The sequence below is a fragment of the Lepisma saccharinum genome, chromosome 5, assembly GCF_977018435.1.
Source record: "Lepisma saccharinum chromosome 5, izLepSacc3.1, whole genome shotgun sequence".
NCBI lineage: Eukaryota > Metazoa > Arthropoda > Insecta > Zygentoma > Lepismatidae > Lepisma > Lepisma saccharinum.
This window is the reverse complement of record NC_139233.1, coordinates 80,446,820-80,518,908: the sequence shown is the minus strand read 5'-3', so window position 1 is coordinate 80,518,908 and position 72,089 is coordinate 80,446,820. Positions and strand designations below refer to the sequence as shown.

Here is a 72,089-nt window from a genome sequence, read left to right as displayed (position 1 = left end):
TATAAAATACGCGAAAGAAATATAAACAATTATTATTGTATAACATTATTAAAAATATCACTATTATATCGCAAATGACAAAATTCTTTCTGAAAGAAAAAAATAGGTTTTCTAGTATTTCATCGCTGATGAGTCTACAGTAAGGAAAAGAGGTGAGAGGAAACGAAGGAGAGGAGAAAGAGAAAGCGAAAGGAGAAGAGGAAAAGTAGAGGAGAGAAGAAAGATAGGATAGACGAGGAGAGGAGATGTAGTGAGGAGAATGGAAAAAGATTCGAGGAGAGATGAGGAAAAAAGAACAAAGAAGAGAAAAGAGGAGGAAAACGAGAGGAGAGGAGAGGAGAGGAGGAGACGAGAAGAGGGAAGTGGAGAGTAGAGTAAAGGAGAGAAAAAGAGAAGAACGAAAAAAGAGAGTGCAGTGGAGTCGAAAATCTAAGACAGGAAAGGAGATAAGAGGAGTGGAGAAGAGTGGGATGGAGATAAGATGCGAGAAAAGTAGGGAAGGCGATATGAGATAAAAGAAGAACAGAAAGAGGGGAGAGAAGAAGGAGAAGGAACTGGAGAGAAGAGGTAGTTGCAGAAAATATCGTCTGAGCGTCAAGAATGGATGCATTGGTCAAATTATCGACATGAAACATTCAATAACATTTTGAAATGTATTGGAGAATATATTAGATCGGTGCGAAATGTCTTTTGGCTGAGTTCAGAGCAAATTAAAATCTTCCATGTAAGATCTTTGATTTTACCTGCGATTACACCACTAAAAAAATGAAAGTAATTTTTAATATTTATAAGAATTATTCAATTTTTCTCTACTTCTCTGTTCGTTGAAATTGAGATTTTGTAATTCAATATTTCCCCTCCCCCCATCGTTAATTCCAAACTGATTCATTCCGTTTCACACGGCGTGGACAATGAACACAATGGGATATGTCTAAAACTTACGAAAATTCTCTGCCACCGGAAGGGTTTGAACCTACAACCATCAAACTGACAAACCTGAACGGTAGCCACTACCCTACAAGCTTTTGTTCCTTAAACCAGGTAGAAGAACCGCTACACCACGCCTTTACCTTCGAATGAAACAACAATTTTTTTAAAGTATTCTGTCCCTTTAATATTGTAAATGTCGTTTGGTATACGTGTAGTTGAACTTTGACTTTAATTTTGATTTCCTTTCTTGTAGTATAACCGATATCTTCGAGAAATAATTTTCGAAGTGATTAAAGCAAGAATATTGGTAGTTGTGAAAATGCCAGTTAGGCTATTTCTTCTAACTTATTATTGTGATTAGACATTACTAATGGAAAATATCTAGAGGCTTGAACATTACAGGACGATGTTCTTTTCCTGTGATAGTGTAACAGACAAGATGCTTGTTTACTGATGCAAGTCTTGTGTCCAGAACAGTCTTATGAAATGTATTTGCTGTTGCGTAAGGTAACACGAAATAATTACACCGTGTGCGAACTACCAAATCTGTGCAACGTTATACGTAAACAGGCGGAAAATTTTATTCATAAAATCATGTCACATTTGACAGTATTAGTCGAGAGAGACTCGTGGGACACTGTGTTAAGGTGCTGGACTAAATCCTTCTAATTTTTCTTCCTCGAAGAACAACAATTTCTAAGGAAGAACAACAGTGATGATCTTTCTTATTTCTTTTAAATGCTTACACTTTCCTTTAATTGGGTTAAAAATAAATAAGAATATTGCTTGTATTTCTGTCATTGACGTAGACCAGAGAGAGAGACAGACAGACAGATATTACAAAATAGTTCAAATAGTGCGAGCGCCATTAAAAAGTCATGATAATTCTATGTTGCGTACTTAGAATTATTCATACAATAAAGAACATGTCTAATTATGAGTTAACAAAAAAACAATAATAAAGAGACATTTTCGCATCACGATTGCAGTTCGAAAAAGTCGGGACAGGGATTGAAAGTAACGCACTGTCCTGACTAATTCGGTGAATCGGACGTCTGCTAGCCTTGCATCAATAATTATAAAACTAAAACCACCCAATATTGCAGCTTGAAGACTTTTGCGCAAGAAACAGATTCATTTATGCAAGAGCAAAATTGAAATTTTTACACATTTCAAAAATTGACGATGTTATTTTCGTATTTATTTATTTATAGGTTCACATTTAAATATTTTAGGGTTCGAGGGGGTAGCATGGCCCACATGGCCACTCCCCTGGGTACTGACCTTACGTAGACAGTGGAAGAGAAATTTTGGAGAATCTTTCTATTAAATTTAGTATTTACATTCACCTTATGCTCAGATAGATTAAACCGTTTATTGACAATCGTGAACTTTTCGTTTAATAGATACTATTTGGTTTTAGACGACGGGAGAACATTGGTCGAATTTCCTTTCTTGCTCTTTTGAGAGAATATATACTTCTACAATAGCAATCGCGTTCGGAAACCGTGAAAAAAATGACTTGGTTTTCAAAGGCAGACAAGCTTGGTAGTCTAGCTTGCTCGCGATCAAAGTGACTCACTCACGCTATTCAAGGCCGCTTCTTATCGCAAAACACTGTGGTTCGATGCACAGTGTCTGCACCCAGCACGTTACAAGCGACCAGAGTCGAATTTTAAAGAGAATCTGAAGAATGGTAGATTTCATCAGAGGCGGCTAGGTAGGCACCAGCTCAACATGCAATAGTTTAAGTGATAATTCCTGACAAACAAAAAACCGTATTGAATAATTATTGGGATAGCAATACGTGTATCCGCTCCTTTTTAACAATGTAAGCTCGAAGACAATCTGTATTCCATTTATTTATATTGGCAACTTGGTCAACCGGACGTTATTTTATCGCCTTCGATAATCGAATTGTCTGATCGATTATTTTTTGTTTACCCAGGAACATGCCCCATAGGAGATTTCCGAGACCGGGTTACGCTACACACTCGTAGCTCCCCAATTTCTTCACGATGGTGGGTTTCTACCGGTCCCATACACAGGCCGAGAACCTAGAGAGTGAGCATAGGCGGACTCGAATCCATGCCGTCCTGCAGTCGGAGTCCAAAGCACAGCTCCTTTGAATACACGGTCACGGAGGAGGACTTATCTTATCTTACCTTTGGCTAATCGCGACGATGAGGATGAATTATGAATAGAAAAATAAAGAAGGTCACGCACAAAGTAGAGGACGATCTTCAACCTCTTGGGATGACGAGTTCAAGCCCTAAATATGATGATTTCAACCTTAGACGACCTCAATTTCAAAATTATAAACAAAATTCCTACTTACACTAAACTTCTCATCAAGGCCAAAATAGTTTGTAACTGTGAAACTACCCCTGAATACAAATTGACATTTTTTTTCAATGTGAGTAAGAATTCAATGTGTGGCATACAGACATAGATGATACCTTTTGAGAAACAATTAACTGTACCCTGTCCCAGCATCTCTGGAGCAAAGCCACGCATAGCGGAAGAGAAGTGGGGAGAGGGGATCGAGTGGACAGAGCGAATCAGTGCACGCTGCTGGGAAGGCTGGTAACTGCAGTGGTTTTCCTCCCTCCACACAATCCCATTCCTCTCACGTGTTCATCGCTGCTCAGATACTTTTTTTTCGTTCACCTGCTCCAGAGATAGGTGGGACAGAGTGTAGTTCGCATACATGTAGCAAGTAAAGAAACTTATCCCAGAATGAAAATTCCACGTAGTTTTAAAACGTTTGTTTAAGCAATGAATGACTGGAAACACATCACACATAATTCCCTTGCCAAAATCTAGTGGTCGAAAATTAATTTCAAGACATTTCATATCTATTCACCATATTCCAAGTTATAAGGAACTATTTCGTAGATGTTCATGAAACCGTTATAAAATTACAAATAAAATATATTCACAAGCTTAGATATACTAATACGAAGAAAGAAATTCAGAGTTAAATTTCAAATACATGTGTATAAAGTAATTCTAGAAGTACAGAGCTATATCAGAGTATTGAACTTCTTTTTTGCAGATAACGTTACAATATTGAGGCGACAGAATAATTAGGAACTGTAGCTCCAAGCAAACAAAGGGCGTAGTGTATTGGTTAGAGTTCTTGAAAGCATTGCGGTCCCACGTTCGATCCTCCATACTAGATGTTCCTTAAAAAAGAATCCCTTCCATTAAACAAGAGCATGGTAACATTATTTGTAATAGCAGTATATAGTCGCTACATTGTTCTGCATATGAAATTTATAAAAAAAAATAAACAAATAAATGAATTGACACACGTTCAACGGGATATTTTTATATATAAGATCGTGAGTTATGATACTCTAATGATAATTATGTACTGCTTCAAAGACATTGACAAATATTAATGAAATAACTATTTATATGTGTGGCAATTCACATGGCCGTATTTAGAGTGGGGGTTTCTAGGGTTCAAACCCCCCCCCCGAAACTTCTGACATGTTGGATTAATGGAAGTTCAGAAACCAAAATTGTAACATTTTTTTTTTCCCGAAGCATCACAAAAATACATGGAGACAATGTTGAAACGATCGAGCTAGAATTTTCATACATTTGGAATTCTGAAACTTGAGTGAAACAGGATTTATTCTCAGAATCGTAGCCCACCCGCGACCCCTCGATTTTCACTTCTGCTGCCATCTTTCCAGTGTTGCTCCTGCGTCACAAGGAATATAGACTGTAAATTCCCTTATGATTGTCCCAAAATTCCCTTTCCAGCTTTTAAATTACCTGTCCGATAAAGTCGAAAATCCCCCTTGATAGGAGTTCAAACCTAGGATCTCCAGTTTTGTAGCGCATTACGTTCGCGATTGAGGTTACAATCCATCAACAGGCTAAGTTTTTAAAAAGAATAACTGGTTCCACACTTTTCAAAATTCCAAAAATTTTATTTTAAAGTCAAACAACAAAAACTTTATGACTAAAATTTCCATCTAACTTTTAAAGCTTTTCTCTTGAAGGTATCTAAAGTTTAATGACGAAGTATAATAATTGTGCATTTCAGTACACACTGTATGAAACAGAATAAAATTGTTTTATTATTATGAAATTTTAATTATTATTGTGCAATTATTGTTATTATTTCTATTATTCAAATTTCTGGCGACGCCCATGGGAACAATTATGAATGAACCCCCCCCCCCCCCCCGAAATTTTTTCCTGCCTACGGTCATGGCAATTCAGGACATGCTAATTTTACCCCTTTTCCCACTTGAGTTCAATGCAAGGATACCTCCGCAAATATCGAATGAAAAGTTCTCACCATGTGCAATTCTCCATTAAATGTTTTCGCCGAGTCTTACTACTTTCGTTTTCTTTGTTACAAACAATCCTTGTTTGCACGGTACATGCAGGAGAGTTACATCTAGATTTCAAATTGGTCAGCTCCTTTTACATTGCTTAAGGAGCGAAAGCTTGTAGGGTAGTGGCTACCGTTCAGGATTGTCAAACTGATGGTCGTAGGTTCAAACCCTTCCGTTGGCAGAAAATTTTCGTAAGTTTTAGACATATCCCATTGTGTTCATTGTCCACGCCGTGTGAAACGGAATGAATCAGTTTGGAATTAACGATGGGGGGAGGGGAAATATTGAATTACAAAATCTCAATTTCAACGAACAGAGAAGTAGAGAAAAATTGAATAATTCTTATAAATATTAAAAATTACTTTCATTTTTTTAGTGGTGTAATCGCAGGTAAAATCAAAGATCTTACATGGAAGATTTTAATTTGCTCTGAACTCAGCCAAAAGACATTTCGCACCGATCTAATATATTCTCCAATACATTTCAAAATGTTATTGAATGTTTCATGTCGATAATTTGACCAATGCATCCATTCTTGACGCTCAGACGATATTTTCTGCAACTACCTCTTCTCTCCAGTTCCTTCTCCTTCTTCTCTCCCCTCTTTCTGTTCTTCTTTTATCTCATATCGCCTTCCCTACTTTTCTCGCATCTTATCTCCATCCCACTCTTCTCCACTCCTCTTATCTCCTTTCCTGTCTTAGATTTTCGACTCCACTGCACTCTCTTTTTTCGTTCTTCTCTTTTTCTCTCCTTTACTCTACTCTCCACTTCCCTCTTCTCGTCTCCTCCTCTCCTCTCCTCTCCTCTCGTTTTCCTCCTCTTTTCTCTTCTTTGTTCTTTTTTCCTCATCTCTCCTCGAATCTTTTTCCATTCTCCTCACTACATCTCCTCTCCTCGTCTATCCTATCTTTCTTCTCTCCTCTACTTTTCCTCTTCTCCTTTCGCTTTCTCTTTCTCCTCTCCTTCGTTTCCTCTCACCTCTTTTCCTTACTGTAGACTCATCAGCGATGAAATACTAGAAAACCTATTTTTTTCTTTCAGAAAGAATTTTGTCATTTGCGATATAATAGTGATATTTTTAATAATGTTATACAATAATAATTGTTTATATTTCTTTCGCGTATTTTATAAATATCTATTGTGCATGTGGCAACCCTGAAATTGAGCCTAACTCTGCACGCAACCCACCAACGGCTTGTGTAAATTGGGTTGCCTAGTTTAAAATGTCGTTGTCCTAAAACTTTTGAGAGACACTGTACACCCAAAATGTTAATCTGGCGGTTCAGAAAGCGAAGATGAGTATGAGCGACGAATGCTGAAACTGATGAAGGGACACTCACAGAGAACACTCGTGCGAAGGTCGGGATTCGAAACCGGGACCCCTGGCGTCGTAGTGCGCTGTGCTAACCACTCTGCCATGTAATATTTTTTATTTACTCATTTTTAGCTACTTCCTTTTAAACTAACTAACTAACTCTCTAGCCTTCTTAAACCCGAAGGTTCATGGCTGCAGCAACACAGGCCTTCCATCTGTCCCTATCTTGAGCAAGATCTATATACTCTTTTCCATCCCTACCGATTTCCTTTAGGTCCATCTCAGCGTTGTCCCTCCATCTTCGTCTTGGCCTTCCTATAGGTCTCTTACCATCAGGTTTCCCAACAAGAATCCTATAAACTCCTCTTTCCTCTCCTATTCGTGCCATATGGCCTGCCCACCTAAGTCTTCTTGATTTAATTATTCTAATAACATCTGCTCATGAATACAAATTATGTAGTTCTAAATTATGTAACCTTCTCCACTTACTTACCTGTCTCCTCATCCCTTTTAGGTCCAAATATTTTCCTAAGAATCTTATTTTCAAATACTCTCAAATTTATGTTCCTCTTTCAATGTAAGGGACTAAGTTTCACACCAGTATAATACGAGCACTACAGGCAAAATTACTGTTTTGTATATTTTAACTTTTAGTTTCTTAGTTATTAAACTAGAAGACAAAAGTTTATGAAGAGAGAAAAAAAGGTAAAGTGTTCCCCTGTGCTTAGCACCACGCCATTAAGGCGTATAGGGGGTGTGGGGGTAACGCCCCACACTTTCTTGATCCGGTCGTGAGTAGGGGTGATGTGATCAGCATCACGCTCCTGACCGCCTTTACCCCCAGGGTTTTCCCCAGGTACCCATGTTATTCGACGCTGGGTAGGCGCCGGGGCCGCTTCCACCGTTAGAAAAGTTCCCGGATTTGAACCGGCCGGGGATCGAACCCGGGACCTTTAGCATGGTAGTCAGACGCGTTACCGACTGAGCCACCGCGGCCTATGAAGAGAGAAGTAACATGCATTTCCTGAATTAAGACTACTTTTTATTTCCTCTTTAATATCATTTTCATTTGTTAATATTACTCCTAAGTATTTGAATTTGGAAACTGGTTCAAACGAGTTGTTATCAATAATTAGATTTTGATTATTACCTAACCCTTGGTTTCGGCCTGTAAGCATATATTTAGTTATCTCTTTGTTAACTTCCAAACCTATGTCTTTAGCAGTTTTGAAAAATATTTTAGCATTATTCTTAATTGTATTTATATCATCCCCTAATAAGTCTACATCATCTGCATATGCTAACAACTGAGTCACACCATTTAATTTTAGTCCTTCTTTAGTTTCTTTTACCTTCCTAACAGCATATTCTAAGGCAAGAGCAATGGAGATAATGCATCTCCTTGTTTTAACCCATCATGAATTGTAAATTTGTCAGACACATTAATACCCACACGAATTTTACTTCTGTTTCACTGGTGCATACTTTTATCATACTAACAAGCTTCTTAGGTATTCCAAACTCGACTAATATATTATATAATTTATCTCTTCGAATCATATGCTTTTTTGAAATCAACGAATAGCTGATGGACATTTTGATTATATTCCCACTTTTTTTCAAGTGACTTCCTTTTACCTACGCTAAAAAAGAAATTAAAAAAATTAATATTAGTCTTTTTTTCAACATGTCCATTGAGAATGTAAATGATCTGTACATTTTTTATTTTGTCAGGAAACCTTTCAAGTTTGACATTATAGTTATTGGACCTTTGACGCCATTGCACTGAAAGTTTACATCATTGCAAAGGCTGATATATCTATCTACCAGATAGAACACTGGAATTGAATGAGATTAGGTAGTTGTTCTGTAATGGAGATAACACAATTCTATTATAACTTTGTCATTCGGTAAAATAATCGATTACTTTGATTTCACTATTATTCAAAATGTATCTATCTGTTAAAAGCAAAAGTAAGAACCGAAGTCCACCATGCCAGCAACACTACTACTTCTAAGCAGCTCCCACAAGTGACTGAGGTTAGAATGAAAGTTTGTCTTGTTTTAAGTTCACTTGTATGCACAGATAAGCTAATTGGGAGTGGACCTACAGTTTAAAGTGGAAAATGAACCACTGTGCTTCCACCAGGAATCGAACCCGGTTACAATGCAAGTGGTTTCTCATACTCAGATGGCAATTGTAGTTGGTTGAGGGAAATTGTAGGCTGCAATTGTTTCATCTTTTATCGTCTGATGTCTACATACAAGCAATTTTGGTATATTGAGTGTGTTTTTCGTTCATCTAAGCAATATGGCAGCAGCCACGAGAATGCAAACTCAAGACAGGCACACAAATTTGGAAGTAGTAAATACTGTATAGATGAATGAACAGGGCAAAATTTAAATTAACACACAAGTATCGCTTTCGATTATCTTAGCATGCTGTGGAGCAAATTGTGGTTTTGCATTAAAGGGAAGACACGCGAATACCACTCACTACTTACTCGTGCATGCAGTAATCGAAGTGGTAGTTTGTAGCTAGGGTGGAACGAGCCTTGGAAATAGGTCGGGAAGTTGTTTGTTATTGTTTCACATAATTTGTAGGTAGTCGAACGTAAAAAAATGTAGCTTTCCTGGCGAAGTGTTCTCGGCTTGCGAGCCAGCTTAAATCTGCGTTAGCGTCCAATGTTTCGAGCGCATACATTGCTCCCATCATAAGGTAGAGTGCCACACACGTAAATTTGCCGTTGCGTAGAAACGAATTTTCGTTTCGTCTCCCTCTCTCTTAGCATCACGTGTTCTACCCTGCTCGAAAACCTTCGCTATTGTTGCCATATTGTCATTCCATTCCTGGACACACTCGCGCAAACTTCATTGAAAACAATTGAACAGCGCTCCAGCTCGCGGTTCCCACCGGTCAGCAGGGACGGCAATGTGGCAATATAGCACGGCGTAGTCGTTGCTTCTTTTATGCAGTGCATGTTCATTGGCTAGCTAGTAACTAGTGTTGCCAACTGTAATAATGAAGCACTATTTCTGTCACGGAAGGGGAAAGCAGGTAAAGTGGCGGTGAGTTTTGTTGGATTGGAAGCACCATATTTTTATTTTATACTAAGTATTTGACCGGTTTGACGTTGTGTGCGTGTATTGCGTGTGTGTATGTAAAAGTGTGTGTTTGCTAATGAACGTTAAATTCCATAATGCCTCCAGTTCTGTCGAAGTTGAAATCAAAAACCTTGCATAGCCAAGCTCGGGACATTCTAAGCAATTCAACTCTGGCTCCGGCAGGTGTTCTTGTAGAAATTGCATACAGGAGGCTGTCATTTTTGCTGCTTAATGCGATACATATTGTTTTCTGTGTTAAAATTGCCATGCTTTGATGGGTGACCAAGTTCATAGCAGGGCCGGCGGAAGGGGAGGGCGAACCGAGCGGCAAAATTTGAAGAGAAGAAAAAAATAAGCCTATTGAAAACTGTGATCGAGCGAGATATTCTTTTGCGCTGAATAGTATTGAAATAGCATAAGAAGTCTCATTATTTATTTTATATTTGATGTTTTAGTTAGGAATATATTGATTTTCAATTTTCCGTTGCTGCGTAATGACCGGGGGGGGGGGGGGTCGAAATAGAGCGGCATCTACTGCCACCTCCCAGGGAGGCAAAATGACTAGCGCCGGCCCTGGTTCATAACAAAAGAAAAAGCCGCGCAGCTTATCATCTAGTGGCAGTATATGTACTTGTTATTGTTGTCGAAGCCGGCATCCTTTGTAAATGTACAACAAAGGCAACCGACTGTCACAGATCTCAGAGAGGAAATAATAATACTGTTTGAGGAGGAGTGTTATGGTGCAATTGTAGCGGTTTAACACGTTGGCATGTTATTATCTGCCGTTGCAGTTCCATACCAGTGTATACGGGTTTTGGGAGTGAAAAGTTAGAACGCCACCAGTGCATTAATGCAATGAAAAATAATATATACGTATATATTTTTTTTATTTTGTTTGAAATCACTCAAATAAGGAATCGTATGAAGAAGTCTTCTTTGCAGAATTTTTGGTAATTGTACTTATGTGTTAGTTCATATTTTGCGAATTTTTAGTCCATATGTATGTAGCTACATACAAAGCCACTTGTTAGTACATATTAATCCTAGTCCTGGTATAATGCATGACGTTTAAAACTCAACGTTAGATAGACCTGAATTCTCTAATTTTATTGTTGTACGTAACAGCTGTGCATCGGCGCACCGCAGCGATTTTTCTATCTGCTCCATTAGCAACACTGCTTCTTTAGTTCAGTCGCGCATTGCACGGCAGAATTATCTGCGCTGGACTCTAGAGAGCATCCTGCTTAGAGCAATGTATGCGCTCCAAACGTTGGATGCTAACGCCGATATAACCTGGCTCGCAAGCCGAGAACACTGTTCGAATCTCCACAGGCATATAATAAAAATGTATCATACCCAAATGACACATCTGGCGTAATACCTAACGTGCCAAATTTTGGAAAATAGGAGCTGATAGCGTGTGTGAGAACCAGAAGGACTTAACTCCAATTTATGAAATTTATAGGAGAGGAAATAATGTATTCTTAGGAATATGACTCTTAAACGTGACCCCGCCTTACAGATAAGAATTAGAAGTGGAAAAGTGTCGATTTACTCTAAATACTCTTCAGAGGATTATTTCTAACAAAACTGAAAACAGCGTTATTGTAGTTACGTTCCTCTGATTCCCGTAGGACGGTAGGTGAAATACATTTCATGAGTGATGTTTGAAAGAAGTTGTGTTAAGATGTGAAACATGTAGCCCACAGCCATGCTGTCTGAAGAAAGCATAGAGGATAAGCTCCAATCACACTTAATCTAGGCTCACAACAAAGATAGCGGATGAGTGACCATGCGTAATGAAAGGCAAAGAAAACGGTTAATCATTGGAAGAAACAATGAGTTTCATGTTTAAGATAATTCTATCATATGTATAATTAATGCAGTTGCTTATAAAAATAAAAATGGTCCAAAATGCTTCAAAGTATTTTAAAATATGAGGCGTTGCAGATACGAAGGGCGAACTCAACAAAGTGCATTGTGAGGGAAATGCGTTTCAAGTTGCCAGACACAGTGCGAACTCCATAATATATATAATTTTTGGTTGACTTTCATTTTCCAGGTGGGTCGTGCCCTTGCCTCTCTTTCGGACATTCATGCAAAGGTTCTATTTTTATTTCGCGTCTACCACTTTCGGTTAATCGCGATGATAAAGGATGTGATAGGTGATGGAAGTGGTATAAAGACAAATGACCCATCCATATTTTCTAATCCGACATTAGACTTCGCAGTGTATTACGCTAACTAATTTGCCACGGGATCGGCTTCTTCGTGTTTGCTCATCAAATGCTTGATTAGTTATTCAAACTATATAGGTAGCAAAGCCATATAAAATAACGAAACAGAACAAAAATCCACTTGACGTCTTGTAGTACTATCATCAACCAACAATTTCATGCTTCAAATCCACACAGAAAACTTCTTGTGGCATTAGTTTTACGGAATGGCCTTGGGGAATAAAGATTGCCCATTTCCTGGTTCTGCTCGAAACAATTCAGGTGCCTTATCGAAGCTGCTCTTGAGCACACAGGGTTTCTAACTTACTTTGCCAGTGGCGCAGGAACGGGGGGGGGGTACAGGGGTACATTGTACCCCCTCGAATTTTTGAAGGGGGGTACTGTACCCCCCTAAATCCGAAAATCCCGTTGTACCCCCTGTACCCCCCTTAGATAATTTGACAGACGCAAGGTGCCACTGTTAAAGGAACATATTTTCATTTCGCTCAATAAAAAAGGTTTAGGTATATCTTTTATAACTTACAAGCATTATCTCATTTATCTTACTTAGCTACCACAGAAATTCAAACCGTTGTAAACTTATTCTACTACATTGTGCTTGCTACTATGTAGTTAGTTCATTGACCTGTGTTCTTGGAAACCTCTTTAAGGAGATGAAAATTGTGTAAAATGTCTGTAAAACGATGGAATCAGATAAAGTTTACTCTCAGAAAATCACGCTCCAGATGAATGCTCCATTGCGTAAGGGGGGTACACATTTCTAAAGTCGCGTCTATTCAAAGATAATGTATACATTTTCATCAGAAGAGTGTATGGACTGACCTTTTCTTTTGAATTTTTCAAATGGAATTTTCCGAAACGTAATACTTACACAAATGAGACGAGACATTGGGGGGTAGAATGTACTCCTGTACTTCATAACTTTGTAAGAGAGAAAACTATACTTAAACCTATATATTAAGAGATGATACTGAGACAAGAAAAGACTGCGTTTCCTCTCAAATTTCGAAACGAGACTGAAATAAATCTCTGCAAAATCAAAGCGAGGCGATACTTGATGTCCGAGATGATCTCGTTCGAAACTCTGGTATCATATTTGAAGAAATTGGTAAAAATAAATTTAAATTACTGTGTGTCTTATCAGATATACCAAGCGTTTAAATTTATTGACTTATTTTTTTTCAAAATATCCTGTATTTTGTTTACTGTAATTGCAAAGTTAATGCATTAGTAATAATTGCGAGCCTGTGATGCCCGGTTTAATCTATTTATAATATAATTCAAAATTTCGACGGTTCACAGCATCGAAACAAGATATAAAGCAGAAAAACGTTATTAAGAAAAGTTTTGCTTTAATGACATATACGTTGTGAAACTTTGAGTGGTGACACAATGTACGTGTTGCTTATACTAAACATTTCGTGGGTCAGGACGAGATATCTCGCCTTGTAATTGAAGGGTCCAACATGCACTGAGCTTTGGATTCCACTTTAAACTGTAGATTCAGTCCCGATTAGCCCATGAAGTGGATATAAAGTACATAGAATAAGTTTTAACAACTTCTGAGTGGACACCGAAACAAAAGAAAAGCACAAACAAGAACGAGAAGGACCTCAGTCAGTACACCGGAGGGCCTCCCCGATGGCGCAGTGGTAACGTCGTCGCCTTGTAATTAAGGGGTCCCGGGTTCGATACCCGGTGGAGGCACGTGGCACAGTGGTTCGGATTCCGATTAACCTAACAGTGCATAAAGTGGACTTAATACACCAACTCAAACAAACTCAAACTCACAACAGAGGAGACGAGATGAGGCTGTGACAATTCTCGACTCTTCTTATCTCGATGTTATTCCTAGGTCAAATTAAAGGCTCCTCTTTCCTAGACATTAGAACAGGGTATAATTTGTGATTTTATCAGAGGACGATAACTAACTTTTACGTAAGTATTAGATATAGTACTTAGACTTGGACATTAATCGCTTAAAATCTAATTTTGATATCGAATGCAACACAAGCACAACGCCATTTGAAGTTAAACCCTAAAGTCAAACTGGAAGATAATTACATTAGTCAAATGAATGCATGGGATAAATTAGAGTCACTCCTATGGTTTGCCAGTTGGCTTGTCAAGGCCACTGTGTTATCTAGACTAGACTTCATTCAACTTCTTGCAAATTTTTCTGCATGAAAGCAATGCACTGGGGATGTAAGGAAAGTAAAAGTATGTTTAAAACTTCTAAATTATTTTTCTAATCAGTTAATATTAGGTAGCCTATATGACATTTCATTCACATTCGGTTGGTAGATATTGGTAGATTTTTGATTTAATTCACAAGGTCTTTGAGCAAGATGGGAATGTTTGATTGACTGATTTGATTTATTTTACTTCAAATTTCAGCCACTTCTGGCTAATCGCGAAGATGGGGATGAGTGATGGTATGATGAAATTGAAGAAGGGACACTCACAAATAACACCCATGCCCAGACCAGGATTCGAACCTGGAACCTCTGGCGTCAAAGCGCGCTAAGCTAATCCCTCCGTCACGGATGCCGGCGAGGTGGGAATGTGTCTTGGATTTTCTTTGTAGATGCGAAAATCTTTAACTGTGATGCGCACATGCTTTTGCTTACATTAAAGTTCACCTTTTCACGTAAACGAGGAATTGACATGTCACCATAAAACATGCATGCATATGCATTTAATACTACTAAATACGAAAAGAAACCTTGGCCGGCTCTACATATTATCCACCGAAGATTGAAAAGATAAATAAAACAACTTTCGATCGTTTGGCTTTTCCTTGCTTGCTCTGAGATCAGAAGGATTTCGGTTTTGTGTGTATATATAATGATAGTATTTTCAGTGCTTGAAGAACGTCGTTAGGTACAAATAATTATGTTACAAATAAATGCTTTGTCAAATGTTTTACAAACATTCCAAATTTAGACCTCTTACGAGTTGATCGGGAACCATCTCAACTCAATATTTTTTTAAATACCCTATAGATGTCTGAGGAAATACCGAATACATGGCTTCTAAAAGGCATTGGATGTGGTACAAATCTGCCATAAATTGTTTAAAGATATCTTTATGCTTAGCTATGGGACTTTAAAATTAAAATGAACTGAACTGATGTGGACTCTATAAGTAATATTAAATAATATGGTTTCTATATCCAGTTGGTGAGAGACGATTATTCCTGGTTGGGATAGCTGAAGATAGAGGAGGGGGGAATCCTCCTCACCCCCTTTAATCTCACCCTGCATTAAAAATCAATAGCTGTATCTTTGTTCGCAATTTTCACATTTCGAACTCCTGATATTCCATTTCGTTAAATTCAAAATGAGCCCATGAACAAGGTCCAGAGCTTTATATTTTTCGGAATTGTTATCTGGTTAAAATCTGTTTTTGAAATGACCATAAATACTAAGGAAAACAAAGAAATAAAATTTTTTTATGTCAATTTTTGATTTTAAAAACAGGAAATTCGTGTGCTGTTCTAAAATGGAATATTTCCGATGCCTTCACATCATACCTATAGGTACTACCTTTGAAGTAGTATAAGCGTAGTATATATATATATATATATATATATATATATATATATATATATATATATATATATATATATATATATATATATATAGTGTGTGTGTGTGTGTGTGTGTGTGTATGGGAGGCAGAATTTTGTACCCCCCCCAAATGAAAAACGTTCCTGCGCCACTGTACTTTGCCGTAATTCAGTTGTATCTAGTTTAATATGCTGTATTGTAGAGCCAACCGCAGATTAAATAGGAGGAAAAAGATTTTTTCGACGGAAAATAAGTTGGCAATGCTGCGAACACCGAGGCATTCTTGATAAGGCGCTTGAGGAGCGTCCAGCAAACTTTCCTGAAAAAGCACAACCCCAGTATCGAAGGTCATGCTACACGCAGATTGGCAACTTTCGGGAGCCTGCTGTCTGTCTACACAATTCTACCCAAATACCTGTTTGAAAATGAATCTTCTGCTCGCATTTTATTTTTCAAATGTAGTTCTGACATTGTAGTCATTTTGCAATTATTTTTATTTGTTCTTATTTTGCTTTGCTTTTATGTCACTTTTATAATTAATCGAAACTATGAAGATGGATGATAAATAGATTAAATTGATGAAGAGACACCTAAAAAAGATATTTACAGACCAGGACTCGAACCCGGAACCTAAAGCGGATAGGTTGGGGGGAAGACCGTCAATAACTCCCGGCCACGAACTGGCTTATAATTTTTGTAATTTCTCAGGAGTATTTTTTGTTCTGTTCATGCATAATGCCTGCTTTCGGAAACTTAATTTATAAGTGACAGACTTCGTTCGGTGGGGACAAGCCACGTATTGTTTGAGAGGAGTGACACATCTCGTTCATATACTAGATACAATCATGGACTATACTTGAAATGGCCTCCCCGATGGCGCAGTGGTTGCGTCGTAATCAAGGGGTCCCGGGTTCGATACCCGGTGGAGGCACAAGTGGTTCGGATTCCACTTCAAACTGTAGGTCCAGTCCCGATTAGCCTTACTGTGCAAAAAGTTGACTCAAAACACCAAATCAATCAATCATATACGTGCTAAACTACTTTCGGAGATCAGATGGACATGGCAATTTTGATATACAAGTTGCATTTTCTCTACTTAGATTATTTATGTCCAAATTTTATCCTAATAGATAATCTCGCAACAACGCAAAATGTTTAAATTGACTCGAATTCACAATGACTCATATACAGTGTGTTTATAAATGAACGGTGCGGCTTAAAAAATTAATAATAAATATATTTATAACCTTACACGGGCAAAACCTACACCGTAAGCAGCAGCAACTGTCCAAGTTTATATAACTTTATTTAAATTTGTATAAAGATAGAAATCGAGAGGGGGCAATTGCCCCTCTGTGCCCCCTTGCAGGTGCTCTTGGCCGTCTGGAAGAAGTAGTGCACGAAAGACGTGAAAACTAAATCCATCTTGAGTATCCTTTTGTCTTGCTACTCTTAGATTCTGCAACCTTTCTTTCTATAGTCCAATGTTTGCCTTCCTTACCTCCTAGAATGGATTTCTGTACAAGTTTGAGGGCTAATCTCCCCCGCCCCCTGGGGTTGTGCCACTGCACCTTCTTCCGCCGTTGTTCCTTTGTGAACTTTCATCGGCTTCAAAATACTTCATTTTCTTCAAGAGCATAATATCGTTCAATAACCGGCGATTTGATTCCTCTACCCTAAATTTCTGGATTAAAGTATAATAATATAGGGGCATGGAAATCTGGAAGGGGGCGAGGATGGCCACCTCTCCCCTTTAGAAAACGAATGTCAGCTAAAAGTATATATTTCACACTTATAATTTGATTTGTCATAGTAATTTACATTAATTATTATAATGGGGATGCAGGAATGCGATAATTTCGAATTTAAGTGGTGTTTCTTGAGGGGGGCAACACTATTATCGGGTTAATATGTTCCATGGCATATTTCCCTGCGTCTAAAATATCAACAGATGTCCATAATTAGGGGGGAGGGGCATTTGCTCCCCCCTTGCACCCCGTGCGCACGCCTATTGCTACTCATTTCTACACTAGTTGGAAGCTTTATTCAATTTCGAGCCAAAAATGTAATTTAATATCAAATCAGGGTTGTTAAACGTCCACGAACCAATAAATTCTAATGGGTTCTATTGGGTTCCGCTACAAGACCGGAACCTTTTTTATCGCACAGTTTAAATTCGGTCCAAGTTGCGTATTCTTTCATTTCAATATGGAACTTAGACCGTCTTTAAATTGATCGGGAATGAAGGTCTCTGTGCCGTATTTCAATTGATCAGGAGAAAAGGTTCCTGGAACGAATTGAAATACATAAAGAGGCTCTTTACAGTCCAGATCCATTTATGCTTGCTAATATTCCCTGCTGAACCGGAATTGAATTGATTTAAAATTCCTGACCCTTTAACAACTCTGGTTGAAATTCATTTTTTACAAACAACCATATTTTTAACGGCTATTTCACATTAATTTCATACGATAGATATACTGAGTTATTTTTCGCAATGTTCCAATGAAAGGTAAGAGATTTGGGCTATTCCTTTTTCTTCCTTGATGTTAAATAGATTATATTCGTCACGCGCCTATAACGTTACTAGCTAACATTTGTGAATTGTTCTTTCCTTGTAACGTTAACATCTACCATACTAAATTTATTTACGTTCCTTATGCAGATGGTATGTACCCAACTGCATTTTGTTCCGTTCCGCTACAGTGGTTTACATTTTGTTACATTCCTATGTAACGTTAGTTAACCATATTGCCTTTCACTTCATTCCGTTACGGAGGATTGCATTCATTACGTTCCTATGTACCGTTATTTACTACCATGTTGCATTTCGTTACGTTTTTGTAACGCTAGTATATACCATATTGCATTTCGTTACTACGTTCCTTGCAACGGTAGTATATACCATATTGCATATTACGTTATGTTCCAATGTGCTCATTTCGTTCCGTTCCTTTATAACGTTAATATCTACCATAATACATTTTGTTACGTTCCTTGTAACGCCAATCTATAACATATTGGATTTCGTTACGTTACATGCGTTCCAGCAGTTGAACCATACTCTTCCTCCTACAAAATGGAACGTACCGTGTAACGCAAATTGGGTACGTTACGACTCCCTGGTTTGTTCAGTGTCAGGAGCATCGAAACAGGGTGGTTTGTTATTTACAAGTTCACCGATACCACTACAACTTGCACCATCACAGGCACTACCACTTGAACTTTCAACTGTCTGGTTTCGATCGGGCCACCTGGTGTTTGTTCAGCGTCAGGGGCATCGAAACTTGTTATTTACAAGTTCACCGATACCACCATAACCGGCACTATCACAGGGGTTTGAACTTCCAACTGTCTGCTTTCGATCGGGACCACCTTCGTTTCTTTTCAGTCTTACGACAAAACGAACCATCTTCTTTTACAGCATAAGCTCACTATTTAAAAAACGTACGGTAAGTTTACACGAACGAAATATCACGTCCACAAGCGGCAATTTTCATCAAATAATGGCTCCTTCGATCATTCCGAGAGACGAATTTGCAACAGAATCCGAAAAAGCTAATACAACGACAGTTACAATGAAGTAAACTAGTCGGTTTAGGAAAGAGATTTAAATACCAGCCACCAGCGATATTGATAAATAAACTTCCAACAATATAGTTGCATTGTCAAAATGTTTAGTGATAAGCTCTCTGCCCCACAGAAAACCTACAATAATAAGTTGATTGTGAGAATGGAGGGGAAGGCGATTGTTGGCAGCAAATATGTTAGTGTGACATTGTTGTTATTGTTATACATATTGTTTCCCTGCAGAGGGGGCCACTCCGCGACTTGCACGTTATTGGCTAGAGCTTGTGACGTCACCAAGCGGACACGAGCGGAAGAAAGCTATGCGTAGAATGTAGCAGATGGCTCATGAAACGATGTGTTTTCATGCATCTTTTGATATTATACACCAAAGCTGTTAATTTAATTTGACAACAAGAGATCAAATACACGATAGAAGAATACACTTATTCCGAAACAATGTATAGTTTATTTTTCATACATTATATGCGTGATATCTTGTCCCTGTAGGCTATATTCCACTGCCAGCTTTTCTTTCCAGCTAACCTATTGCATTTATTTTAAATGTCTAATTATAAGGAAAGTTCTTGTTCGGGCATATTCTGATATGAATTTTTACTGAATGTCCTGGAATTTCCCTTTAATGTTTTTACGCTACTTTTCAGATTCTCCAGTTGATCGCCACGGTGAGGATAAATTTGTTTTTGTTATTTAGCGTCTTCTTCCACTTTTGGCTAATCGCGACGAACAGGATGAGTGATGATTAGTTTAAATTGATGAAGGGACACTCGCAGCAGGCACGTATCCAAGGGGGAGCTTAGGCGGCTCGAGCCACCCCGAAAGTTTTCGGTTTACAATAGTTAAAATGAGGTTTTTGGTTTCTTGTGGTGAGAAATAATATAACGTGACGATAATTTAAGGAGATAAATAATTATCGAGTCAAGCACGTATGCAAGGTGGGAATCAGGGGGCTCCAGCACCCCATTCAGGAAATTACGCTACATAAAATTAGGTTCATGGTTTCTTAAATAATGTGATGATAATTTCAGATAAACAATTTTCTAGCCAAGACACAGAATGTTCTATAACCCTGTTATTGTTAATAGCGCGCACCCAAGGTGGGATCAGGGGGCTGGAGCCCCCCCTTAATTTTTTCAGTTTACACTACATAAAATTAGTTTTTTTTATTTGATTTATTTCATTTTACTTCGCGTTTTGTTCCTCTTAGCTAATTTACGAAGATGGGAATGAGTGATGAAATTATGAAAATGATAAATTGACATTCACACACAACCATGGCCGAGCGGGATTCGAACCCGGGACCCTTGGGGTCGCAGCGCGATGTACTAACCACTCAGCCACAGGGTCCGGGAAAATTAGGTTTTTGTTTTCTTGAATAGTGTGCCGATAATATATAAGGAGAGAAATACTTACCAAGGCAACACGGAGAATGTTCTATAACCCTGTTGTTGATAATATTGCATTAAAACTTTTCTTGCGCTTTCGGTGTTGTCGCAACACTATGCAAAGACTTGTCAGCAATTGGAAGCTGCAAACGTAGCGCCACACGTAGGACGATTTATTGCAATGGACATTTCCACTCAATTTTTTTTACAGCAGTTTTAAAAACTACACCCTGGAAAAATAACCCCTGCAAGTTCTCGCGTTTCTCTGCGTCCAGTTTAAGGCAGAAACGAGACTTCCAAAGTTGCGAGGCTAGCGTTGCGCTGAAAACACGCCGCCGCCATGTTACTACGTCACTCCTTAGGGAGAGCTCGTTTGTCGTCTGCTTCGAGCGGCCAGTTCCGGATGGGTAGCCCACGGTGAGCGAACACGTGCAGCAGGTTTACAAATCTGTCGAGATTTAAATAATGGAAGGAGGAGCGATAGGAGAAAGGAAAGCTATGCTTTGTAATGATCATTCTTCTATGAAATATCCGTGCTGCTCACATGCAAGGTAAATGGAAGGGTTCAGTTGCGTGTGTGTTCTCAGGCCATACGAAAAATATTGCTTATAAAATTGGTTTGCTGACCAGACACTCAAAAATAATTTTTAAACTTATATTTATCGATACTTACCGTAATCTATGTAGTGCAAGATAGGAATTTTCACATTCTTCACTTTATTTATAAAGCCTATTTAACTTTCTTTTCCATAAAGCAATTTCAGTTTGTGTTCCATTTCTGTTGCGCAAATTATGATCAAATATTTTTGTGCAGATAAGAGAAAATACACTGAGAAGATTACATTAGTTGCACAGTACATATCTATACTTAGTTTATGTATAATTATTACAAGGAAATGATGTGTATAACCATGGGCGTATTTAAGGGGGATTCAACGGGTCCAACCCCTCTCTTTTTTTGGTTCACTAAAATTACCAGTTTCCTTGTTCTATCCGCTTGTTCATGAAAAATTCCTTCGGACTTATTTCATTCTCTTAAATTAGAGACGTATAGGACGGGAAGGAAATTTCGTAATTCCACACACCAGATGGGACTGCAGACCAATATCTGCAATTTCCTGATAGTTTCGGAATTTCTGCGATAAGAAACTACATTGAGACTGTCAAATCAGTTATCCCCCCCCCCTCGAATCATATTAAAGAAATTTGGTTCTTAAAAACGTAGTGACACAAGATGAACAGAAAAGTATCAATACTAATAAGTAGTGTGACTACATACACAAAACTTTGTCGGGTCCAGCACCCCTCCCCCCCCCCCGCTCCCCAACAAGCTTCCGGCCAGCAGTGTCCTGGATTTTCACTTACGAAATAAAGCAACCCTAATCATACCAAAAGTTGATCCATCCCTCTCCCCCGTGAACTATATATACGCCCATGTGTATAACAATATCCCATACTGAAATGGTACGATATAATTATTTTGAATTTTGTACTGCGAAAAAAGCCGCCTCATCTCGTTATCTCTAACGCATTAATTGGTTGGTTCACAACTTCACCACTAAGGATCCTATCGAGACGAGACATGGCAGCCTTGGTCTAGTTCTTGTTGAGAGTTGTAAATGTCTGTCTCGTGTTTATTTGTAAATGTCTCATTGACAGTCTCGTCTCAATTTATAAACATCCGTCTCGGTTTGGGAAGCAATTCTCGTATATAAAATATAGAATTAACAACGTATGCAGAGGCTTATCATTATAAATACAAAAAAACCTTATATATATATATATATATATATATATTGACTCCTCGTTTCGACGGTACAGCCTTCGAAAACTAAATATTATCCTGCTCATATATGCAAACCAAACTGCAGATTCAGAATTACCAGGAATGAACTGGCGTTGTAATTATTATACACAAAATTCATGCCTATCTGAGGAAGTCGCATGTTCCAGGTTTGACTCGACCTGGGCATGACTGTTTCCTTGTGAGTGACATTTCATTGAACTGGAAATTTTTACATGGGAGGATGTTTGCTCGAGACTTTGGGGACAGCTAGGGGGATGCTTCTATTGTTAATGTTAGTGTTGATCACCAGACGAGGCATGTTCCGTCTCGTCTCATAAAAGGAGATGGGACAAGTGAATGATTTCGAAATGAGATGGGACAGAAGAAAAAGTTCGTCTCTTATCGTGGCAGGTTGGGTGATACTTAGATTGTGCAGTTGGTGGTAGTGTGTGTGTGTGTTGGGGGGTGTACTCCTGCACTCCGACTTCGAATACTGCTTGTAGGTATTCATCTTCATTGTAGCGATTAGCCAAAAGTGGGAAGAAATGTGATGTTAGAGATGATACATAATAAATTAACCATGCGTTCTCATCGTTGCGGTTAAACAAAGTGAATGGAAAAGCGACGTAAAAGTAGGCTAAATACAAAAATTTGCAATATACATTAAGTGAAGAAAACTGTCATTTACTGCAGGAAATTTAAAAACTCACGTACTTTTTTATACCGTATCACCTCTTATATTGCAGAAATTGGCGTGTAAACCAGTGTGTTCTAAAAGTATTATCTTAAAATTTGCGAAGAAAATATTATGACGAAAATAATTGTAATTCCAGAAAAGGCATTCCTATAACATTAAGTTCTTGTCAGTCAGAACTAACCTATGTATTCGCAATGAACAAGGCTGTTCACGTGTTCAGCCACTGACTGTTACAAGGTTTGTTTTGTCACCCTAATGGGATAACCCTCTACCGAGTGGCTGAATTATAGTAAATACTACTATACTGCTAGGGCATAATTCATCTCCAAGAAATGGACCACAGATTTTTGCACTGGAAGTTGTAAGATACTTGTTTTACACAGTAACAAGTTCATTTTCTGTCGCTTCCGCGGCTCATGCTAAGTTGACGGGACGAGCAGAAGCCCCGCCTCCACGCATTTCTAAGTGATGACGTCAGAGGACCTCCTGTCTGTGGAGAGAACGTTTTCAAATCTGTGACGTAGGAGGTGAATTTCAGCGGTGTTTGAAGGCGTGTTTCTCGAGAACCGAAACAAATATCGCCGAGATATTTTGCACATCTCATGTTTGTGTCATTATCTGTAAAATGAATGGATTTAAAACGTTTTTCATGTCAAAGTGGAAATGTCCATTTTTTAATCTCTGGAAAGCGCGAGAGGGAACGTTCTTGAATAAGAGAAGGAGTCGAACTACTGGCAACATTAACGAATCGTTTTATCTGTGGAACGTTCTAGAATATAATGAGGTTAAAATACGCGGCTTCAATTTTCAGGTTGATCTGTACAACAGAATCGCTTAATGAGTATTCAAAGATAAGTGTGATAGTTCATACAGTCGATTAGTGATCAGTCAGTGTCTATTGGTGGCTTTATAAGATCTAGTGATTCGAAAATGAAAAGGACTAAATACCATAAAGTAACGAAGTCTACTACTAGTTCCAGTTCGGGTCCAAAGCAGAAGGCATTAACGACAGCGGAATTTCCGGAGCCTCAGTGAAGTGCTAGTTCGGGTCGAGGGGCGAAGAGATCGAAGGTCTCTCTCTAAAGTGAATATTTAAGCAGTAACGGGTATTGGAGCGGTTAATTAAAAAAGAAATAAGCTGCACAGATCAACTGAAAATCAAAGTTTTGAGTGATGAGTTAGTTGTGCCCGGACCAAATTTTCCCAGAATTTTAGAAGAGGAGGGTTATGCATACTATTTTCGGTGGTCAGTCCTCATTTTGCCATCTTTTCCTCTCTTTGACGTTCATGTTTTTAAGGAATACTTTGTCAAATTGGGTTATGACCTCACCAACCCTCCCCTGGGCACGTCACTGGAGATAAATGAATAAGCATTTAATCATATTGGGAGAAGAAACACTAGATGTGTTGGGATCGGAAGGGTTTTTCATTGTGAATTAATTGTTTCGAACTGTATTCGAGAAGACTTACTTTGTTTCGTGCCAATATATGACAAGACTGCGGAAGTTGTGACAGAAATTGTGAACACTTGCGAGTGCTTAGGCCTCAATATGAATAATTTGGTGGGTTTCGGCTTTTATAAGAACTGTAAACATGGGAGGACAAGACACAGTAGTGGTGTTGAGGCTCGAATCAGAGAGAAATATTCGAGAAATTTCTGCGTCCAGTTCGCAGCCAACAGTTTGAGTCTCGCGTTGTCGAGTGGATTGTCCATACCGTGCGTGTGTAACAGCATCGTAAAAACACTCGAAGACGCCATAGATGTTTTGATGTCTGATGATAAGAAATGGACAAACACACATACTGAGATGGTTCCGGCACACAATGTTAATGCATGGAAACAGAGGAGTTGAGTGGTAAAAAATGTTCCGATTTCACGTTCTGAATAATTTGGCAGCCTTGAACAGTGGCGACGATTTTGGGGATAGTTGCTCCCCATTCTTTTGCCTTCACACTATGACCTCTTTATACTAACCCTTGTATACCAAGGGAAGAGAAAGTAAACTTTTCTTGCACCCTCACTCCCCTTTTGAACCCAATTGCCACCACTGGCCTTAAACATACAGTTGTGAGGTTCTATCTATACACCTTAAAAATATGGTGTTCAGCCCCCACGAAGGGAATTCCTGGATACGTGCCTGACTCGCAGAGAACACCTATGCCTATGCTGGGACTTGAACCGGGAACTTCGGAAGCGAAATCGAAAGTCGACCACTTAACGCCCTCGGCTACCGAGCCGGCGAATGAATTAGATGATGGTTATTGTATAAATGGTGTCTTTTCGGGAAACATTCAAATAGCAATATTTCTTTCAGGTAATATATCCTAGGAACTTCATTCTTGCGGGCTTACTAGGTTCTGGCATGTTGGCCAACAATCTGTGTAGTACTCTGTACTGTTTGTGATCCACATGGATTTGTGATCATCCATTTCATCTACTCACCATTCATTTTCATCTTTGCGATTAGCCAAGGGGTAAATTATACTTGAAATAAAACAAAAGCAATACAAATACAAAACAAAAATAATGGAACGATTATGCTGTTACGTTTTCCTGTATTTTAGGCACGTCGCATTTATCAGCCAACAGTCGGAGATTGCTTTTCGGTCGAATGATACTTCTAATAATCGGAGGTAAATGCAAGCTGAGAATTATAATTTGATCTCTTATCCACCTGAGTTGAGGATCTAATTTTTTGGATTTTATTTGGAACAATATTTACTACTGCGAGGAATTAAAAAAAAACTTACGGCTAATTTCGCCACTGGCTTCCTATTCTATAATAGTTACATTTGTTGTAAGGACATAATACATTAATTTACTTTGTATAAATATTACATTATCCATCGCTTTTCCTAATTAAATCTCATACCATATCCAACACACACATAAAATGTGTTTTACTAATAATACAGCTAGGTTTGGTTTGAGTTGGTTTTTTAAGTCTACTTTATGCACAGTAAGGCTAATTGGGACTGGACCCACAGTTTAAAGTGGGATCCGAACCACTTTGTGCCTCCACCGGGTATCGAACCCGGGACCCCTTGATTTCAAGGCGATGACGCTACCACTGCGCCATCGGGGAGGACGTGTTCCTTGCATTTTTCTTCCAGACGGCCAAGGGTACTTGCAAGGGGCACAAAGGGGCAATTGCACCCTTCGATTTAAAATTTTATACAAATAAAAATACCTAGTCTTACCATAAATACTGTCCCAAAGTTGTAAGTAAATAGACACAAAATGGTGAGAGATATTGTAATATCAGAATAACATGAGGTGCATGGATGCATTATGAACCAAAATCACAAATAATTATTCGAAATGGCCACCTTTAGCACTGACACACTTCTGAAGTATTCATGGCCACTCATCAATGGAATTACGCAACACATCAAGTGGAAACTCCGCAGCTGCCTTCTGAACAGACCGCTTTAAACTGTCAATATTGGGATGTCTCTTCTTGCAAGCCATCTCCTGAAGCTTGGACCACAATTTGTAGTCCAAAGGGTTTAAGTGTGGACTGGAAGAGGGCCAATCTGACGTGGAAATGAAGTCAGGAACATTTGCCTCCAACCACTGCTGGGTGGTGCGTGCTTTGTGTGCTGGGGCTGAGTCCTGCTGGAAGCTCCAATTCTCTCCATGGAAGATGGTGTCGGTAAGATTCTTGCATAGTTTCTCAAGCACTGTCTGCTGGTACTTTGGCTGATGTTTTTACCCCTTTTCACAGAAATGGAGCGTGCCCTCATAGCAAATGTTCCAGACTTCATTTCTACTTCAGATTGGCCTTCTGCAAGTCCGGACCTATACCCTTTGGACTACAAATTGTGGTCCAAGCTTCAGGAGATGGCTTGGAAGAAGAGACATCCCAATATTGAAAGTTTAAAGCGGTCGGTCTCTTCTGAAGGCATTTGCTCATTTTCCAGTCGATGTGTTGCGTAATTCCATTGATGCGTGGCCACGAAGACTTCAGAAGTGTGTCAGTGCTAAAGGTGGCCATTTCGAATAATTATTTGTGATTTTGGTTCATAATGCATCCATGCACCTCATGTTATTCTGATATTACAATATCTCTCACCATTTTGTGTCTATTTACTTACAACTTTGGGACAGTATTTATGGTAATACTAGGTACATTTCGTAAAATTATCTTGCTCGCTTCGCTCACAATTTCTCCTATTCTTATAGTCCAAGTTCAGAGCCATAGCTATATGGGGCGGCCGGAGTCGGCCCTGGGAGCCCCCTTAAATTATTTGCGCCCTATTAAAACAATTTCTTTCTATGAAACTTAATATCAAATATTAATGATGACACTGTAATCCAAGAAGTCATTGGTCAATCAAGGAATTCCTATTTTTGTCAGGTGTCGAAACATGTATTTCAACTATAATATAATACAATTCAAACAATATTTTGCAAAATGGTTAACGTAACCAGTAGGCAAACATTGTATGTAGTGATACAAGAGTCTCCCCTTTGAAGGAAATAGAGTCCGTGGTGAACTAAGGGACCCATGTTTTAATGTTTTAGCAAGGTCAAAAAAAGTATTACAATTTTTTCCACAATTCATCAAAGTGCAGATCCTAACCATTATTATGTAATTAATCCGATTTTGCTTGTACAACACAACACAATGGTGTTGTTGGATTCTCGATAGATTCCTTTGTGCGTAAAAAATCTTGCGTACTGGAAACTAGAGGGAATCATTATGAAGCATGATTTATAAAGGGCTCCCTTAATCAGTTCTGCAGAGAGGCCCAAAGCTGTTGTTAGTCATCAATTAACATTATCGACCTGTAAATATCAAGTAGGGTGAAGGCACATAATGGTTCGGATCCCACTTTAAACTGTAGGTCCAGTCCAAATTTATTTATTTATTTATTAAGTGTGCATAAAGTGGACCTTAAACACCAAATCAATCAATTACAATATCAAGTAGGTACAGTCTCTATTAGCCTATTTATGTTAAACTTTATGTTCTTTGGCAACCTGGAAAGGTCATTATCGAAATATTGCTATTTGATGTTGCTCGAAGTTTTTTTTTTTTTTTTTTTTTTTTTTGTTCGTTGCAGTTTCAAGATACCATCCCTTTTCTGTTACTTATAGCTTTTGGGGGATGGGGGCAAGTGCCTCTGTGTACTCTACCATAACATGTGCCAATGCAACACAATATATTAAAAAATTGCCCCCTCTAGGATTGACTTCGCCCCCCCCCCTACAAAAAATTCCTGGCTACGGGCCTGATAGAATAGCTTCTTTGGTCATTATTTACATGGCAGCTCTTCTCATTGATTGACGAGAAGATTGAAAGGATGTGCAGGGGAGAAACGGCTGTCCTGTAAGTCGTACATTATATTTTCAGCACAATTTCTCAACAAACGCACATAAAGTAAAGTAATAGTGCAATTGTTAATTAGTGTTCGCTACCTACGAGATGTTCAAAGTATTGTTGTCGCGGACGATGTTTCAACTTCAAAGCTAATAAATCTTATCTTGCACTCAATATTCAATGAAGCAATACTTAGAAACTGAGTTCCGATTGTGTAAAGGTTTTTGAAAGTTGCATACGTGATGATACGGAAGGCGAGTGTGGAAGAAAAGGCCAGAGGCGCAACCACGAATTTTTGTCTGGAGGGAGAAAGTACCAGGATAAACGTACCAATAATAATAATAGTAATAATAATAACATTAATAATGTCATTATTATTACTAGTGGTAGTAGTGGTAGTATCAAAGACGTTATTATCCTCATAAATTACGCAAAAGGTAGGTAGATGTCTGTGCTAAAGCATTTAATTGGAACAAACGATTTGAAATATTTTTTCAACACCAGAAATTTTACATTAGCTAATAATTGAAAACAAGCACACAAACTGTATTTTTGAATGTCAGAAAATGAATGATAAATGCGTGCCGAAGATATTTTTTTTGTACATATAACATGTATAACTTTCATATGTTTTACACATAACTAAGCAACATGGAGCGACATAAAATAAGAAAATACATGTGCAAGATGCTAACACTAAATTATGTACGTATTCAAAGTTTTTTCATTACACATATACAAGACATATTATTTAAATACATCATATTAAAAAAAACAATTATATTGCGAGCGAAGCGAGAAAGTAAATTTTTTGATCCAATTTTTGCAATTTAAAACAATATTGATTTAATAAGGAACAAATAATAGCACATGGCGCCAAGGCATTCTCTCTTTCACATTTTTTAAAAATTAGATTATTTGGCGCCCATGACCGACTCCCGACGCCCCCTAGCTACGTCTCTGAACTTGACGAGACTGAGAAAAGCTGGCACTGCAAGCAAAGCGAGCAAGAAAATTTTACGAAATGTATTTTTATTTGTATAAAATTTGAAATAGAAGGGGGCAATTTCTCCTCTGTGCCCCCTGCAGGTGCCTTTGGCCATCAATGTTTGCCCCCCCCCCTAGAATTGACTTCCGTCGAAGGTTGGGGGACAATGCCCCTGCCCTCCCCTGTGGTTGCACCACTGAGTAAGTCCGAAATTTGGAGGAACAAATTGAATCAATCCTGCTACAGCAACTTTTTGGGAAGCGATGATCGCTTTATTCCAGGCGATTTTCTTCTATTATTATTGAACGTGGCAAGAGCACAAACAGGTTGATTTGTTCTCATTCTACCGGCATTCAAGAAAAAGTGTGTATAAGTAAATAATCGACCCATTTATCTCAAGCTTCCGTATACGATAACGAAGTAAGTTCCATTCTGTCCTCTTAATGACGTCATAGCGCGCACAGAATCATGGGAGAAAATCTCGGAACCTCGGGAATGGCATACCTTATAAAGGTACCTTGGTTTCCCTGTATTATATCAGTTTTTAATTTCGAGCGTTCAGTAAAGAAAAGAACCTGTTTCCACATTTCCACAAATATAGGTAAGTTTTAGACCAATATTGAGGAAAGGGGGTGGGATCATTACCTTCTCAATATGAAAGCCTCGTGGCTTGCTCCGGTCACGTGACTAAGCGTCATCAACTGGAGGCGAGATAGCCGCCATGTTTGATTTGCTTCTTCGGAATCAATGTTGGACCTTTTTAGTGAATATGGAATTGTAATGCAAATGTAAGAACTGTAATCGAGTTTACATGACGTGTAAATATGCTTAACTGTGGAAGAGGTATGGTGTATAAGTCTTGTGTACTAAATTGCAGAGGCAATTAAGAGTAACGTTCACATTTCTTCAAGATGTTAAAAATGAGAAATTTTTAGGGCAATTCCATGTGATTCAGTCACTACGAAAAGATACAAGTTAAGTAACAAATGTTTTATACTAAAAAATAAATAAGAGTAATGTAAACATTTCATGTGTCCGGAATAGGCATCAAATATACTCGTAAATGTGGACAACATGTCAACATTTTTTTAGAAATATCAAATAATTTACCCTGAATTACAAACGTTCGTTAATATTACGTCTACCAAAGCAATTTGTTAGTGTAAATTTTATGCAAGCATTCGATAAATTATTCATATTATTTACACAAATTTTCAGTTTCAAAATGTGCTTAATGAAAGAAAGCTATACAACGGGGCAAAGTTGATACATGTATACATTTATTCTTATTTTATCCCGCTTTATGCTTCTTTATGCTAATCGGAGGCTAATGGAAGATATGTTTTACATTCAAATACAAAGTTTCGATGTGTAACAAGAACTTCGATGAAATGTTCGTGTGTAAAACTATCCAAGAATATATTACTTATGTTTCAAATACAAATGTTTTCACACAGAAAGCATTTTGATATCCTAGCTATGTTAATATGAACTACAAATCAAATGTATTAAATTTTTAAGACTGTTTCACATGAACTGCTTTTTATTTTTTGTCTTTGTGAAGCTTCAATGTTCGTAACTTTGATTATTAAATCAGTGATAATAATTTATTAACATTCTTCACGATTTTTTTTAACAAATGTAAAAAACAGTGTAAGGAAATGTTCCAACTGTTTATTTCCCAATTGAACGTTAAAATGGAAATATTAATCTGCTTTTTTCTTCAATGAAACTCTTAAGTTATTGTCACAGATCTTACTAACGACAATGAAAAGATTCAATTTGTTTATTATCTTTCGTTCAATAAAGTCAATAGGATCGAAATTACAATGTGACAAATGGTTTAGGTTTAGTCTTTATCACAGAAATGTAACATTGCCCTTGTACCTATTTCTTTCGCTTTTGCTGCAAGAATATAGAAATTAAGGATTTGTATTGAGATTGTATAGCTACACAGAATATCTGCATTAATTGGTTGATTAATTTTGGGTAAACTTAAAGACAATTTAATTGATTAGGTAACTTGGAAAGTTTACGGTCAACCTAACATGTTTTTTTGTTTTATTTAATCAATTGATTTTACAAACAAAAGTTCATACAAAAGCGGTTACGAGTTTTATTGTAGCTGACCAATATTCCCGATAATATTTTTCAAATATATACAATGTTTTAATTTTTCCGCCAGGAAGTTTCTAACGGTTTTCGACTCTTTCTTTGTGCTATGGTAGGAATTTTTGTGGTGGCCATAGTGACTTCCTGAATGAAAATTTTGGTGTAAATATTGAATATTATAAATTTTTCTTCTACCTATATTCGTCGGGAGGGTAAATGTCAAAATTTAACTTCATAAGAGAAATAAATATACCTTAATTATCTACGGTAAAATTACGACAAGGAGTTTACAGCGTTAAGACGATCGCCTCCAGATGATGACGTCTTGACTGAGCGCTGTGGCCTGAACCTCAAGATGGTCTTGGTGGAATTCGGGGATAAACTCAGCGATTTCAATATTTCGAATAATCTCTACTTTTAATAATTTTGTCTCTTATTGAAATATCTGTCTTTAATTCTCTTTGATAAAGCAGCCCATTAGGGTGTGCCTAGGCACACCCGGCACACCCCGTAGTTACTACGCCTATGGTTATTACGTTTTATCTTGGTCGGAGAAAGAAAATTGTAACCACAGAGAATTTGTCGAAGCTAACCAAAGTTCTCAAATTAGGAATATAACATTTCCCCCCAATTGTATCTCTAGTCACAGATCTAGATCTACTCATGCTTTACTTCGAGATTAACCACACACTTTCATTTGGAAAATAGCATCCGATATATATGTCATCATCCATTCATAATCCATGAATAGTGGCAATGTATTCAACAGCCCAACACGTCCTGCCATTTTCGCTGCAGACGCCACAAGGCAACGCAATGCGATTTTCAATTGTTATCGGCTGGAACGTCGCTACTTCTCAACTCTGCATCCAGGAAAGGCCATAAAACTGTGTGACGCATCATAATTTTGTTTCATAACTGCTGTCACAACAATTAAAGTTACCCCCTTCCGAAGGAAAATAGCATTGAGTTGGATACGAAGAAAACATATTCTCTCGTCGTGTAGACTCAGTTCCAGCTCGTCGTCTGCTTGTGACGTCACCACTAATGGACTCGAAACGGAAATATGCCCTACGCTTTGATACCACGCCGTATAAAAAAAGGCAAGTATAGATGAAGAAGAAGAATGAAACATTACACTGTAGAAGAAAATGAAGAAATTTGTGTTTAAGAAGGTGAATCGGATGGCATTACTTTCTCTCATCCTGAACGAATACAAATTTGCAGTTTGGTAGGACGAACAAATTATTTGTGGGCAATTTAGCTATGGCGGTAGGAGGGGAAGACTTTGATGTTTGGTTAAGTAACAAACTTCGAGCACTAAACACTGATGAAGGTGTATTCGGCTCGTACATAAAAGGAATCTTGGAAGGAGAAGAAACCGAAGATGAGAAAACCGAAGCGTTGGAAGGAATACTCTCCGAGATCATAGTAGGTATTTTTGTAAACTAAGATTTGTCTGCAGATTTATTCGTGTAACTGTCTGTTCATAATGATCATCGCCTTCGCAAATAATGCTGAATTTCAAAATTTATTGTAGGGTACAAGGAAGATCTCACGGATCGTAAATAAGACTACCACCAGCAAAATAATTACTTTCTATTTCAGTTATTCGTATTGGCAAATATGTAGTATCGCCCGAACGGATTTCTTCATTTTTATAGAAGAAACTACTTACTTTAATCAATTTCTCTGACGTTGTGGAAGTTCGTGAAGGTGTTTTCTTTGATCGTTTAAGCTTTCTGACCCGGAATTCCTTTTTTCTTTCCTGAAAAATATTTCCAACACGCAGAGGCGATTGCTGCCATTTCCTTGCTCTTTGCGGTAAGAATTTACAATATAGAGAAAGTCTCCAATTTCGTTAATTTTCGGTATACTAACTAATTTTGTCCTCCTAATCACGAATCTGTTGTATAAAACAGAGGGTCACGTCTGGAAATTGTACATTTTGATGAAAAATTGTTTGTTAGCGCCAAAAACCATCCACGGGTAGCCCCACAAACCATTGACGTTAGCCCCAAAAACCATCCACGGGTAGCCCCACGAACCATTCACACGAGGTTAGGTTAGGCCTGTTAGGTTAGGTTCCATTAGCACTCATTTCACCCCTAAATTCATCGAAAAAATAGGGATCGTACTAGAATTGAACATCATAAATCATTTTCTTGTAAAACAACAGCGTGGTTGGTGTTTGCCGGTAATTATGTAGTATAGCCCGAACACCTCTCACTTGTTTATTTTGTTAATTTTAGCATTGATACCTATTCTGCATTGCGGAAGATTCTTTAAGGTGAAGTTATGCCTTTTCCATAAAATAGTGTCAACTTTTCACATTACGAGCCATTATTTGTCTTCCTTGTTTTGCTTGTGTAACAGACAATATGGCACGCACTCGTCAAGGATTATCGCGCGTCGTGCTTGTGTTTTGTCAATTTGCAGTGCGCAAGCAGTGTTACAAACCTTAATGACCGAAAATTACGTACTATTACGATTTTTTTTTACATGTTTCCATCATTCTTGCATGATTAGCTCCACGAACCATGCACGATAAGGCCCGGTCCACACGGGCGGAAAGAATGCTTAAAGAGTGCTTGGCGATTCCGCACTCTTTTAGCATTGGTTGTTATGGTTGAAGGAAGTAATAGGATCGGCCACACGGACTGACTAGCCTGCGGATGCTGAACGTCTCCACATTCCGTAAGAATCGCCTATAGCAGACAAAGTGCAGAACGAAGACTGGGCTGACTGCTATTTCTATTGAGTCTTATGGTATCGTCTGCTGGGCTGAATGATCACGCGACATGCTTTGTGCATTGTTTCACACCATGTGGTGCTGAGTTCTAGCATTGTGTTTCTGATAAACATTGTTTTTGTAAGTGAAGATAGGTGATCTAGATATAGATAAATTAGACACAGAAGTATTTATTATGGAAGTGGAAAAGAGGCCATGTATTTGGGATATTCGGTGTGAGGAATATAAAGACAAAAACAGAAAAGATTCGGCATGGAATGAAATTTGTTGTACTTTGTTGCCAAACTTCACAGAGCTTTCAGTAGTTGTAGTACAACGAACCACTCATCTTTGGTTTATTCACATGCACATGCTTCCCTTCTATTGCTCCTATGCAGTGTGGAAAATTAGTATGATTTTTTAATCCGTTTGCAATATTCTTCCTCCTCTCTTCCATTGTGGCCACAGTGGCTCAGTCATTAATGCATCTGACTACAATACCAAAGGTCCCGGGTTCGATCCCCGGCCGGTTCAAATCCGGGATGTTTTGTAACGTTGGAAGTGGCCCTGGTGCCACCCAGCATCGAATAACATGGGTACCTGGGGGAAACCCTAGGGGGTAAAGGGGATCAGGGGTGTGATGCTGATCACATCACCCCCACTCACAACCGGATCAAGAAAGTGTGGGGCGTTACCCTCACACCCCCTATACGCCTTCATGGCATGGTGCTAAGCACAGGGGAGCACTTTCCACTTTTATACCTCTCTTCCGTTTTATACCTCTCTTCAAATTGAGAAATGCACAGTGGCAATTCGAAGTGTTAAATATGTACTATTGGCGCACAATATTTTTTTTACTTTCAAAGGGTAAAACACAAGGGTCGATTGTGCAGTCTAGCCAAAGATTTAACTGATATCTGCACGAAACTTTTTCCGGTTAGGTTAAGGTAATAAAGTATCTTGAATTTCGTTAATATTTGTTAGATTATCTAATTTTGGCCTTCTGATCAGTACATTATGAACAGGTAGCCATCCGAACTATGCATGGGTAGCCCCACAAAACATTGATGGATAGCCCCACGAACCATTCATGGATAGCCCCCATGAACCATTTCCGGCAAGGTTAGGTTGGGTTAGACAAGCTTAGTTAAAATTTTGTTCACAAAACAATCAGGGTTGGCCCAGGTGGGCCCAGCCCAGTTTTCCCCATGCATTTTTTTCTTCTTCAGAAAACCCACCTTGAAAAAAACCACTCATTTTTTTTTTCCAGGAAAATGTAAATTATTGCTTTAAATAATTGTAAGGTTCTAGAATTGTCAACATTCTGAGAAAACTTGTAAAATAAAAGGTTAGCCAAGCTTATAATACTCAAAATAATTAATGTGGTACAAGTCACAGTGGTTTTTTTCAGGATATTTTTCTCAAATAATGCTAGAAATAGACTTTTAACAAATAATACGAATTTATATCCAAGAAACAAACAAATCAAAAGTTTCTGAAATATTTAGATAAAACATTGAAGGAACAAGGCTTATAATTTTGAAATGTGGTAGCACTTTAGATATCAGTCACTTCCATATGTGGGCAAGCCACATAGTTTCATCTGTGACGATCAATTTTTACAGTAATTTTTTCCATGAATAAAACATTAAAAAAAAGAATTGAGTACATGTTATTGAAATGTCGTGAAAGTAGTATAAAGTTAAATGTGGTATAATTAAACCAAACACTTTCCAAATGATTCATTTCAGTTCTCAAAATTTAGTATGTGTGCAAATGTTCTGTTACCTTTCCAATGCCTTCCACTTAGAACGTGACCCTCCCTCCATCCAGTTCAGTGCATTGATTGAACATAATGATTTGCTTGCCCATGTAGAATAAATGTTATTTGTGGTTAGGAGCTCTATGCCCAAGCAGTCGAGCACACTCGTAATCTACCACAATTTCTTTTTATCTTAAATATAGGGGGTGTGGGGTACCCAAGTAAATACAATGCATACGTATACTTTCATATTTTCACCATTTTTGACATTTTCAAACCTTAGAGACTACAATTTCGATCTTTGTGCATAAAACTTTCAGGAGCATTGTGACATTACTTGCACTGTAAATTCACAATAAAATTATTGAAAAATAATGCACAATTTAGGAGGAGCATGGTGGGGTGGATGGGCAAAGAAACTAAGTCATCTATTTAGTGACCATCATAACATGTTTCTGCAGCTAGAAAACTTGACAGACTGCATGTGAACAATGTGTTTCAATATGGTGAATGAAATACTGATTTTCCTCATGTTGCACGCATGCTCTATACCATGCTCTCTTTTTCCCCAAAATTGTTTACAATGCATTTTCAGAGGATAAGGAACTAAACTCAGTCATTGTAGATAATTTGTCAGTCCGCAATTTAAGAGAGGAGTGGTGATAAAATCGCAAACATACATTTTGCCATAAATGTAAACCTTTTGAGTTGCAATTTTTAGTTACACGTACAAGATAACTTAAAGGATTGGGGTCATATTGTATTTGAGAAAAAATTGTCACCATGTTTAAAGATGGTGGACTACAGACTGATTTAACATGCCTTGCGAGAGCTTTAAGTTATGCAAATATTTGAGGTTAGATTTTCCTAGATTAAGAAAACCAAGTGTCAGCTACGTTAGGACATTACTTGAGCTTGAAGTTTTAAATAAAAAAACTGTAATATAGTGTGTGGTTTCGGAAGGGTCACCAATTTTGAGACCGCGATATCTAGAAATTTTAGAGTTTTTAAGCTGAAATTCATGTTGCAAATAGATACACCCAGGGAATTATTTTATTTTGCATTTGCATTTTCTGAAAGCATTTCAAGATGGTGGATGAAAAATTGATTTTTCATATTCTGAGGTAGCTCGAAATTCTGATGCCACTTTCAAATATCTGCCTAAACTTCATTTTTGGACATTAAGACACTTCAATATTTTAGGGCATTTCTTAAGCTATGGCTTGACAAATAATTTTTTTAACAATATAGTAGTGCATATGTATGTTGGGATCCAAATGGAGGCTACTAATGTTTTGTCCATGGGAACTGTTAGTTTCATAGCAACCAGATATTTTGGAGGATGGATATGGTATTCCATTTGGATGAAATCAGTCACGACAATTAAATATGTCAGCCTTATAAATTTGGCATGGTTAATACACGGAGGAGATATTTAAACTTGAAACATCCACAAAAATAATGGGAAAACACAACTGTGAACAAACTGTATTGAAGCAGATTTAAAAGTGTGTGTGCAGCTACCGTATGTTGTATAGTAGGTAAAGGTAAAGTTCCCCGTGCATATCCAGGGTGTCTACTCACCGGGAATTCTGGGAATTAAGTGTGAATAATTGGCTCCGGGAATTCTGCATGAATTATTCGTGAATTTTTCTCCGTAGATGTGAAAAATTGCAACATTCATTAAATCCATATCCCATTGAGTGCATCACCGATGGCGCAGTGGTAGCATCGTCGCCTTGTAATCAAGGGATCCTGGGTTCGATACTGGGGGATGCACATAGTAGTTCAGATCCCACTTTTAATTGTAGCTCAAGTCCCAATTAGCCTTTCTGGGCATAAAGTGGACTTAAAGCACAAATTCAATTAAAACCATATCCCATTGAATTTATAAATGCTCTGAGGCAAGTTTTTAACAGATAAATTTTATTTTTATCGAGGAAGGAAAATAAAGCTACGTGAAATATAAAATTGAATTCTCTTGATCTGTTTACTTTGTAGAACAATCAATCTGATAAATGCAAGATTATTGCAAGATAATATATCCTGAAGTTGAATAAGTAAATTTCAGCTTAAAATTCTTAAACAATTAACAATTTTTCGTACATTAGTATATCCCATAACATTAGTAATGTGTGTTGGAATTACACAGATCCTTTATATTGTTAATATATTTGTGTGTGGGTGGTCAGAAGCAGTAATATGTAAGGTTGAAAAAGAGAAAACATCTTCTGGTGACCTTGAAAACTGGGAATTATACTTGAATTTTATCATGGTTCTAGAGTGACCACCCTGAAATAGCACCGTGCCATGAAGGCACATTCAGGGGATATGGGGTTAGGGCCCGACATATTCTTGATCTCATCCATTTTGGAGGTGATGTGATCACAACCTAACTCTGGCTGCCTTTACCCCCGTGACCAATTGATTTGAGGCTGGGTGAGTTCCACATCTGCTTTATGCAGGGACAAGACTGGAAAAATTCCGACCTTAGATCACCCTCCCCAAGATTCGAACCCGGGGTTTCTGCATGGCAGTCAGTCAGCCAGCCTGTCTACTTTTTTTACATAATAATTTTCTGTATTTTCTCTGTATTATCATTGGGACAAACACAAACATCCACGTCTGAACCAGGATTGAAACCCGGGATCCCTGGCATTGCAGCGTGCTGTGCTAACCCCTCTGCCACGGAGGTTAACTAAACCAACACAGCTATCAAGTATTAGTATATTGTAATGCGCAACCCTGGGAACTGATCATAGATATATTAACTGTTAAGCCATCTAACAAAAGTTGAATCAATCTGTTGTCAAGTTTTTCAGAACATAGTATTTTAGATAATTTAATCATTTGTCCCTCACTGTGGCTGTGCAGTCGTGGTTTGGGCTTTGGCTATGGGACACGTGCAGGTTTGAATCTTCTTGGGGAAACATAACAACTTTTCTCCTGAGATTTTGGCCTGTGTATGAGACTGGTGAACACTCACCATCATGATTAAATTGTGGAGCTATGAATGAGTAGCGTAACCCGGTCATAAAAACCTACAATGACGACTGGGGGTTCCTCGTGCTGACCACACGTCACCCCATAATTGGTTATATGATCTCCCACCTCAGAGTAGGATCCGGTGAAATTGCGGCCGGCAGTCAGTAGGTAGGCCTGGGCCCTCAATGGTCTGCTGCAGCACAGGTTATGTATGTTCTTCGTTTAATCATTTCAAGGTGTGAGACCTTCATTGTCAATTCTTAACTGTGTTAACAGAAAATATTAAATAGTTTTTGATTCAATGAACTAAAATAATACAAATTGAATGTTCCAATATATTACTATCAGGGAAGAATGTATTTCATTTTTAAAATATATATATTTATAAACATAACATGAGAAACCCAATAAAACCCAGTTTTGCCCACAGCTTTTTAAAAAAATTCTCAACTTAAATCAGCTTTTTTCACAATTTTCATACGTGACCCCCACATTTTAACAACAGATTCGTGATTAGAAGGCCAAATTTAGTTAGTATACCAAATATTAACAAAATTGGAAATATTCTCTATATTCTGCATTCACTCCCATAGTTGTAATTCGGGACCTCTGGTTTCGTAAAGAATTACCGACGACTCGTTCACGGAGGCCAGTGGGAGAAATGGGATCATAGGAAGGGAGTAAAATGATCCGAACTCTGAAACCAAAGCTTTGAATGAAAAACACTGTAGCCCCCCCCCCCCTCGCCTTGGTAGTGTGCCCACTGCCATCTTGTCATCAAAGGGTCTTGAATGGCACAGTCTACATGGTTAAATCCTACTTGGATAACGGTTCCGATTGTTTTATGATTTCTCCTAGCACAAAGACTAATTACCGTAGAATTTTGGAAATCATAGTCACACAAAATTTGAACCTTCCTTAAAGTTATGAGCACTGTTTGGACTCGAAAAAAGTTATTTATGTTGAAAAAACAACTTGAAAATTACCTTACGCAAGCATGCGCACTTCTTGTGGACAAGATATTCTCAGTCGACAAGCGACAGTAAATATCGTAGAAGCGTGAGAATGAATGTAGAAGTAAATCGGAACCTTAGTAGACTGCATTTAGGGACTTTATTTTTATGCTAAGGAAACCAAACCTAACCACGAAAGCATATATTGAGCAAAATCTTAAGTAATCACTAAAACTCCGCAGTATGTGTTAACAGACGTCCATCGAAATCGAACCATGTAAAAATTGCATTCATAGCATGATGAAATCACAATAAAACAAAAGGAACTTGGTCTCAAGTGTTCTTTACATGAATTCTACATGTATATTAGCACACACACACTCAACAAATATTATGTTGTTTTTGGTTCGGAACAAATTTTTCACCCTGCTGATGTGTACTTACATGGGTAGGTTAGGCAGGGCATGTTTTCTTCAATGTGCTATTAAACTCCAGGTTGGCAATTTACTAAAGGTTAACTGCAATTTTGAGTTTTTACGTGTGTGGTTAGCTCTTCAACTGGAGGGTGAGTGGCAGTCAACTTGATCCGTGCTTCAACATGGCTGCTTCATCGGAAGATCGATCAGCAGACAATTTCTCAGTCAGATTGAATGAAAAGTAATTTACTAGAAAGTTACATTGATGCAAAAGTAATCTTGCTTGACGTGGCAAAGGTCAACTGATTGTGCGTAGTAACAGGTTAAAACAAAATGCAAGTCACGACACTGCTTCCTGAGCTCATACTGGCAACATCTGTTCCATCATGAAAAAATCTCTGAGTGGTAACTTGGTGTAGTGGATAAAGGTGCGAGCTTATAGTGCTTGTTCTAGGGCATCCCCGATGGTGCAGTGGTAACGTCTTTGCCTTGTAACCAAGGGGTCCCGGGTTTGATACCTGGTGGAGGCACAAGTGGTTCGGATCCCAATTTAAACTGTAGGTCCATTCCCGCTTAGCCTTACTGTGCATAAAGTGGATTTATAGCAACAAATCAACCATTATAGTGCATGTTCTGTTTTATGCTGTGAGTTTGAGTCCTGCTGCTGACTTTTTTTTATTGTTATTGTTCATGTACCATAATTTTGCCATTGATTCTACATTTTATTTTTACATGATCCTAAAAATGTATATTAAAAATTGTTGCTTTTTATAATATCGTTAGGTACAGAAGGTTATTATCCCGGAGAAATTAAATAGATGCTCAATAAAAATATTTTATTTCTCTGTGATATTATGTTCTCCCGAACAAGAAATGTGCACAAAGGAGGTATAAACTGTTAGTCAAAGATATGTCAAAGTTTCAACATACTTTACTTTACTTCTTCTTCCCCTTCGTGCTGTTAGGCGTCGGGGTCCTTCAGCCATCTACTAAAACTCTTCCTATCTTGTGCCATTCTCTTAAACTTCCATTAGTGTCTTCCCTATTTTAGTAACCATCTCTGACAGATATTGTTCCCATTCTATCCGAGGTCTTCCTGTTCCTCCTTCTAGAGGCCAGCATAGTCTGCCTTTTACCTACCCACTGCCCGCTTGCACGCGATAACAGGTTTACCTGCTCGCCTGCCCACGGCAACGAGTCGACTTGCGTCTTTACCCAGGTTCTTGGTCTTCAAGGCGCTCTGCGCTTACAAGGTACCTGGGCATTCAACAAGACCCGAGCACCTGCAAAACCTGCTGGAAGGAAACAGCCCTCCGGCAGCGTGTCGCTCCAGGTGTTTCATCACCACGTGGACGGCTGCAGCCAGTGTGGCCTACTTACGTAGCTACTAAATCCTACGAAGTCCTAGGAGGAGCTTCTTCTCCAAGGAGAATTTATACACTTAGCGATTTCAGTTCAGCGTAAGCAGTTTTTATCTTATTGCCAGGAAATGCACGCAATATTACAGTTTCATTTATCTAAATGAATGATCGAGCAAACAAAAATCTCCTCACTGAAAACTAATTGTTTTTCATTGCATGGTGCCTTAACCAGGCACGCAGTGGCGCAACCAGAGGGGGCAGGGTGCATTGCTCACAACCTTGGACGGAAATTGTCTAGCGGAGGGGTCAGGGTAGGGGTCAAACATTAAAGTACAAGTCTCATCAAGTTCAATGCCGTAGCAAAGGGGTAGCGGGAGTCGGCCCTGAGCGCCGAACGATCTAAGTGAGAAAAGTTTTAAAACAGAGAATGGTATGGCGGCCCGTGATATTATTTGCTATTAATGTTGGTTTGTTACGAGTTGGATGAATTAATTATGTAATACGTCGCTCCATGTGAAAAGAAAATATTGTAGATGGAAATTTTACATGCCATATGTATGTACATTCGGAATGCATTTATCATGCACTTTCTTTCTTTCAAAAATAGTTTGTGTGCTTGTTTTCCATTATTAGCTAATGTGAAATTGACGTGTTGAAAAAAAATATTTCTAATCCTCTTGTTTCAACACAAATGCGTGAGAACCGACTTCTACCCCCTTTTTGCGTGATTTATGAGGATAATAATGCCTTTCATGCTACTTTATTACTATTATTGTGATTGTTGTTGTTACGTTTATCCAAGTACTTGCCCCCCCCCCCCAAACGAGGGTAACGGCAATGCCCCTGGCTGGCTACGGCCCTGGTTCGCAGTAGAACAGTGTGTTGTTTGACTCGCGACCTCAGCGTCGAACGTGACATGTTTCAGTCCTGCCCTATATCACTATATATACGTATATTGGTTATTTACGACATATACTTATGGATCCTGTGCCACGGAAAACCTATTTCAGTGTGTGTGTGTGTGTGGGGGGGGGGTAGCAACATTCGTAAATCTCATTTCATTGGTGATGTGGCTTACGAAGCTTTGAGTTCCCTTTTTTAAGTAGTGAAAATCTAGTGCAGTTGGCAACACTGCAGAACGGTGTGGGTCCGGCGCTGTTTCTACTCGAAGCAACTACGTCATGCAGAGGGAGGGGTCTGCAGTTGATGGAAAGAACGAACTGAGACCTACTAGGTATCGTAAGACTGCGGGTACCCGGCGGGTCTACAATGCCTGCCAGGAACGATCTGGGCAGGTGGACATACAAGCTGCTCAAGCGAGGATGTTGCGCAGGTTGCATGGCATTTCAGGAGCGATGTCTCGCGAACGGGTCTGCTCCAGGTCTTGTGCAGGCCTCTGCCTCCTTCCTTCTGGTCTCGCTTCCATTACTTGCTTCGGTTTTCTTTCTTCTCCCATTCTCATGACATGGCCATACCAGCCCAGTGTTCTCTCCATTATCTCTTCAATTGATTCTACTTGTAGCTGTTCCCTGATTTTAGTGTTTCTGAATGTGTTTTTTTCCTAAGGCTCTTCTAAAGAGCTTTTATGCTTATTTTGGAGCATTAAGCTTTCTATGCCATAGAGCATTGTTGGTATAATTATGGTTTTATAAATCCTTAATTTAGTATTTTCTTGTACCTCCTTTTTTTCCTACTATTGTATTACTTATTTGGTAATATATTTTATTTGTTTTTAGAACCCTGCTATTTATGTCTTCTACTTTTCCATCTCCTGTTATTATTGTTCCCAAATATTCATATCTATTCACTTGTTCTAGCTGTTCTCCTTGCCATTTTTTTTCCAATGTCTCTTCATTTCCATGCTTTGATACACTGCTCACCATTAAAATTGCAACAACATGGTTGCATAACCCCAAGGAGCTAGTAACGTGTACAGCCTCCACGGGCGGCAATAACTGCTGCAACACGGCGAGGCATGGACAGAATGAGTCTATCGATGTCTGCTTGCGGTATGGCGTCCCAAGCGACTTCCACACAGTGCCAGAGGTCTTCAACATTACGTGCCGGAAACCTGAGTTGGGCCAGCCGGCGACCCACCATGGACCAGACATGTTCAATTGGCGACATATCCGGCGAACGTGCTGGCCAAGGAAGCAGGGGCACGTGGTTAGCTTCCATAAATGCGAGGACATTCCTTGCAACATGGGGGCGCACGTTATCCTGTTGAAAAGTGACATTATGCAGTGCATGAATTAATGGGACAGCAACAGGGGTGAGAACCTGTGTGATGTACCGTTGGCTGTTCAATGTCCCTTGAATGCGTACGAGACGCGAACAAACACCTATGGTGATGGCACCCCATGCCATGATACCCAATGAAGGCCCTGTGTGATGATGCATGATGCAGGCATCATGAAGCCTAGTGCCACGGTGCCGCCACACGCGTGTACGTCCATCATGATGTTGTATACAGAAGCGGGATTCATCAGAGAACACTACAGCATTCCACTCCGCCATCCATGCATGACGGTCTTGGCACCATCTCAGACCTCTATTGTCAGAGGAATCCGCAACAGTGGGCGCCGGGAAAAAATTCCCTGGTTCGCCAAACAACGAAGCACAGTTCGTGGGGACACTGGACGTTGTAAAACATCCCGTACTTCATGCGCAATCCTCGTTGACGTGGCCGTTCTGTCTGTAAGGGCCATGCGTATCAGACGTCTGTCCTCTTGTTCCGTCGTCCGACGCGGACGTTGTGAACCTCTACGTCGCTCTACAGTGCCTTCCTGGACCCACTGGTTCCATACACAGATCACTGTGGATGCATTCCGTCCTACACGGGCACCGATCTCACAGTAGGATAATCCGCATTCACGGTATGCAACAATTCGGCCACGATCGAACTGGGAAACCTGCTGGAATCGCTGCCGTATTCGACGACGTGGCATTGCTGACCGATTTTAACACACTATACTCACGACCATGCACTTTCACTGCTCTTCTGCACCTATCTGACCTGCTACAGGTACCACTTACCAGATGGCATGGCAGGCGCACATGACGCATGACGGCCTTGAACACCTAATCATTTCCTTCTGCACCTCTCCTCTACACACTGTGCACATTTCGTCCGATTCCGATTACTCCTTCTGGGTGTTGCATTTTTAATGGCGAGCAGTTTATATGCATTATGCCCTCAGGATTATAATTGTACTCATACATGCATGCAGCTTAACCCTTGCTTCATTGTCAAAACCTTCAACATTAAATAATATGTCTATTTTCACTGTGTATAGTTTTCCCCTTCGTGATGATACAAACACTTGGCACTGAATAAAGGTGACGATGTAGTACTAAAGAATGCTGCACATTTTTGCAACACAATGGCAGGATTGCATGGTTAACAGCTGGTTGCATTGCTCATGCCATGCTCCTTTACCTCGCTATTGGCCTAAAATTTGCTGACATGGCCATAGGGATTTTCTCTTCGTGATTACGCTATACGGTACTACTATTTGTACATTTTAAGTAGGTTAGGTGTGATTGCCTTAACATTTCCAGATTTTTCGCATCATGTCATGTGAAAAGAGCACTTCGGAAAGCAATGACTTATAGGTGTGGTAACTTCCACGTGGTTTTCATGACAGATGTCCTAACAGATCCATACATCTTTAAAATGCACAAACTAGTTTCTCTAAATTTCAGTCTTACATCCACACTTTCTGCTAGATTCTCAATGCCTTCCAAATCCTGCTGTGCAGCCAGGGAAAATCATTACACAATCGGAACCGTTACCCCAATTGCGTGTCTGAGCATAGAGTGAGATGAAAACAAACTCTGCATTAAGAGACAGAAACGCAAAAATGATGCAACGTTTTTATTTTAATTGAAGGAGAAATTTTTCACCTAGGTTTTGAGCATTCTGATCAGAGACAAAAGCAACAACAGGTTAGTTTAACATTTGTTCTCAAACAAATGTGGACAAAATAATTACAATTAGGAGCAGTCTAATATACTTATCAGTAAGGATTCTTGTTATGAAAACTCCCCCCTCTCACACTCTCCCTTTTTGTTTTTGGCAATTTTTCTTATAGGAAATAGTGTTTAGGAATAATTTTCTGAAAGTTTTGGAGAGCAGAATGGTGTATGTACTAAGGTAGGGTGAAGATATTTAATCTCTATTCTTGAAGTTTTCCTTTGGAACAATGCGAGTTTTGTTGAAATTTATCCCTCAAGGTCAGATGAGGTTAATGTCAGGGGACAAATACACACAAGTCATGTACACACAATATTGGCTGCAAACCTGCAAAAGTCAGTGAAATCAACTCGTGAGAAAACACGTCAGGGACATCATGAATTTTGTACTTTGTAGGATGAGAAAAATTAAATTAAATTTGTCTTTTTTCAACCATCTTCTTGATGGAAGTAGTTGTATACAAACATGCTTTTATACTTTATTTTTCCCGTTATTTTTCATTGCAGGAAAATGATATTCCAAAGCACTGTCAGGAAATACTAGAGAAATGGCAGAAAATCGCACAAATAGCCAATGAGAAGACCCAAAACGAGAAAGAAGATGGTGAAGGTGTTGCTGTGAAACTTGTCCGCTTGTTGGAATCACAAGCACGACCAACTGTGCAACCCAAAAATTACACAGAGGAAGAAAAAAAATTACGAGAAGCAATTTTGGCTCAGTATAGTCAGGTGGGTGTGTTTTAAAAGTTTTAAAATTCTGTAGACCCTCATGTACCAGTATCACACAGCCTTTTCCCCCTCTTCGCTGAGGGTGGGGCTCAAGGTGTGGAGTTTCCAGATGACCCACAGGTGGTAGAAGATATGATAATTTTTGTAAGAAAAAAAGCACTGGAACAGATCACAATGTATTTGAGCAATGCTGAAACATGCGTAACTATGTTGGAATTTGTTAAAACAATCTTTGCTAGGATGAGAATAGGTTTCTCCTCTTGTCTGTAACAAATCCATTAGGCCCTTTTATGTATGTCACGTGTGTTCTGAGAATATTTGTTTCCACTTCTATTTGCTTGATTTTTGCAAATGATGAATACATTTTAAACTTACTAGGAGTGTTAATTAATGTTTGAAGTTTGTAGAATGTGCATAAGTTGGTTTGAAGTCGCAGGAAACAGTAATTGTGCAGAAATTTCATTCCAAAGAGCAGGTTTGCAGAAATTTTTATAGTTGTAAATTTCTGCATCTGAAATTGTGTTTTTAGCTTTAAAAATGTAATATATCTATAAATAAGAAAAATAATATGCTTAAATACTGAGGCACTTAACCTCACCAAAGTTTTTCCTTCAGATTAATAAGTGTCAAATACAATTAAAGCAGGAGAAGGAAGTGCATTTCAAACACACTAACAGTGTAACTTATTGCAGTAATTAACTCTTTTAACAGTGTGATTTTAAAGCCTGGTGTACTTGTGAAAGAGTTTATTCATCACAATTTTTGAGCAATGTGCAACTTTTTGAAATGTTTTAATCATATTTGCCTCCAAAGTTCATTATACAACTGGAAAATTAAGGCAACATGCACTAAATTCAGAAACTTACAGTGACTTTGTACCCATATTCCCTTACGGGCACATTATTATCAATATATATATATATATATATATATATATATATATTATTTTCTTCTACAATTATTATTATCCAACATTCAACACGTCTCCAAGTCCCCATCAGTTGCAGCAAAGGTCATTTGTCTTGCCCTCTTTCGAGAGCCCACAAAAGGGGATGGCTATATTTGTTCACTTTTTCTCCCAGAAACCCCTTTGTCTTTCCAACGTCCAAGATTTTCAATTCTTCCCTACAACCAACCCCCTCCTCCACGCCAGCCAATAGAAACTGAACATGTACAAAAACCAAACCGAACTGTGAATTTTGGTGGTTTAGTGAATGCAGTCTGTGCCAAGAAGTTGTACCGGAAAGTCTGTTATTGAGAATTTGCAGTGACAAGTCTGTGTTAAAACGTGGTAAGGAAGAGTCCATGTTAAAAGGTTGCACTGAACAGTCTGTGTCAAAAGTCAGTGCTCAGACTATAGCAGTTAAAATTTGAGTTATGATGAAGTGGATAGTTTTAATACGAAACAAACATGCAACTTTTACATATAAAAGTATGCAGTGTCCAGAACTTAGGTGGAAGGAAGTATGTCTCCACATCGTACAAGGGCAGTGCATTTGACACCCGAGTTTGCAGCAGACTGTGTGACGGGGCCAGTGTGAGAAGATGATCGTCGATCCGAGTTCTATACCACAGTAAATGACACCACAGACATTTGGGACATCCAGGTTCCCTCATGGCCGACAATGGACTTCATCAGTGGACAGTACCAGTACATCGGAGTAAGTGACCGAAATCAAAACTAAGTGGTGAACTTAACACACTCACAATAGGAAGACATATGTAGTGAATCTTAGTGTAGATACATAATCACATAATTACAGCAGTTCAGCAATCAAGATTCCCTATAATTTCATATGCAACCCCCTCCTTTTCCATCATTTCAATTGAATTTTTTATTTGTTTATGTGCACCGTGCAGGTACGGCTGGGCATCGAACCCTGGACGGCTTGATCCCCAACCACCTGTTGTTCGGCTTCAACCAAACGGCCCAGGGAGGAAAGAGCTAGCCTGTTACGCCACCACTTGCTACTCCATTGACGTTAAATATCTTCCTTGCAGTGTTCTGCTGAGGAAAGAAATTGCCACAGTCGTGGAAATCTGTCTGAACATCATATCTCCATATTGTGCAGTAAAGTAACCGAATCTTAACCAGCTTCCAGTGTTATGAAGAATTGATTACCGTAACCCACCAACCAACCACGTATCCAAAGCCCTACCACCATTCATTGTCAATGTAGCACACAAACCCTTCACTCCTCGAACTTCTCCTGAAGGCCAGGACATGCCAAGCAGCTATTGATTGGGTGTTCTGTGGTCAGCACATTGAGTCCCATTGACACTGTTTTGTGGCTTTCGTGAATTGAGCATGCTACTTCTTCTTTTAAAGTAGCAGCTCCCCTATTGTCCTCATCCTCATGCTGCTTTGTCAACACCAAGGATGTATTTTGGGGAGGGTCCGCAAGAGACGCATATGTGCGTCATGTGGGGTTGTAGCTGTGTGCCTTTGACGCACATGCATGTCATACGTATTACCTTTGAATGCTTGCCCATCAACGGCACTGTACAGCAGACGTTTAGAAAAACTCAATATGTGGCCACGGTGGCTCAGTCAGTAACGCATCTGACTACCATGCTAAAGGTCCTGGGTTCGATCCCCGGCCGGTTCAATCCGGGAACTTTTCTAACGATGGAAGTGGCCCCGGCGCCCACCCAGCATCGAATAACATGGGTACCTGTTGGAAACCCTGGGGGGTAAAGGCAGTCAGGGGCGTGATGCTGATCACATCACCCCCACTCTCGACCGGAACAAGAAAGTGTGGGGCGTTACTCTCACACCCCCTATACGCCTTCATGGCATGGTGCTATGCACTGGGGAGCACTTTACCTTTTTACCTTTATACTGACCAAGGCAGAAATTTATTTTATTATAAAACATAAACTAAACTTAATGTTTCAACCTTCTAGCAAGGTAGTCTTCAGACTCTGTACCATGTACAAATGAAACAAGGTACAAAACAGGACGATATATATATATATATACAACAATTACTCCCCTCCATGCACAAGACTATTAGAAAGTTGTTTTCCTGGAACATTCCAGCAGGTGGCCTTCCCTTGTCAACTGTACTTTCACGTGACAGGTGATTTAGCTAAACATTTCCTTTCATCTGGAAGGTGGTTGGACTCTTTATCTCATGCTCTTTTTCCTTTCTTTCTTCATTCTTCTTCCTTCTTCTCTCCTCTTTCTCTTTTGTCCTTTCCACTCTTTCTAACACCTTCTTCCATTCTTTGTTTATATTCAGTCCCCCATTCCAGTTCACTGTGTCTTCTTCACTTTTCTTCTCTATTTCCTTGCCCTCCTTCCATTTTCTCAATAGTATTCTCTTCTCCCTTCCTATCTGCTTAGCTTCATCCCACTCTGTCATGTCCTGTTTCTCTCGTACGTTTAAATATCGCATTTCTATCTCTCTTAAGTCGTACATCATCGTTATGTTGTTTCAACCTGTCTTTCAGCCTCTTTTTCGTTTCTCCTATGTACACACACACACACACACTGACATTCTTTACATTTCACTTAGTAGATAATCCCTTCCTCTTCCTCTTCTCTGTTTTCCATTTTCTTGTTTGCATTCTTCGCTATTCTTAAGATGCTTTTCCCTCCCTTCCTGTAAGTTTTAATGCCCGCTTTCCTAAGAAGCACTTTGCATATCTTTTCTGTGGTCTTCCCCATACTCCTTATTCCAAACCTCCTCTCTTTTTCTTTCTCTTCTCCCCTGCCACTTTTCTTCCTTCTTCTGTTTATGTCCAGTCTATCCTCCTTCTCGTAGCCATTCTTTTCCAGCTGTTTCCATAGGCTATTTATTTTGCCTTCTTTTTCACATTTTTCGTACATATTTTCTTGATTCTGTCCTCCATATTCTTTATAAAATTTATTTTTGTCACCTCACTCACATCACTTCTTTTGTGGCAGAATACCCCTGCTGCACACTTCTTCTGATGCACTTTTCATCAATATATATAGGTAGCTTATCTTGTTGTCTTCTTCTGTTTCGAGTTCCAACAATATCCCTCTTTCTTCATCTTGTATTTCTTTGGCAAATATGTTGAGCTGCCTCTTTGTTCCCTTCCATATGCCAAAACAATCGTCCACATATCTGCAAAACAGAATTATTTTGTCACCTCCTTTTTCTACCACTTTCATGCCCCTTCAACCTCTAAAACAAAGGGATCACAAACATTAAATCATCCATGAACACAAGAATACCAGCCCCGGACAGCACGTACAGCTGTAATGTAAAACCTACCTCATCTATTTTTGTCCTTTAACAAAGAGTATTAAAATTAGTAAGGAGAGAATGAAAACTTGCCAGTCTCTTGCTTCTGTATCAGGCGATTGACTTCAGTACAGTGATATTCTGACATGACTTTACTTTCGATATACAGGGTGGAGCATTTTCAACTACACAGTTTGAGGTTGGCAACACTGCAAAACAAATGCATTGGGAGGGCGGTTTCCTCCTGCCCCGTGTACACTGTGACCTTGGATTTCAGTAGCAATGGAGCGTTGGCCTCTACAGCAACGTATATTTTGTGTGGACCAGTTCGTGTTGACGAAGTCAATTGTAGCGATGCAGCGTCCATTCCGCAGGGAGTATGGTGATCAACAATGCCGTGGACGAGTTCCTAACAGGAAAACAATCAATGAATGGTGGAAACAATGGCGTAAAGTTGGAAGTGTTCAAAATAAACCGCATGGGAGAAAAAGAACAGTCAGAACACCAGAGAACATTGAACGTGTGCGCGTTGCTGTTGTTCGCAGTCCTCGGCGTTCGGCAAGGCGTCATGTTCAGACATTACAAATAACACACAACAGGTTTTGCAACCAGACCGGAGACAACTGATGATCTGAAGGCACGAATCAGAGAAGAGATTGCACGCATTAATCCAGATGTTATTGCACGTGTCATGCGTAGCTTTCACGACCATCTTGCACAATGTGTTGCCTGCCAGGGACGTCATTTGAAAGATGTTATTTTCAAGAAATGATTGTGTGCACATTGTTCATGTATACTTTTTATGTAATTCAAAGGTGCAATGTTTGTTCTAGAAACTAAAAATAAAAGTAAATGTAATCAGCAAATCATCTGTCTTCATTATAAAATAGACAGTCGAAAATGCTCCACCCTGTACTAATACTTTCGTCAAGTGATTTCTAAAAAAATATTAAATGCATCGTTCTATCCCTTGGTGTGGAAGGAAATCCAAACCCATCAACTACACTTTCCAGTAAGTAACTGTCATGACTTTCGTTCAAAGAAAATTATTCCCTTGTGGCATTCGCTGTGAGGAAACATGCCTGCTGAAACCTAGTTATGCAGGTCGGGACAAACAAGAGTCTAAAGTTTGAAAGGAAAAGAGGATTAGCCCAGGTATTTGAATTTCCAGGAACGTACTATGTCTGAGACACGTCCACCACTTTCATGGACGATGACCCTTTTCACTGCGGGAAGTCTCAAAAGAGAGATGTCCACAAACACCAAAGAAAGTGACAGGATATATCAATGAATCCTTTACCAAAAAGTTCCTGCTCAATCACAGGTGTCTCGTTGGCTACCAGGACCTCATTGGGGTTATTGTTACACGAGACCGCATCTGTACGAACAAAGCCTGGTAGACTTTGAAGAGAACTAAACAGAAGCAGTGAACTCATATGGGGATAATTTCACGTTATGCTTGATTTGTAGACTTCACTGTGAGTCTAATCTGCGTATGGATCTTTGTGTCACGTACTTCTTGCTGTTCACAGAAACTTGAGTCCATATTTATTTAACAAATGCACAAATATATATATATTTTTTTTCAAAGCCAAAGGTAAGTTGGAAAAGGTTAATGAACCTTTGATACCACTGGTATTGGCTCAGCCTTAATAATTTATGCTATAATTGCTAGTTTTTTTATAAAAAAGATATTCTAAGCATTAGTCAATACATAAAAGCCCACCCCTCATACTCCTATCCAACAGTCAATTTCCGTTCAGTTTCCTTTCCCATTAATACCTTTAACATATGAAGTGACGATTCTAAAAGAATACTGTTTAGTTGAAATAGGTATATTGACTTTCTTACACACATGTGTACATGAATTGTGCTAATGACTTGATCTGTAAAACCTGAAAAAAGTCAGGGAATTTTGTTTGTGCAAAACTGTAGACACCCTGATTAATACATTTTATAAAATTACATCTTTGTATTCTATGATTTTCTTCCAAACATTTAAAAAAAAATTGAATTTTACCTCATATTTTCATATATATGTTTCATTTTGAATGTCCAGGTGGATTGTAAATACAAGTATAACTTAGATTCCTGAGTTTTCTGGTGAATTTATACCAATACATTTGATTAATTTAGTTCTGATACCATTTTGTTTTCTGCTTTCATAAAACTTTTTTTTTTTTTCAAATTTCTCCTTTGAGTATCAATTTGTGGTTCTTTTGATTGGTAAGTATGGTCCTTTTTTTTTTCAGATGTCTGATCATGAGGATGAGGATGGCTTGGTAACAGTTGGTGAAGGGAAAGAGAATGGGCTAGTGAAGAACACAAACTTTGATGATGTTGCTAGGGCTGAGAAGGAGAAGAGAGAGAGGGCAAAACAGGACAGCCAGAAGAAAAAAGAGAAAGACAGAGAGGACAGGTGATATATTTTCTACTATTCTTTCATTTTTAATAAAAAGTAGGGATTAGTGTATATGAAATTTTTGTGATGATAAGTGTTCAAATTTATCAGATGCAAGAAATGATGGTGATCTCCTGTAGCAGAATTTCTCTCCTCTCAAGTCAAATTCCTTTACTTTTCTACATGTATGCTATTTATTTTTTAAAAAAATATATTTATTAATAATTAATACAATTACAATAATAATTACTGCCATGGCCTAGTTTGTAGGCTATCTATTTGGAGACCAAGTTCATTTCCTAGGTGAAAAATTTTCCAACAATAACCTTATATAAGTTGCTCTGGAGCTGCCCTAGCCTCAAATCAGTGGGGTGTAAATGCAACCAGAGTGTGATGGTAATCATATCATTTCCAGTAGGACCATGAGTGATCCTTGCCCTTATTTGTGTTCATGCCATGTTGCAATGCACAGAGAATAGCTTTACCTTAACCCTTAACACCAATGCTGATTTTCCTAGATATGGCCCCATCAATGAGCATGTTTTCAGTATATTTCAGTAACTACGAATGCTAAAGTTACAAACTTTAGCTGCTTTTTTTCAGTACATATTAGGCTACAAGCCTATGGTTGACCAAACACATTTTTATTTATCAAGTAGAAGAAGTAGAAGGCTGTATGTACATATATTTTCTTTTTATTTATTTAATGAAATTTGAACTTCGTTGGGCCCTATGTAGCAATGCCAGAAGGTGAGGGTTCAAAACACTACCTGCTTTTTGTCTCACATGTGTTCCATTCTCGTGGCAAGAATTGTGTATTGTGCTACCTCCATTTGTGCAAATTTACATAAATCTTAATTTTAAACCTCAGCTAGAATATCTACAGGGTAGGGTTCTTTGTAGACAACGAAACCAGACAGGATGCCTTCCAATGGAGACGTTTAAACGTATATATTATTCGAACACAGGATACATGGAATCAGAATATTTACATGATAAGCTACATTCGTCTGTAATTTTCATTCACAGTTAATTTTCGTCTCAACAGGTTTTTTTATTATTTCTTTTCTCGATTTAAATATTCTTCTATATGGGCTTCCTTCTTAATGGACGATCTGGACCTGGACTTACTTCTTAATGTAGTCTGGATCTGGACTTCCTTCTTAATGGACGATCTGGATTTGGACTTCCTTCTTAGTGGACGATCTGGATCTGGACTTCCTTCGTAATAGACGATCTGGATCTGGACTTCCTTCTTAATGGAATATTGGGATCTGGACTTCCTTCGTCGTAGATGGTTTGGATATGGACTTTCTTCTTAATTTCCTTCTATTTCCACTTTTTCTACAATGTGAGGATTACTTTATCCTTCTTACAGCTTTTTTCCTTAGGCTTTGGGAACTATACTAATTTCCTCCCCTGTGGCTGCGATTGGAATGCGCCAACACTAAATATGTCCAACCTAGGGTGTACTTGGTGCCAAACGACTGACGCGTGCCACGGCTGAAACACGCAACCAAAAGAGCTGTGGGGCATCGACTGGAATGCGCCGCCACTGGGGTAAACAAAATTTCCACTATTGGAAAGAAATCAAATCAGACAGATTCAAGATCTGTTCAAAGACACAAATTTGTAGCAGTGCTTTGACTTTAGTTTTCTGATCAATTTTCATATGATCACTAGTTTGATTTATCAAGTATATACATTAATTTATTTCTTTTATATTTATTCTTTGTCTTCTTATAATATATTCTATTGTTTTTCATCTTTCCAATTTGTTGCTTTTTCTTATATAAAAGTTATTCACCAATATTATGCTAATTCTTAATCTTGCACGCCTGGTGCTGCCATATCTATTCCTCTTTAGCAAACTATTTACATTACTTGGTCCTATTGGGTACGTAACAATTTTCCATTTTTCATTTCCATGTTTCAGACAAATACTTCCAGGGGTTGATTATTCAACTGGAAATTGCCCAAATGTGCACATACATATTCCCTCAAGACCAATGCAATTTGTGCACCTTAATGTCCTCTGAACACTTGATGCACCATACTGTTTGTACTACACATCAGGAATTAATCCATAAGCTTTGCTTTGAGGGCAACGATGAAATCAACATTTTTTGCAAAACTTTGAAGTAATGGAAAAGTCGCAGTGGTCTAGTCAGTAGGCCATCTGACTGCCATGCGGGAGCTCCAGGTTCGTAATCTAAGGTCGGAATTTTTCAGGCCTTGTCCCTGAATAAAGTGGCTCTGAGGCTCAGCCTCAAATCAATGTGTACCTGGGGGCAACACTTGGAGGGGTAAGAAATGTGATGCTGATCACATTTAGCCCATTTTTTATGTAAACCAATAAGCATAATCTTTAATAAATGCTTTTCCGAAGGTGTGTTTCCTGTGTTTCCTTGCGCATGGAGCAAGCAAATATAGTTCCTATCCTCAAACACTGAAACAAAACTCGATGTTTCTTCTTATTGCCCGATATCCTTAATTCCTGCATTTTGCACTTGCACTACTAGCCGAAAAAATCCTTTCTAATCGTGTCCTTGCACATGTTACTCTGTTCCTGTCTCCCACTCAACACGTTTTCTCCTTCAAGCTTCCTGTGACGCAAACCTTGCTTGCTTGCTTACCAAAGCGGTTAATTGCCTGAATGCTAAGCAAGACATGGATGTCGTTTACTTAGACGTTTTGAAAGCCTTTGACTCTATCTCTCATACACAACTCATTCACAAATTATCAAATAGATTCAAAACTCATGGACCTCTTCTTAAACTACTTTCCTCTTACTTGCACAATAGAAAGCAAAAGGTAATCATATCTGGTTGCTCTTCATCGTGGCTTCCTGTAGTTTCCGGTGTGCCCCAAGGAAGTTCTCTGGGGCCCCTTTGTCTCTCTCTCTTCATGGATGACATTCACAAATATATTTCTTCGGAATGTTCATTATTATTGTATGCTGATGACTACCAACTTTTTCGAAACATTACCTCAGCTCAAGAGACATGTTATATCCAAGACAATCTGAAACACATTGAACACTGGTGTCAAGACTGGAGTCTCAAATTAAATCCGGAAAAATCTGTTGTCATGAGTTTTACCTTAAAATCCAAGAGTACAGCACCATCCTACAAATTATACAACCAGGTTATTCCATTTGTACAACAGCACAAGGATCTTGGTAACATATTGTGATGTGCGTATTACTCACAGCTAAATAATGAAGAACTTTAAAAAGATCAAAGATTAATAACTTACGTGTGTGAGTACGATTTGTCGATCAAAACAACATTTCAGAGGTTTAGACTGCCTCCTTCTTCAGGTTATTGCCTATTCTTAGGCACCAAACATGCTGTCACGTTAAGAAAGTGTTATTTGAGGATACAGGTTAAAGGTTATGTTAAAAAAACACTTACTGAAGAACCCGCATTGTAGCTATAAAAACAGTCATTCTGTCTACACACAAATCTAAAACCGTGCATATCACAATCTAAAACCTCATAAAAGAAACGTCCAAAACGGCTGTTAGGAGCTACCCGGCCAGTGCTTGGGAGAAGCGAATGTGCAGCTTATACTCAACATGGAGAAGGAAGCAAACTTCCCCTCCTTGGTTTCCCCCCTCATGAAACCTGTGCGTCACCAGTCCAAGGTGAACTCGATTTCCACCTCAGCGGCCTTCCTGACCTTGGACGTAACATGGAAACCCAACTTGCCATCATTATTCACAGCTTTATCCCATTTTTTGAAAAATGCAATCCATCCATCTTCCAAATTCCCGTCGTCTCTATTAAGTTTATTCCAATTATCCGTGCATATATAGGCTGTTTCATAAACATTCCTATCCAATTTGTTGTTCACTTTTCTGATAACTTCCCTTGTTGCGATCTTATGCCCGTTAACTAATATGTGCTCTGAAAGTCCAGTTTTGGGTATCCCCTCCTTTATATACTTGTCATGTTCACCCCACCTCGTGTGCATGCTCCGTCCCTTGTGTCCCACGTATTCCTTCCCACATTCGCATCTAATCCTATAAACTCCCTTTTGCCCTTCCGGGTTATCTTGCCAGGTGTAACATCGATGAACCAGTGAGAGGGTCACGGGGCCGCAGGTCGGTGTTGGTTACAGATATAAATGTTGAAGTGTGTGGTAAATGTTGGAGTGAAATTTGAATTGAAGATTGAACTAATAAGGAAAACAATTTGATCTAGGTATGGCACAGAGGGAAATTCAACGTGGAATACTTTCAGTTTTCGAAAAATCGAATTTTGGAACTTTTCCTAAACGTTTTAAAGTTATGAAATTTCTACTGAGAATGATATCGCAATCTTGAGTTGACAAGAAATCTAATCCTAGGACAGGAACAATGTCTTGCATTTCTACTACACAAAATGGATGTACATATTTACGTGCTGCCATTTTAAACCTGATAAAAGTTATTTCATTAGTTGCTATTTTATTACCACTTATGCCCTTTATGGTAGATTTAATAGGTGTGAAGGACACAGGCTCACAGTAGCACCACAATCTAATATAGCTCGCAATGTTAACTTATTGATACGTAGTTAAATTAACATAAATAAGTTTCTCATGTCTAATTATTGAAACCTTATGATGACAATGCTTCACTGGAAGGTGGTTCCTCTCACTCACAGTGACATTTAGTTTAAATTTTGGCTATTAAAACAGGCATGGTACAGTATTCTTCTGTGTGATATGGGTAGTTGCAGTGACTGCATCTCGCTGAGGCATCCTGAGGTCTGTTGTTCCAGAAATTTGTTGCTCCTTCCTCTGCTTGGAATATTTCTTCCCCTGCCTGCATTATTGAATCGGCCCAAATTGTTCTGCTGGCCTACGAAATTACACGAGTAATTTCGAGTGGGTTGTACGCAGTTTCTTTCAATGTTATTCAATCTATTGTGGATGGCTTGGAGCTCAGATTCAAAATTATGAGGCATGTTTTGGGAACAATGATGAGCTGCGCTGCTGGATGATAAGTTATTATCCCGTGTGTTTGTGTACGAGTTTATACTCATTGAGGAAAAAGCTCTTTGCAGATCGCTGTGTAATGGTTGTTGGAATCCAGATGCAGTTCCATTCTGACAAGTAGCACCTTCTTGCTCTATTGAAGTGTGTGAAGGCGTCTTTACCATGTTTTGAATTTACAGTGCTAGTTTGTTTACATCAGAATGCTACAAGTGCCATTGAATGTCAGTGGGAACAGCTGATAATAGTACACTTTGCTCACCCAAGGTTGTCGTACCGCTCGAAGTACGTCCTTGCAGGTTCACCTGTGGATCTGGACTTTGTCGCCATCTTCTTCTAGTTTCCACTAATAGTTCCTTTCGATCGATGCTGTTCAAAAGTGAAGCCAACTCCTGAACTGAATCGATTTTTCTGTCCGCACTACTTCGAGATATTTGGTTTGAAACCCTTGCACAATATAATATATCACATGAGATAGTGGTAACTCTGGGAGAAATCGACGTATCATTCCTTCCGAATGAGATATGGTTGTGGAGATCCGTCTATTTTCTGTACTTCTTTTCGAATCACATCTTCTATGAGGAGACACTGATTGTTATCGTGAAATGTCGTATACATGCTATTCTTAATCTCTGCATACGTCTTTTCTGCGTACCCCGGTTGCGATTTCTGTGTCGTGATCCAATCGAGAGCTACTTCCGTTAGTGCTAATTTCAACATGGCTTTCTTTTTAGCATCAGTCCAATTGTGGGCATCTCCAATATTTTCAAATTGGAGAAAGAAATAATCGATCTGTTCAGGGTTTCTTCCAGAGAAAGTTGGAGACCTTATAAAAGGTGAGATATTAGGTGCATTCAGAAAATAAGTTTCCCACTTGCCCACAGGTGGCAGGCCATGCATATTGAAACCAGTTTTGCGCATGCATGAGAGGCACATGCCCTGGTTAGTGAATGTCATAGAAGATGCCTCCTGAAAGTCCTCAGTAGTGTCATGGCAATGATGAAACATGGTGGCTCTTATTCCATCTCCCGTCACGTGCGAGGTTCGTTCAGTAATCAAGTTCTTGAACGCACAAAACATACAGCCAATCGAAATTCATCGTCAGCTGTGCCAGGTTTATGGGCCAGATGTCATGAGCAAGCAGATGGTGCGTCGTTGGTGCAGGACATTTACTGAAGGCCGGCAAAATGTGCATGATGACGAGTGCAGTGGGCGGGCATCGGCCATTATGGACGAGCTTGTGGAACAGGTGCAGCAGCGCATATTGGAGAATCGTCGCGTCACGATCACGGAACTCGGCAGCCATTGCCCGCAGATTTCTCGGTAGTTGTTGCATGACAATGTTACCAAACACCTCTTGTTCCGGAAATTGTGTGCCCGGTGGATGCCGAAACAACCGACTCCCGAACACAAAGGAAAATGCATGGGTACGGTGCTGACATTTCTGCAGCGTTACCATGATGATGACGATTTTCTCAACCGGATCATCACGGGGGATGAAACGTGAGTTGCATGAAGCACCCTAAAAAGCAAGCAGCAGTCCATGCATTGGCATCACAATTGATCTCCATGCAAGACGAATTTCAAACAGACTGTCGGCGCGAAAAGTGATGTGTACGGTGTTCTGGGACAGACAAGGCATTCTGCTCATCAAGTTTCTGCCCAGAGGTGAGACTGTGAACACTAACCGTTCCTGTGAAACACTGGGGACATTGTGACAAGCCATTCAGAATGAGTGACGTGGTAAACTCAGTGCCGGGGTGTTCTTGCTGCACGACAATGCAAAGCCGCATATGGCTAGGTGCACTGCAGGCCTTCTGGACAAGTTCGGTTGGGAGGTGTTCGATCGTCCATCGTACAGCCCGGATCTCGCTCCCAGTGATTACCACCTGTTCTTGCACCTGAAAAAGTTCCTGTCTGGTCAACATTTTCACAGAGACGAAGAGGTTCAGACGGCTGTCACAGAGTGGTTCGGCGCCCAGGTGGCAGACTTCTATGATGCAGGTATACTGAAGTTGGTCCCACGCTATGACAAGTGCCTGAATTCCGGTGGGAATTACGTTGACAAGTAACTGGATAAGTGCTGTATCTGTGGCAATAAATCATTGAATGAAATAATGTTTCCTTTTTGTGCATGACCCCAGGGAAACTTACTTTCTGGATGCGCCTAATATTTTCAGCCATGTCTGTGGTGGGGTTAGGATTTTCTAAATTTTCTGAATAATGAATTGAAGCGATTGCTTGTTGAATCTCTCGTTGTCTCCATGCTTGCAGATGTGTTAAGCGACCTTCTCTGCTAAATCTTCTATCAAATTTAGAAAGTCATTTAGTTCTTGCTCGATGTGCACGAGGGACTCGTTCTGCATTAGGCGTTATGAGAAAGAGTAAAAACCTGCATCTACCACCATGTTGAACTGCCTAATTGGCATTACGGGGATATATAGGTAAGGACACTCGCTTTAATTTATGACCCAATATTTATTATGACATCCAAACCATACGGACCCAAATATGGACAGGAAGAAGACCGTCACTTTTCATTACTCAGCTGTGACATTGCACAATCGGAAGTCGCACTTGCATTCCTATTTCAAGGTCTCCTTCTCTGTCCACAATATAGTTAGTTACCAACTGTGATTTCAACAGCAAAAAGTTTTTCGTATATTTTGTACTGATGTCACTTTGGAACAAACCAATCAACAGCAATGTTTCACACTGTAGCATCATGACACAGGAGGCTACATTCAGTTGGCAAAATTCTCAAGTGACATTCAACATGTGTTGCTTATTACTTTTGTGTGAAATCTTCCTCATGCAAAACCTAGTGTATACCAGAAATCTATATTTCTGTGCTGTTCGAACTACACAACAAGAAATAAAATTATCATTATCTGAATAAAAATGTTGCTTGTGTGGATGAAACATTTGATCAGCTTTAAAAGCCTATTCATTTAATGATGGCAACATCCTCACTTTTTCATATTACAAGTAGACTGTCACACAAGTACTACAGACTGACACTGAGCCTATTTTTTTTTTTAAGAACAATTTGATAATATTATCGCCGTGTATGCATAGTTTCAGATACTTAGGCGAGCTGCACACTGGATCTGACGGGATGAACATGACATGACACGATGCAGTAAGATGAGTCAATTTGTTGGCTAAAATCTGATTGTAGATTTCGTCCATGTACGCAATATGTCTAGGTCTGTCTTTTATAATTTGGGAAGCAGGTAATGATGCATTCATTATAAGTATACCAGTTTACAGCAGAATCAATGTATCAATGTGTATGTAGAATTGATCTATCAGTTTATATGCTGTGAATTGAATATATTTCTAGTGAATAATTGGTTTCAAAATACGATATTAACCATTTAATGTAAGATACAATTACTACACTTAATTCCTGGCTTCAAGTTGCCACCTTTTCCATTATGATTAGATGTCTCTGCCTAAAGCAAATGGATTGGATGCATGCACAAATCATTTTGTCGCAAGCTGCTCCACGAGAGACCAGTTTTCATGGGCCTAAGTTGTTTTGTTGCAACCTGTCACAAGGTGACTCCAGTCAAATGTTTCGTCTCGTGTGCAGCCTCCCATAAGGGACTATGGTAAAACCTTCCTTGAGACGGTTTGCAACAAGAATGGCTCTTTGCGTTATGTCGTGTTGGAACCAATGTGTACGGCTGGCCTTAACAATCACTTTGTACAGTTGACTGTACCATCAGCAGTACAAAAAAGATGCACTTACACAAACTATAATTCTCATTTTAAATTTTGTAAATCTTGTACGAGTTTATTTATAAAACAGTTCATACAACAAATGCTTACATTTGGCGTTTCATTTTCAGAGAAAAACAAAAGCAGATGCAGCAGGAAAAGAAAGAGAAACGGAAGACACAGAAGGGTGAGAGAAGAAGGTAGCATGATGACAGTTTTCCATATTTTATTTATTTGATGTGCCATTCTCCACCTTGTGAAATTGAGTTCCTTCGGACCCTGGATCTTACTCTATCTCTAAATATGGTGTTCCAATTGAGTGGAGTGGAGCGTGGCCATCTAAAACCTCTTGTAGTACTTGTATCCGAAACGTGGTGTCTTCGTTGTATATGTGTTTGGATGTGTGTATCGAAACCTATATTTAGGAAACTGTGTCCGTTGCTGTGTTACGTGTGTGTATGTAGGTGATATTAGCTTCTTGCTCATGAAATAGGAAACGTAAATGATTAGCTCAATAGTGACCAAAATGGATTAATTGTTATTTTTTTCCATGCTCTCTGTAAAATCTTTGCAGTTTTGTAGATTATTGCAAGATGGTTATATTTTTCTTCCAAGGTGTGTAATTGTTACATAAAAGGAGCAATATTCTCCTGTACATATGTTGTTATACCTATTCATAAAAATTTCATCTGTATGTCGTGACAGTATTATTAATACTAATGAGATTATTCGTGGAAGTAACGTCATAGTTTCTATTGCGACTTTATCCTGAGGAAGAAAAAACGTTGTATCAGATGATGATTAACCTTTTTTAATCTTTGTAATGAAAATTGTATATTAGAAAGTAATTTATGTTATCTTTGAAAATTGTAATTTTTAGCTTGTTTACTGTAGGTTGCATGTTCTAGTAAAACTTATTCGAAGTGTAGTTATAAAAAAAGATGAACGTACATGTTACTTTATGGGTTAAAAATATTAATTTTGTAAGTAAAACCATGCTTGTTTTAATCTCACTTTCTTCAGATATCTACCTATGATTCATATAACATAATAGGCGAGGTTTTGGTAGGACTTGTTTTATGTACTATAACTTACTTGTGAATACTCAAAGCCCTCACACACACAATTCCTACTTGTTGTTTTTACAAGGGTAGTTTTACATGATTTTTTATAAAAAGTTAACTAATAGTAAAGACCATTAGTGGCACATTAATGTACATTTAATATGATACACTTGAATTAACCTTAAGACAAACTGCAGTGTGAAATTTTCATTTAATTTTTTTTATAAATGGTTCATTTGTTTCCATTTTCAATATTTGTAGGTAGTGTGTAGCATTTACCATTTTAGTGAGAGTAAAGGCATATTGAATAAATAATGATGACGGTATAAAAGAAAAGAAAACATTATGAATCCTATTTTTTTTCATAAAAAATGCCAGTAAACATATTACTGTTCCCACCCTTCTCTTGAAGTTGACCAACATAACGAAACTAGCAATGTTGTAAAAATGTCCCTGTCTTATCTTTGGTTTGAGTTGGTGTTTTAATTCCACTTTATGCACAGAAAGGCTAATCGGGTCTGGACCTACAGTTTAAAGTGGGATCCGAACCGCTATGTGCCTTCACCAGGTATCGAACTCAGGACCCTTGATTACAAGGCAACAACACGACCACTACACCATCAGGTTGGCCCTTTCGTGTCTTATCTCACAGCATTGCAATAGATGATTAATGTTTTAGCTGCCTCACTGATAAAGCATATTGAAATTTTAACTTTTAGTCTTGTCATTGAAGATTCAGAGTTAGAGTTTCAACCAGGATGTTGAGGTTTCTTTGCTTTTATGGATTTAATCTAATCAGTCATCCTTATTATCATAACCTAAAATAAAACTAAACCACAAATACATGCATTTGTTGCTGCGGCCCTGCAGTTTGTTTAGGCCATCTACAATTTTTTTTTTAGGTTGGGTGTCAAACCACGCATTTACAGCTACAATTGCATCAGAAATGTTGCTGAATTTTTGTCCCTTAAAGTGTTTCTTTAAATTTGGGAATAGCTGGTAGTCCAATGGGGCCAGGTCAGGTGAATAGTGTGGGTGATCCAAGGTTTCAAACCCTAACGTAGCCAATTTTGGCATTGCAACATTGCTCTTGTGAGGCGATGCGTTGTCGTGCGGGACAGAATTTTTTGGGTCGGGATGGAAAAAGTTTGCAATTTCCCGACAAAGTCTGAAAATTTTCGGGACGGGAAATGTTCGAAATTTCCTGAAGCTCTGGAAATCTCGAATTCTACACGTCATTTTCAATTTAAGTTAATGTTTTTGCATTTCTCGAATTAGAACTAACAATTTCCGATAAGTTCCAGAAACTTACAATGCAGAAAACGTCGAGAATTAACGACTTTCTAAAATGACCATACGGTATTTCCAGACTACTCGGGATGGGAAATTTTTTTCCCGATCCCGACTTTTCGGGATCCTGCACACCCCTAGTTAGGTCGGCTGATCTGGATGTCCATTCCTCTGGACAATGCCAACCAATCCCATGACCAGGTAATTCATATCGATACATTGACGAACATTTGCTCCATACCATGATGGAACTTCATTATATTGGAAATAACAGGGGAAACTGCCATCTTCACTAAGAATTGAAGAGAAGACTGTCTCCTGCAGCATTTCCAGCTAGTGCTGTGTATTTAGGGTGAATATGGGTGTCGCAAGGACCACCTGCAGCAAGGAATCCTAAAGGCCTAGAATATAATTAATTTCTCCAGATATTTTGGTGCATATGGGTAACACAATATAGTAGCACATCATGTGGTCACTTGGATGTAGTAGTTTCAAATTTTTAGCTAATAACGTTCGTACCACACCACATATGGCATAATAAATCTAAGTGCAGAGATGAAATTATGTGGTGAAAAAAATGGCCCCATTGAGTCTCTCATGTATGTAACCCTTTCCAATTGAAAAAAAAAATCAAATCCAATAAACATAAGATAGCAGATTTCAATATGGCGTCTATGTTGTAGTTCTATCTTGGAAGGTAGGTCCTGTCACACCTTTTTACCTGTGGTATTCTAATATTTAATTATCCATTCCTTTTCTGAAATGAAAGGGTGTCGTATGATAGTCAATTCACCCTGTTAATGTATGTCTAAAGAACAGTAAATAATCGTCTACTTCGTTTCTAGTAATTTTTTGCGAGGTTAAAGCCCAATTGTGTGGTTGATACAGAAAAGTGGTCATGTGTTCAAATACATGTTTTTAAACAATAAACGCTGAGACGTGAAATACGTCACATTCGTTTTTTTCGACTTTTGGAGCATACTGCGATTCAGGCAATTTTAAGAGAGACATGTCTTGAGTGCTACACAAAGAGCCTTAAGAATCCTATTAGTATTTAGTAAAGTTCAATTTGATTCTGAATATATTTGGGGGAGGGGGTGCAATTTGCCCCCCAAAAACTTAGTTTTTACATTAAAAATTATATTTTTTCTCCGAAAGTATCAGAAGCAAGTCCGCAATTCTTGCCACGAGAATGAAACACATATCCGGCAATATGCAGGTTCCGTTTTATATGCAGGTTCCGTTTTAAACCATAACGTTCTGGCTTTGCCTACGTGGGGACCTGATGAAATTTAAATTTTGTAAAAGTTTAGTTTTATTTAACTTTCATCTTCTTCTTCTACTTGATAAATGAAAATTAAGTTTATTCGACCATGGCGTGTGTCTAGTGTGTGCGAAAGAAAACGAGATATAAGTTTTAACTATAGGATATAAGTTTCCGAGATAACAATTTTTGGAATTTTGAATTTCCCGTTAAAAAGCATGGCTTTTATATTAGAAAATATTTTTCTACGAAAGTGTCATCAGTAAGTGCACAATTCTTGCTACGAGAATGACATACATATTAGGGAATACGCAGGAACTGTTTTGAACCCTCACGTTCTGGTGTTGCCTACATGGGGGCTCGACGAAATTGAAATTTTGTAAAGAAAAAATAAGAATATTAACTTTCGTCTTCTTCTTCTCCTATTTGGTTAGTGCAAATTGGATCTTTTCAACAATAGGCGTGTAGCCGAGACTGTACTGAAAGAAACAAGCTATAAAGATATAAAGCTTCATTTAAAACCTTGCACAATTTTAAACTTCCCACTGAAAACGCGCTGGTCGTTTAAGGGTCTACCTTTACTCTGCACTAGGGCCTTGCAATAACAAGTTGAAATTTTGACATACATTAAAGGAAGGTTTAATTATGTAGTGTATGCAACTTGGCTTTGATATCTCTTGTCCCTTTTGTGCCACACCATTAAAAAATCCACCATTTTTCGGTGATTTTTCAATTTCTTGCATATTCAACCACATATAATATGGATTGGGTGATATAATGGAGAAGACCTAATGTGTGCATACTGAGCTCGCATCAGGGTTACTAGAAAAATTAATGCCACCCTCCTGGTTGGATTATAGTTGTAACAGCAGCCACGTAAGGCTTTTTAAGGCATATTTTAGGGTATTTTATTTGCTAACTTAAACAAGCTGAGGGTGTTTTGATGCAATACACGTGTTCCTTGGTGAGAGGTTTGTTTGGTGTGTAAATATCACTAGGCTGTGATCATTAGTTCCAAAGTTAGTGAGTCCTGAAGTTAGCTCTGAGGCTCATTTCTCATATTTGGATCACATTTTCTGTTGCGCACCACCTTCTTCCACAGGCTATAACTCTAGAACTATTTGTCGGAGGAACCTAATGTTTGGAATACAAGCCTTCTAGACATGAATGAACCTTCATGCCAAATTTCATCGAAATCAAATAACCATGACCTGAAGGCCCTGGTCGATCTGACGTGGAATGACCCTCCTGCTAGTTTTTTCCTATGGACTGATGTTTGAATTGTTGTGTCTGTTGTGTTAATTTTCAGATCAAGAAAATAAATTACATTGTTATTCATGGGTTCACAAGTGAATTTTATGTGAGGGTGTGATTCATTCAACAATTTAGATACGTCCATGATGGTGTTCTCATTTTTAGCAATAATCAACACATAATCTACTTAATCTGATGTAGAGTATGATATCTGCACCTATCTGATTAACAATTCGATATTCTATGTAATGAAGGAAAATGATGGAGATGATTCCGGATACTGGGTTTCCTATTGATCGGCCATACATAAAATTGCAAAATTTTGATTTAATTTCAAAATTGTTTTTAGATCACCAAGAAGTTTGGAATGTATATTTAATGAATACAAAATTAGAAAATGTCTACCAGATGTGGAAACCATAGGAATATAATATAAGTTTATTTTCAAAGGATTATGTAGGACAAACAGCAAGGAAACTGGCAATAAGATGGCACGAACACGATTTGGGCATTATAAATTTAAACCCAAGAACAGTTTTCAGCTCACATCATCGAAGAGAAGCATTTGAGTAAAAAGAGAGGGGTTTTAAAAAGAGGACTTGAAATATAGATTTGAATGTCTGGGAAGTTTCGTTCATTGCAGAAGAACGCTGGAATAAATTAAATAATAAAAATGGTAACATAGACCCACTATGCAGTTTTCTTTTCACAAGTGGAGTAAGCCACCATCTTTAACATTTAATGTAACGGAAAACATCAAGAAACTCTGTGAAAGCAATTATGATTTTGAATTGCCTGATGATATTTGGAATTCATAATTTTTAAATAAAAAAATAAGGTGATCAATATTTTTTATCTGAAATAAAAATAAAAGAGACTGCTTGTTTTCACAGTTAAGTTGCTATATTACAACAATGTAACATTGACAACATCCATTGTATAACTGATCCGTTTTTGTTTAAAAAAAATTAACCATTGTTATAACTATATCTTTAATCAAACTAAAAATAAATGTGTGCTGGCCTCCGTGGCGGAGTGATTAGCACATCGTGCTACGATGCAAGGGGTCCCAGGTTCGAATCCCAGCCTGGGCATGGATGTTTGTGTGTGTCCATTCATCATATCATCAGTCATCCCCATCTTCGCAAATTAGCCAAAGTGGCACAAAAGGCAAAGTAAAATAAAGCATGTTTAAAAATTAATGTCTGATGAAGGGAGCGTGTGTTCTCCTGAAACGTCACGAAAAACTTATGTTTTTATGCTTATAATAACTAGACTACAAGAGAAATACAGGGTGGGCCAAAAGTCACGAAGGGGTTATAACTGTGAATAACTTTTTTATTGATCATTAGTTTCCAATGAGATTTCACAGACTTTAAGACCAAGGATGGGAGATTGTTTACACTTATGTGTGGAATATAATCTCGGGTAGGTGTTTGCCATTATGGGCCTCACAGATAGGGGCCCTGTGTAGCACATGATGCATGACAGGGGTCAATACTTCTGGTCTGAGTGCCCGTATTTTTGCACGAATATTGTCCTTGAGCTGTTGTAATGTGTGTGGTATGTTCACATACACTTTGTCCTTCCAAAAGCCCCAAAGAAAATAATCATGCGGTGTCAGGTCAGACGAACGGGAGGGCCAGTTAATGTCAGTGTTTCTTGAGATGATGCGATGGCTGAAAATGGTCCTCAGAACCCCAATTGAGGCACATGCTGGGTGTGCTGTGGCCCCATCTTGTTGAAACCACATCTCAGGCATGTTCTCCACTGCAGGATGCACAATAGTGTTAATCATGTTTCGATATCGATCACCATTCACCGTTACTGCATTGGCTTCATCTTCAAAGAAGTACAGCACAATGATCGTTTCTGACGTCATGCCGCACCACACAGTGCACTTCACAGGATACAGTTCACGCTCATGCATGGCGTGTGGGTTTCACTGCCCCAAAACCTACAATTTTGTCTGTTAAAAGTGAAAAATGTGCTTCGTCACTCATCACCAACCTCTGGATGAAATCATTGTTTTCTGTGGCCAACTCCTGTACTCGAATAGCATATGCGAGTCGTTGACGATAATCTGTGTGTGTTAAGTGTTGCACCATTTGGATTTTGTAAGGATAGAGATGCAAATCGCTTTTCAGAATTTGCCGAAGTGACGTCCTTGCCAACTCCAGCTGGCCAGAAGGTCTTCGTGTTGAAGTTCCTGCATCCTCATCAACACTGTCTTGCACTTGTTGGATGTTGTCCTCTGAACGGGCCGACCTTGGTCTCCCACGTCGTGGTAAGTCGCTCACTGAACCCTGTTGTCTGAAGCGTTGAATCAAGCGACGGATCATGGATTCCGATGGTCCGGTCCTAACGTAAAAATGGTGGTGATATGCTTGTGTGAGAACAATTGACCTCTGGTTTTCAAAGTAAAGCTCCACAATTTGGTTCATTGAACGGTGCTGAATTTTTCCATGGTCAATCTCCCGTTCTTCCTCTGTCAGAATCTGAAACGAAAGGAGAAAAGAATAATTAATCACCAAACAAATTATCACGAATTGTACACTTAAATCATCTGTGAGGCCCATAATGGTGAACACCTACCTGAGCTTCTATTCCACACATAAGTGTAAAAAATCTCCCATCCTTGGTCTTCAAGTCTGTGAAATCTCATTGGAAACTAATGATCAATAAAAAAGTTATTCACAGTTATAACCCCTTCGTAACTTTTGGCCCATCCTGTAATTTAAAATTAATGTTTGATGTGGTTTGGTTCATCGGCAGATCTCCAGCTGGTCACCATTCACGTTCACGTCCAAACACACTTGCAATCTTCGTTTCAATCCGAGAATTGCATTCTGATGGTGCTTGTCCAGAATGTTGTGAATCACATCACGTATCTTAAACTTTTCGTACCATCTCTGGATACTTGTCTCCGCTGGAGGTGTTTTTCCAAACATTGTTTGGAACCTACTCCGTCCCAAAACATACGATTTTTAACTTGGCAAGCTATAACATGCACTGAGCTTTTTCATTCATTGACGCCATCTTGGAATCACGTGATGGCGTGATCACCTGCACACATGCCATTCAGCAGTGTGGGCAGAACAAAATTTAAAATATTATTTTGTGTAAAAAAAAAATATTTCATTGTAATAAACCTATTATTTAAAGTTACAGCTTTTTTAGAATTCTGGAGGACTTACAACACACTGAGCATCATAAAAAATACAATAGAAATTATTGAGTAAGTGAATGTTAGCACCACATTTTTTGGCAAACGTGTGTATTAGGTATGCAGCATTTCCACAGACACTGTGTAGGGGCCTTTTAGAATTAATTTTGTACACACTAATGGCAAGGCTTTTAGTGTTAAATTGAACTTTCTATACAAGAAATAGTTTATTCAACATTAATGAACAAAAATAAACTATAAAAAATATGTTTGTATAGATAGAATATCTTCAACCAATAAGCTGATTCAGGAAAAGCTTGGCATTTTTTGATTTGCTGAATCATGACAAGTACCAAAAATACTTTTTCTATTACTTTTCCAGCTTTTGAAATGTATTTTAAAAAATTCCATGACTTTTGTAGGATTTCCAGATCAGTGGAAAATTCCAAAATTATTATCTTACTGGTATTTCACCTAAAAAATATTAGCAAGCTTCAAATGCCACATAATGCAAATTGTCTTTCTTTATGCAATACAAGTTCAAGAAATGAAAGAAAACTAGCAAAGCAAACTAGATTGATTGAGTTTGGGTTTTATGTCCACTTTATGCCCAGTAAGGCTAATCTGAACCTACAGTTTAAAGTGGGATCCAAACCACTATGCGCTTCCACCGGGCATCGAACCCAGGACCCCTTGATTACAAGGAGACAGTGTTAACACTACGCTATCGGGGAGGCTAGCAAACTAGAGGATGGTCCAGCATAAGTTTAGTATATTCCCTTAGTCGCACCTGGAATATAAAAGAAAAAGGAAAGGCAATGAATAATTTGTGTACTGTTACATTTGTGTACTGTTAGTGGCCGCGGTGGCTCAGTCGGTAACGCGTCTGACTACCATGCTCAAGGTCCCGGGTTCGATCCCCGGCCGGTTCAAATCCGGGAACTTTTCTAACTGTGAAAGCGGCCCCGGCGCCTACCCAGCGTCGAATAACATGGGTACCTGGGGGGTAAAGGCGGTCAGAGGCGTGATGCTGATCACATCACCCCCACTCACGACCGGATCAAGAAAGTGTGGGGCGTTACCCCCACACCCCCTATACGCCTTCATGGCATGGTGCTATGCACAGGGGAACACTTTACCTTTTTACCTTTACTGTTACATTTAACGTTGACTATATAAGGTAGGTTACAGACACAATACCAGTGGACTGAAGTGACAAGAGATAAGGCCCCCTCCAGTCTATAAGATAGCATTCACTGTGTATGCATGATCAACAGACACAGGAGATGTGATATGTGCTATTGAGAAAATGGCCCAGTCCAAGTGGGATGCAGCATGCAAGCAACGCATGTAGCTTGTGTCACTTCAGTGCCAAAGGTTGCATTTATTCCTGAGGTTCCTTTATACAAGTGGTATGTGGTGTTACTTTTGTCTGAAAGTTCCTTGTAAGTCCAGCTGCACACTGGATCCAAGGGCGGATTAAAGGGGGCGACTGCCCCCTCCGAGGCCCTTGAGTTGTCATGGACGACTTCCACCGAGGACCTACTTTAGTTTTTCATATATTAATAAATAATTTGCACAGTTTGAATGAAATATAACACACACAGTGTCAATTAAGGATCATACAAGAGCGGAATAAAGGGTGCCCCACTTCCGAGGGGCGACAGACCCTTAAGGACCTTATTTCATTCTTCAATAATATGCACAGTTGAAATGCAACAATGCAAATATTGTGGTATTGTGGAGGCGATGAGAGACAGGGGGCGAACAAAGATAAGAATGACTAAAAATAGGGGCGATGAGTTGCAGGGGGTGCGAACAAAGATAAGAATGATGAGTGATAATAGGACTACAATACAGAGGGGAGCGACGAATGATAAGAGGCAGACGAGAGAGGGGGGGAGGGAACAAAGATAAGAATAGCGACGAGAGAGGGGGAGTGAACAAAGATGAGTGATAAAGAGGGGGAGAGAACAAAGATAAGAATGACAAAGGATGGAGGCGAGGAGAGAGAAGGGGAGCGAACAAAGATAAGAATGAGGAAGGATAGGGGCGACGAATGATAAGGGTGCGACAAGAGAGAGGCGGGACGAATAAGGATAAGAATGACGAAAGATAGGGCGATGATTGATAAGGGTGTGACAGGGAGAGGGGGAGCGAACAAAGATAAGAATGACGAAGGATGGGGCCCACGAAAGGTATGAGGCGATGAGAGACGGGGGTGAATAAAGATAAGAATGACGAAAGATAGGGGCGAACCAAGGTATGGATGACGAAGAAAGGGGACGGGTGGCGAAAGATAAGCACGAAATGGCCATGGGGGGAGAGGCTAGTAGTAGGAAATGAGGGTTGAGCGGCCACCCTCCCAAAATCTAACAATTTCATAGTGAGCTCTCTTAGTGTAAT

At 38.9% G+C, this 72,089-nt stretch overlaps 1 protein-coding gene across 1 annotated transcript; it reads left to right on the top strand.

Annotated features, from left to right (window-relative positions):
* The first annotated feature begins 32,558 nt into the window (after positions 1–32,558).
* LOC145988414 (coiled-coil domain-containing protein 43) lies at positions 32,559–63,040 on the top strand. The gene is made up of 4 exons (XM_083123296.1): positions 32,559–32,837; positions 46,097–46,318; positions 52,788–52,954; positions 61,777–63,040. Exons 1-4 carry the CDS (start codon positions 32,673–32,675, stop codon positions 61,847–61,849), a joined length of 627 nt encoding a protein of 208 aa, XP_082979422.1. The 5' UTR covers positions 32,559–32,672; the 3' UTR covers positions 61,850–63,040.
* The last annotated feature ends 9,049 nt before the right edge of the window (positions 63,041–72,089 follow it).

Bases quoted from the DNA above. Each gene is read 5' to 3' on its own strand.
- LOC145988414 (XM_083123296.1), top strand. From the start codon at position 32,673: ATGGCGGTAGGAGGGGAAGACTTTGATGTTTGGTTAAGTAACAAACTT. The intron at 46,319-52,787 runs GTGGGTGTGTTT...TTTTTTTTTCAG, and splicing joins TTTTGGCTCAGTATAGTCAG to ATGTCTGATCATGAGGATGA. The intron at 52,955-61,776 runs GTGATATATTTT...TTTCATTTTCAG, and splicing joins GAGAAAGACAGAGAGGACAG to AGAAAAACAAAAGCAGATGC.